The following is a 72,089-nucleotide window of genomic DNA, read 5'->3' on the forward strand; positions in this document are numbered from 1 at the left end:
AGCGAGTATTCGATTTATGGATTATATTCTGATAGGCGCCACGCCTATATTTTGTCATGCCTATTTATTGAGGCATCAATTATTTATTATTATTTTGTATGCGCATGGGCGCACTGTTATGTTATTTCTATTTGGACATTGTATTGGGCGTGCTAGACTCTTTGGGCACCGTCCATTAGCTTTATTCCTATTTTTGTAAAAGCAAACTCAAAAGCTAAAAGCTTGTTATATTTTTGTAAATTGGGCTATTATTGAGCATGAAGAGGAAATATACATAAAATACATGCTTTGTGAAGCGCTCACACAAGGCATGGGGGGAGATTGCACCCAATTGGTCTCTTGCTCTTGTCGTTCATGCTTTTTACCTTGTAACTTGTGCAAAAAGTAGAGTTCATTGTTCTTGGGGACCTTCCGACATTCACTATGCAAGCATACAGCGTCCGATCTGTGCACCAGTGGTATCAGAGCGGAGCTGAGATCAAGAGCTTCCAATCGCTACCCATCTCGTGCGAAGGCGGAGCTCCTGGAACGATCGGGCTCTACGGTCAATCTTGTCGCGAACCGTCGATACAGGCAGACTTTTGGCGATCAAGAACCCCTGTTTTTGTTATTGGATCGCGAAGGACCGGGCTATAGCGACGGAGGACCACTTCCAAATCTCCTTCATCAAGTCGTGGAAAAATAGTGAGAAATCTCCATATCCAATCTTTTTCATAAGCTTAATAGTAAAGCTTATAAACTTTAAAGAAGCTTAAAAGCTTCGAATTTGATCCGCGAGGTCTCTAAGGACCTCTGATTTTTTCGCGACGTCTTCAAAAATGTCCCCCCCCCACGATCTACGCCGTTTCCAGTTTATTAAGCTTTAAGCTTAATCAATTAAGCTTAGTCACCTAAGTTCTACAATCCTGCAAGTCACAAACTCCAGGTCACACCCAAACAATCAAGTTCAGCAAGTATCTTCAGGTCAAGTTCTGCAAGTTCTATAAATCGACTAAGTTCTGCAAGTCTGCAACTCTGTAAGTCACATAAGTCTGCAACTCTGCAAGTCAGACTAGTCAACTGGAATCAGAACTGACTTGTGCTCAAAACTCCTAGAAGGACTGTTCCTGCGCAAAAACTCTGAACTGCAAAGTTATTCATTGGAAGGTACTCTATCCATACGCAGGTTTGTTGAAGCATTTTCAGCATACGAAGAAGGATAATACACAGATTTTCCGAAGATTGAGAAAGCTATACCCAAACACACATAAGCCTTGTATTCCCGTTCTTGAGCTACGCTCATCCCGCTAACTTGATTTTGAGTGAGAAAGGTCTTTTTAGTTTTGCAGGATGACGGAACCACATATGGATGATCTTATGACTGGAGGCGATCTACCTGAGCCTACGATGGAGCAAAAGCTGGACTTAATCATGATGCAATTGGAAGAAGAACGAAGGGCTAGGCAAGTATTGCAAGCTCAACTGGCAAATTTACAAAGAGCGTCTACCGACAAAGAAGAACCTCAAGCTGAAGATCTTATTCGACGTACCATCGACGCAACTCTCGAAGCTCAAACCATCCGCAAGGAATCAAAGATAAGTAAAAGAAGTTTCAAATTCCGTACTTTCAATGGCATACGAGAAGGAAAAACTGTTCTAGAATTCATTAGTCAGTTTGATGACTATTTCCATGAGGAAACCTATGCAGAAAAAGATAAAATCAAGTGTGTTACTAATCATTTAGTAGACAGAGCATCTCTTTGGTGGACTGTAGTACACAAGAGCATAGATTGTCCTGCTACTTGGGAAGCTTTCAAGAAGAAGTTCATGCATAATTTCCTTCCTCCACAATTTCATGAGAAAGCTATTAAGCAATGGGATCTTCTCCAGTAACGGGATCATGAGCCTATACCTCAGTATACATAGCGTTTTTGGAATGCATTACTCCAGTTACGCATGCTTGAAGACGTACCTGAAGCGACACATAAGCGCAAGTATATGTCTGGACTCCTTGGGCATTACTACGCTGAAGTTAACATGTTCAAGCCTGCTACTCTTGAAGACGCCATTTCACTAGCTCACGACATTGAAGATAAGCTACGAGGTAGAGACAGACGTCCATAGCAATTCCAAGCCAATGGTAACTATGGATCTAAACAATTCAATTCCAATTTTAGAAGATTTACTCCAGGTCGTTTCTCTTCATCATCTTTCCGTAAAAATTGGGCAAAACCACCTGCATTACCATCCAATCTCAATCAAAATCCTAAGCCTATTCCACAACCAAATCCTAATGTACCTAGACTTCCCGCCATTGCAAACAATGTAACTAAAGCCAAGCCAATAGTATGCTATAAATGCCACCAGCCTGGACATCTAGCAGCAAATTGTCATTCAAAGAAGCCACCTGCCCATATCAACTACCTTGGAGCAATGGACGAAGACGAACATGAAGATATGCCTGATTTCACTGAAGATGAGGACGACACTACTACTACTTACGATACTTTACCAGGTATGCCTACTCCACATTCATTATTAACTATGAAATGTTTGGTGCATGGAAAGGAAAAGACTATTTTGCATGATGACGGTAGTACTCATGATTTTATTTCAGCAAAATTGGTAAAAGAATTGAAGTTACAGACTGTACCTACGCATTATCGCATCAAAGCTGCATTTTTAGGCACTAGGTATAATGGTACACAGAAAGTGCAAGACTTAGAGATTCAAATTGGTCAATACACTGAAAGAAGAAATTTTCTAGTTGTTCCATTACAGTCGAGTGACATTATTTTAGGTATGCCTTGGCGTCACCAGCATAACCCAGATATAGACTATTCCACACACTCAATGAATATTAATTTTCAAGGAAAATCTATTACATTATATGGTATGCATGCATCTAATGTTTTTCCACTGCTTTCGCATACTCAAGCTAAACGTGCATTACGCAAGAGTAGTAAATCTTATCTCATTTGGGTGAATGAATTACAAGTAAAAGAAAATCATATGCACCCTAGGCATAAAGAATTTCTTACACATTTTAAGGACTGTTTTGCAGAAGTCCTACCACCTGGTTTACCTCCTTCACATCCAGAAGACCATAAGATAGATTTGATCCCTGGCACACAACCACCTTGCAAAGCACCATATAGGCATAACCAAATAGAGCAAAAATAAATCCAGAGTCAAGTTGAGGAATTACTAAATAGAGGATTGATTAGACCTAGCAGTTCTCCATTCGGTGCACCTGTTCTGTTAGTCAAGAAAAAGAATAATATCTATCGTATGTGCATTGACTATCGAGCTTTAAATAAGATCACTGTAAAGAATAGGTATCCTATTCCTAGAGTTGATGACCTTATGGACAAACTGCAAGGATCTGCTATATTTAGTAAAATAGACCTTAAGTCTGGTTATCATCAGGTGAAACTAGATAAGTCTAACATATTCAAGACTGCATTTAGAACACAGTTTGGTCATTACGAATTTTTAGTGATGCCATTTGGATTGACTAATGCACCTGCTACGTTTAGTAGAATGATGAACCGTATATTTCTGAAATATCAGTATTGTGAATTGTCTTCTTTGATGATATTTTGGTGTTTAGTCAAAATGAGAAAGAACATTATGAGCATTTGTCATTGGTTTTTCAGTTATTGAAAGAAAATCAATTATATGAAAATCCTGAAAAGAGTGAATTCTTTAAAACAGAAATTGAGTATTTAGGTCATATTGTATCATCTGATGGAATTAAAGTTGATCCTAAGAAAATTGATGCAATATTGAATTGGCATATACCTAAAAACGTGCATGAGTTACGCTCATTCCTTGGTCTTGCTAGTTCCTATAGGAAGTTTGTACGTAATTTTTCATTACTTGTATTACCATTAACCAAACTTCTGAAGAAAGGAATTGTTTATTATTGGTCCGAAAATCAACAGAAATCCTTTGACTTACTGAAACATGCATTAACCCATGCCCCTGTTCTACAATTGCCTGATTTTAATAGACCATTCTTTCTAGTAGTGACCGATGCTAGTGGATCAGGAATAGGAGCTGTACTTGTGCAAGACAATCATCCTATAGCCTATTCTAGTTGTAAGCTGAAACCTTCTGAACTGAAATATTCCACATATGACAAAGAACTATTAGCAGTTGTACAAGCATTAAGACATTGGAAACACTACTTAATGGGTTCAGAATTTATGATTAAGACCAATCAGCAAAGTATTAGACATTTACTTAGCCAACCTCAAATCTCTGACCGTCATATCAAACGGGCCTCCTTTATTCAAAGTTTTCATCCTATCATTCAATACCAACCTGGAAAAGAAAATATAGTGGCTGATGCATTGAGTAGAAGACCTGCCATTCATAATATTTATGTCATATCTTTTGATTCTTTGATTGCTATGAAAGATACATATCATCAGGATATTACTTTTCATGCTGATTGGAATAAATTAGTTCAAAATAATTTGATTCCTATTGATTCATTGTCATATAATGATGGATTTATGTTTTATGAAAAGAGATTGTGTGTTACAATTCCATTCCGATCTTTTGTTTTGAATGAAATTCATTGTCCCCCATATCAAGGTCATAGAGGTATCATATCTACCTTACGTACGTTAACTGAAGATTTTTATTGGCCGCATATGGATGCTGATGTATCTAACTTTGTTTCTGAATGTTTGATTTGTCAAAGAGTTAAGAGACATCATGGTAAACAGTATGGATTACTTATGCCTTTGTCTATTCCATCTAAACCTTGGGAACAAATTTCTATGTATTTCATTACTGGTTTACCTAATACTAAATCTAACCATGATATGATTTGGACAGTTGTAGATAGATTTAGTAAACAAGCATATTTCATTCCATGTAAGAAAACTTTAACAGCATCACAAGCAGCACAATTGTTTTTGAAAACTGTTTTTACTAACCATGGATTGCCAAAAGTTATTATTTCAAATCGTGATTCCAGATTTTGTAACAACTTTTGGATTACTCTGTTTGCTAACCTAGGCACAAAGATTGATTTCTCATCTGCATTTCATCCAGAAACTAATGGACAAACAGAAGCCACTAACAGCACAATTCTAGATCTTTTACGTGCATATACTATCTCTAAACCACAGACATGGGACACCCATTTGCATTTATTATAGTTTGCATATAACAATACACCACACACATCTACAAAGAAAGCACCGTTTGAAGTGATTTATGGATATAGATTATCTACACCTGTTACATCTTTGTCAAATAGAATTCAAAGTGCTGATGATATTGCTAGTATGCATAATACTATTTTTGATGAGGTTAAAGATATGATTGCTAAAGCCTAGCAATCATATACCAAACAAGCCAACAAGAAAAGACAAGCAATGAATTTCAAAGTTGATGATTATGTTTGGTTGAGAATAGAAAAACGTAGACTGCAAAGTGTAGATAGACATCCAGTTGTCAAATTAGCCCCTAGATTCTATGGACCATTTAGGATCATTCATAAAATTAATGACAATGCATTCAAGTTAGAATTACCACCTCATTGAAAAATTCACAACACATTTCACATCAACTTATTGAGACCATTTAGAGGCCAATTACCTATACACCTTGTTTATGAAAACCCACCTTTATTAGAGGAAGAGACTGAAATACTTGAACCAGAAGCTATTATAGACACTGACTTTATGACCACTAGAACTGGCCGAAGGTATTCTAGATATCTAGTTAAATTTAAGAACCATCCTGTAGAGGAAGCACAATGGATGCATGCTAGAGACTTAAATACTTTCCCCACTCTATTAGCTCCACATTGAGCTAATAGCAATTGAGGTCAATTGCTATCCCACCCCGGGGGTATGATGCCAGGAGGCATATTTCACGGTGGATTCTGTGCCACGGTGGATTCCGTAAACTTTGATGACCGGGGCTCATACACAAAGTGGATTCTTTGTGCAAGAAGTTGATGGGGACGCATGTCCTTTTCGGGCGTTTCATTAATTTAGCGTGTACATGGGTGATTCCATAGCGGGTGATTCCGCAAAATGCGTATTAAATTAATAAACGTTTATGAGTTTAGAGTGCACACTCGTAATAAATTAAGGTTAGGATTTATTTCTAACCAGTTGATTTATTTATGTAGCTGAAGACTGCTAGGTATTCACTTTTGTTGGTTTAATTGTATTATTTTACTAACGATTGTGAATGCTTCAGTTGATGTGTAGAGATAGCAGCAGTGGCGGAGGAAAGCATTGGAGGTTCGATTTATGGATTATATTCTGATAGGCGCCACGCCTATATTTTGTCATGCCTATTTATTGAGGCATCGATTATTTATTATTATTTTGTATACACATGGGCACACTGTTATGTTATTTCTATTTGGACATTGTATTGGGCGTGCTAGACTCCTTGGGCCCCGTCCATTAGCTTTATTCCTATTTTTGTAAAAGCAAACTCAAAAGCTAAAAGCTTGTTATATTTTTGTAAATTGGGCTATTATTGAGCATGAAGAGGAAATATATATAAAATACATGCTTTGTGAAGCGCTCACACAAGGCATGGGGGGAGATTGCACCCACTTGGTCTCTTGCTCTTGTCGTTCATGCTTTTTACCTTGTAACTTGTGCAAAAAGTAGAGTTCATTGTTCTTGGGGACCTTCCGGCATTCACTACGCGAGCATACAGCGTCTGATCTACGCACCACTAGCATCTCGTAGCACAAACAAAGGGAGCATCCCCTAGCTTATTGTTATGGCCTCACTATGGCTCTCCTACACCCTAAGGATTAGTCCCAAGATGTTATGCTTCAACATAAAGCACATACACAACATAGTCCTCTCTTTTAATGAAGCATTCCAAGAGATCATTCAATCCTTACCACATCAATTTCAAAGGAAACAATTTAACTAGACCTACCGCTTGGAAAACCTTGCACTCAGCATGGTCAATCGCTCGAAAACAAGTGTTATGCATCTAGGAGATTATTCTTTTATACCATGTATATAAATGCAGATGCAAAGTGAATGTCATAGAGTGCACAAGCAAGTAAACTTATAAATCAATCAACGTAGATTATGTGCAAACAATTCTTTTCATGACTTTACTCTAACATAGCAGATCATTGCTAAGGCAACATCGAAATAATCCGTACTACTGCCTTTTCTTTAAAGACTTAAAATAATTAGATCCTATATGTTAAATATGCATAAAATCAGCACTCCAATGATATTTAACTCCCGCAATCCCTTTCCCCCTACCATTTATGATTTTACTTGCGGTGTTAGGTGTAAATAGCATTTTTATGTGATTTTTCGTATGTAAAAAGTAATAAGTATGCACTATAACATGAAGAATGGGGATAAGTTGAGGCTAAATCTCATACCCTAGCCCAACCATACATTCACGGATATATTTATAATTTTTTGTACTTTTTCCATATGTAAAATATATTTTCTTGATTTTTTATGATTTATCTTATTATTTATTATTTTATTTATTTTCACACATGTAGAGCTTGTATGAGCCAAAATCCAGCATTATATTCCATATGACCCCATCTGAACACCATAAGAACCATGAAAACTCATAAAAACCTCAACTCTTTCAAAATCCCATAGTCTTCGTATTGCAGATTTTCTCAATTTCCATTTTGATTATACAAATATCAAGAACCAACTGAGAATTCTAATTTTTCAAGCAATGGAAATCATGTTCAATCATTTGAAACCGTATTTCATAGTATGTACAAAAAAATCATCATGAAATGTCAAAAACGAGCACTTACGTGATTAATCTCATACAAATCCACACACATTTCAAATTTGGAAAGCCATTGATCCTCTTTTACGGCTGTCGATGCATCCTCAACCTTCGATTTATGCTCCATAACACTTCAACATTATCACACGCCTAAAATCTTTCATCTCAGTCCACCACCTTTCTCACATAGAATAGCCATGGGAGCAAGGTGCAAAGAGGAGAGAGAATGAAAACTCAGAATTCCATTCCTTGCATCATTTCTCACATGTACATAGTCAAAATGGAGAGCCTCGTGTGTGGATTGGAACCCTTGCCTTCCATCATTGGACAATCTTTGCCATCACAAAAAGTCACAATCATGGAATCAAGGGGGCGCCAAAAAAATGTGCCTCCCCTTCCTTCACACTGGTTTTTCAGTTTTAGTTAATTCTCTAAGGCTTAATCATTAAACATTAAATTAATCGATTCAAGTTTCGTGCATTCACACTTCCCAGTACGTGGTTTTGGCTTTGCTGCCCACAAAAAGCCACAATCATGGAATCAAGGGGGCACCAAAAATAAATGCACCCCTCCCTCTTCCTTCATGCTGGTTTTTTAGTTTTAGTTAAGCCTCTAAGGTTTAATCATTAAACATTAAATTGATTGATTCAAGATTTGTGCATTCACACTTCTCAATAAGTGGTTTTGGCCTCATTGGTAAATGGACTTCGAATCCCAATTTGACTGGACGAATGGCTTCATGGCATCGAAACCTATCAATCTAACCTCCGTCACCCACTTTCTAGCTCCCAGATCCAATAGTCACTTCATAGTGCCATATCTTACAACCATTAAATGGGGAGGTCAAACGACCTCCGATCGACAAACATAGGCCTGTGTTGGATTCCTAGCGTTGAAATGCATCTAGGAAAACTCTAGCTCCTTGATCTGCATTCGATTCATTTTTCATTTAAAAATTCTTTTATGCCTCCCATGCCACTTTTTATGCATTAAATCAGCTCCAAAAATCTGCTCTCATTAATATACTTTGCTCATTTGGCTTTGTTTCATCTTTGTAGGGTTCACTTTAGCAATAGTAATAACTTAAATATTGATACATACAATCTTTCACAAGGTTGGAATCCATTTTCTTTCCTTTTTTTCATAATCAACGGCAAAAGAAAGTAATGAAAAGTAAAGTACATATCTTCCTAAAAGATGGGGAATGGTACTTTCCCCTATAATTATAAAATAATATAGAGACCTGTGCTAGGTCTTTGATATGTTGCTTATATATCATGTTTATGTGCTTTTTTTAATTCCTACTATGCTTTTACAAAGCAATAAGTTAATTCTTAACCAAAAAAATTTGTGAAATGTAAAAGCCACCACATGTCCAGCTTTGATCAAGTTACTTTTTTGTTTTTGGTTTTATGTTTTGCAAGGTACTCTTCATCAACAAGATGTCTTAGGCTATATAAGTTTCCAGCCAAATTTGATTAGCGTCAAAAATTGTGAGTGTTATTCATCTAATTCATACTTTAAAATAGATGTTTCATTTTAATTAGATATGGTTTAGAATAAACTCAAGTCACCACGATTAATATCGTGCATAAAGAAAAACACCTTCACTTCTCAGGGAGGGGTGTTTGTTAAATAAATAAAAAATGTTGAACCATTTGAGTCACTTGTGCTGGTTGAAAGAGAAGTAAAGAAGGAGAGAGCCCGCAAGAGGAGAAACCCTGCGTTGCTTCTATCACAACTAGTGTACCCAATAATGAATCCTCATCTAGATAGGTCAATTGAAGGCCATATCCCTACTACTTTTGTTGGAAATGGGTAGACAACCCCTTATAGTCTATTGATGCTTCTCCATGAATTGTATCTACAAGCCCGCTATCCTTTGTGATAAGGGAATCCCCTATGAGAAAAATCTCCAATGATCTAGGACCATCTACAATGGCCTACAGAGTCTCAAAGTCCTATTAGTAAGATTATAGACACATCCCATATTAATGTGATTAGAGGATGTACCCCCATGAATTAGCCAAAAAAATGGATATACAAATATATTCTTCCACATGTTTATAGGGCACGAATAGCCCTTTCTCTAAGTGCTATTCCAAAAATCTTCAAGAAGTGATGGGAAAATGTGAAGGACAGTGGGCAGGGTAGTCTTTTAGGAGCCAAAGATCACATTGTTGTGTAACAATTTTCCACCCAACTAGTAGGTTATATTTGGCTTTTCCTTGTGATAGGTACAATCATTTACCTATTAGATAGAGAAGAGGCCCATAAGTCATCATAGGTGCCTACAAGGAGAATTTAAAGAATAACTAGCGACTGACATGTATATCCATGAAATAATATTTTCAAGAGATTACTAAATACAATGGTGAGGTTGTCATTTCAAGGCCCTCCCTCTCCCTACCTAAATATTCCCCCTTTGGCAAGGATCCCCAAAAGGCAAACTAAACTAACAATACCCACCTCAAATTGTCTAATAAACAAGATCCCAAAACCTAAGCCCACCGGGACTGCACGTGTCAACCTAGTTTATTCTTGATATATAAGTGTAAAAAGATTGAGTGAAGAGCTCACCAATGCCATGATGGAGTATAAACAAGTTATGATAAGTCCTTAAAAGATGTTGAGATAGTTGATGATACAAGCTACCATAAATAACTTGAAATAATCACTCTTTGTTGTCGCTTTCAAAGTCATCATTAGGAAGATAGCCATTCATGTGGCTAGAGAATAATTACAAGTATAAGAAGATTGAATCACTTTATCATTTTATTTTTCTTAATGTATAAAGGTGACACAAAAAAGGGTAAACTTTAAGATAGAGTTTTACTTAAAAACTGGTTCTCTATTCTAAAAGAGATCCCACCATTTGTTATAGGGTGAATCATATTTGCATTGAGCTTTTCCTTAGAGAAGGTTGCAAATAAATCTTTCTATGAATTAATTCAGTTTTTGCTCAGATACAAAATCTAATGTGCCCTGAGACATCCTCAATGGCACGATTTAGTGGTCCATCGAGATGTTTTCCTAGGCGATGCCGCTCGGTACTCTTTTAAATAACACGAGGTTTGTTGCTTAGGCTCTCTGGAGTCCACTTCCCAACAGAAGGTCTCAATCATTCCCACAATAATCAACCTAAATTCCAAGTTCCTAAAGTGAGCTAAAGTCACCTATCAGTTTAACTAGCATTAATATTCGAGCATCTACTTGTGTTAGATCACTCAAACTGAAGTTGACTCGTATCACATTTAGTTCAAGGAGAGTGAGGAAGGAGAGATAGTACCCCTCTGTACTTAGGGAAAAGTCTCACTCCATTCCCCTAAAACGACACAAAGTCAGGGTGCTAATCGATTCTACTTGGTTAATGTTACCTGTAATTTAACGCATCGAGAAATGTGGATAAGCTCTCGACTTACCAAGACCGCCCTACCTTAGGATGGATTCATTAGGAATCTCACCCTTTGGCTTCCCTCGATTGGATAACTTTAGTTAACTAATTATCTAACACGTTTATATTGAGCAAGTAAAATCAACTTCTTTAATTAGCCTTTTAAGTCACAATGTTCGTTCACATAACTTAAGTCACGATACACAAACAAGGAAAACAATCATTTGGAATATAACTTTTAGTTATTATAAAAGTTATTATACAAGTATCTAACTTCCACCCATACAAGTATCCAACTTCTACCAAGATTCTGCCCCTAAAATGGGGCTCTTAGGAAGTCTATCTTGAGTCACACAAGGATTTGGGTGGTTCCTAGGAGCCTCAGGGGTTAACTAGTCACAACCTCCCTAACACCCTCACCCTCTCTACCTAAGGGTTTTTGCAACTAGCCTTGAGGGAGGTATAGTACCGTTTCTTTTATCCTTTTGTAAATTAGGTGCAATTAGGATTCTAACTTTTACAACCAAATCTCCCAAGTGCGTCATGCAAACTTTGCAAGCACTTTTACAATCACAAGCAATCCTTTTCACAATATTGCAATCACAACAAGAAGGGAATCAAGAGTAGGATTTAACCTAGTAGCAGTATTTCCAACTCGATCCATCTTCTTCTTGGGATTTCCTAGGTTCCCCTGAAACCTCAAATCTAAATAGTCTTTTCTGTTGGATCTCTCCTTGGCTACTATCAAGTTGCCTAGCTTATTTTTTATCTTTCTCCGCAATCTTTCTTCATTTAAACCATTGCCGAGAATTGGAGGATTGCACCTCAATCGATTTACTAGCCTTCTTTGTATGGGGGCATAGCTAAGTTTTATCTTAGCTTGTGAAAGCTAAGTTGGAAACCTTAGACTATGCTCTATGTAAGCTAAAAAGGTGAGTGTTTTTCCTAGGAAATTTAAGCTTCTAATTTTTTGAAATAGTGTAAAGAATTGAATTAGGGGCATATAAAAAGGCAAAGGACACATGTACATGCAATCAGTTTTTACACAATAATACATCTTTGTCCTTCATCTCTCTCTAGCTTCTCTTGTCCTTTCATGGCTTCCAACCATCTCTCTTCTTCTTTCCAGTCTTTCTCTCTCCATTTCTAGTATTTCTCTCTCCTCATCACTCTCTTTCTCTCTCTTCTGCTTCTCTTCTCCTCTCTCTTCTACAGTCTTCTCCCTCCTCTTTCTCTCTCCCCAATCCTCTCCTTGATAATTGGTATCAAAGCCATAGGTTCTTAATCTAGTTGGCCAACATTCCATTCAATTAGCCTTTTTCAATCACATAGATCTAAGAGCCACTGGTACATAGGTACAAACATGCAATGGAGCAGCAGTGGAGTTACCAAGGATTTCTGGACCACAAGGATTGCAAGCTTGGAGCATTAATGGAGTCCTGGACCAAGTTTGGAGGTTGCAAGATCAAATTTAGCAGCTCAACACTAACTTTGATGTAAATTTTAGGGTTCTTGGTTAAAAAAGGGTTTCAGAAGACTTAGAGAAGACTATTTTCCCTTCTACCTTTTGAGAACATGCATTTTCTTCTTCTTTGAGCTTTCTTCCAAGCTTTCATGGAGGAAATCCCTTCTACTATATTGATCACTTTCTCATTTTGGGAGATAACTACAAGAAATGCATTCTTGACGTGGTAAGCTTCTAAGAGACAACTATCTTAATGATTATTCATGGAGTGATGGTAGTCATTTTCAGCTTGCAAGAGGTGCAGCCTCTTGTGATGCTGTTACAGGTTTCTTCTTCAAAATGTGGAGTTGTTGTCCACCATTTTCTTCATGTCTTGCTTTTCCCCTTTGTTAGGCCTCCACAAAGAGATGCTATGGATGAAAGTGGATTGAGATTCAAGTCTACATCTGTGAGTTCTTAAGCTCCAAATGACTCATGAGCCTCAGCTCTAGGCCACCATTTCTGCTACAGGCTTTGGTGGTTAATGGAGTAGAAAGATTTTTGGTCATTAAGCTTAAGGATCAGAAGATAAAGAAACAAACAGGCAGATTGTACTCTAACATCCATGCTCACTGCTTACTTCAGCAAAAAGCTTCTGCAACTTGAAGTATGACACCAGAGGAGCATTGTTATGGTGATGCTGAGGCCTCATCGGCCCATTCTACACTCTCCAAGCAAAGTTGTCTACGGGTGGCTGTGATCGAAACAAACACTCCTAGGCAGATGGCACATGAGAACTACTTCTGACTCTCTCCCTCCTGTTTAGCAGGGGTTCAAGAAGCTCCACAACATCCTTCATCACAGGTCTCACTTTCGCATCTGGATTGAGACAGCTGAGAGCCAAAGCAGCAGTAGCGGAAGGAGAGGACTAGTGAAGAAAGGGAATGAGACTGAAGGCCATGGTGACTACTGTAAGGGGCTTTGGACAAATGGCCATGTCTTCAACTCCCTTGCCATGTGCAGGCCTGAAGCTGCCATAGTCATTAATCTCTGCCTGCGCTTCCTTGGTGGAAAGGGTAGGCAGCAAAGCACTGCACGAGGTCGAGTTTTCTAACACAGGAATACTGACCCTCCAACCGAGCCATAATATGAAAGATTTTGTGCCTGGTCTAGCCATCCTCCACAACCTTGAGGGCCATGGCAATAGGAACTGTTGTACATCTTAATGAAGAATGCAGCTCCTTGCGCAGTGCATTCATATCCTTCTCATGTTTTACAAGGTAGTTCCACAGATCGAGCCCATCCATCTTCTCACACACAGCTTGCAGCTCTGGCTTGGCCTCAACTGTCTTATTGGATCGAGCTTCCTTATTGCCAGCTTCATCTTTGCCTTTGTCAGAAACCTCAGTCGACCTTCTCGTTGTTCTCTTTTGGATGGTCTTCGTTCACATCCACATTTTAGTTCTTTCCATCATCACCCTTTCTGGAATCATCAACCGTATCTATGCCATCGTTATTTTGATCGATAGCATCAGTCTTGGATTTCACATCCTTAACCTTAACTTTCTTGTCCTGGAGCTCGCTGCCTTCATCTTTCCTCTCTGCTCTAGTATTACCTTCCTCTTTCTTCTCTGTTTTAGCATTTCCTTCAGATTCGACAACCATGGCCCTTGTTTCCCATCTGTCTGCCCTGCAGCTATTACATTGTGTAATCTTTGTACCTGAGATTGGCACAGGAGTGACTGTGACAGTTGGTGGACAGATTGCCCCAATTGTAGGACTGCTGCTACAGCAGCTACCTTGGCCACAGTTGTAGTAGCAGAAATAATAGCATGAGCACCTTCCCTCAGATGGACAAAATCACCTAAGCTTGATTTTGAAGCTTCACCCCTGGTGCCAACTGTGGGTCTTTCATCCAAGACAAGTTTTTAGACTGTGGATGCATACCTTCATGAAGTGGCAACTGATCCTAAGCTATCTCTACATTGCTTTCAGACCCTTGTTAAGGCATTCCCTGAACATGCAAGATTGAATGATGACAGTCTGTACAAGGCTATGGACAATTTTATCAAGGCCCGCACAGAACTTTCAGATGTTGAGCAAGATAATGCCTTTATGGGAAAGCAACACGTTTCAGCTCTCTAGTGGAAACAGGCAGTCAAGACAATGAAGAAAGAGGACTTCTGTGCAGCATGGTGGAGATCCGAGAAGGTAGTGTCAAAGAGGTGTTTCATGCCTAAATATTGAATTCTTGGTGGTGATCATCGCCCGAAAATTTACAAATTAGTTGTCATGCTTAATCCAGAACTTATTGAAGGAAAGGCAGGAACACTCATAGTTGATAGGCATTGGAGGACAGAATTGAGGCAAGGCAAACCAACAGGAGGTTAAGCTTTTGGAGGAGATCTGAAGAAGATTGTGCAAACCATTTTGTATGGTCAAAATTGTGCTTCAAAGGTTGCTTCAGTAGTTAGTGAACTTGTAGAGTTGCAATTAAAGGGAATCTGTCGATGGTGCCAATTGACTAGAGCCACAACCTATTATCCTTGCCTACATTGATCTCAATCTTCAAACTCTTGCAGCTTCGAGAATGCTTGCCCTAGTTGGAGCTGTGAATCAAGGGCATTGATCATATTCAACTACAGATGGTGCAGGAAAAAAGCTTCTTTCTTAGGCTCTTAAATTTGTTGAACTATTGATACTTTTGATGGAAGTGATGGCAAAAGAGACTCTTGTACTGATACACACACTTCCTTTGCTAGCTTTGGTTGCTGAAACAACAGTATCAACATGAGAAATGTATCATTGTTACCTTTGATACTGTGAATGGGTTTTGGAAACATATGATTTCTGCTCTTTGAAGGCATGCCATCCAAAACCTTCCGGTTTGATGATGCTGAGGGAGATGCTACAGGAAATGACACTATTGCTTGAGAATTGAACAAGTCCTTTCATGCTTGAATGGTTTCAAAGTTTACCCATTCCTTTTATATAAAGAAGAATATCTTTGTGGATGCTATTGGGCCAAGAATGCTTTCAGATGCGGCTTCATCTGAACCTGCCATCCTTTGTAACAGCTGTACTTGTTGCTATTGGAGACAATGTAATCATCATCTTTGTTATGATATATATCTTCCTGTACTGGTTCTTCGAGGTGGGCTTGGCTATGCTTATGAAAGAATTCTTCCAGACACGACCAGGGTGGCCGTAAAGGAGCTCGAAAGTGTTGGTCAGTGGAAGAAGTTGAAGTAGCCATTATTGGAAAATCCAGAGTCTGCCATTATTGGAAAATCCACAGTTAAGGGTGCCTCAGACCTGCATAATTACGGCTTCAACTTGGAGGACCTTATTATGCCTGTGGCAGTACAGTGACTTTCGCAAATTCTACCTGCGACATAAGTGGACCCTTATCTGAGTTGCGTACACATTTGCAAATTCAGGAGGATTTTCAATTGTCTACAGATTTACAGACCCTTATCTGAATTGTCTACAGATTTGCAAATTTAGGAGGGTTTTGAGTTGTCTACAGATTTGCAGACCCTTATCGGAGTTGTCTACAGTGACACATTTTGATGAAAGGCATTGTCATTATCTAACTAACTGGAAGCACCATTGTCTTCTGTAAGTTGGCTAATGGTCTTTTCATCATATTCAGCAGCTGTAGCCTTTCTCTGTTTGGATCCTGCAAGGTCTGTTGAGAGTAGGGAGGTTGTACAGTTCTCTGCTGTGCAGCTTGAGTAGTGGTCACAAGTTAACAACCACAATTGGACACTCACGGTGCTATGAGCCATTCTGCTAATTCTTGTATAGGAGTGATCACTAATCCTAGTATGGGAGCGCTAAGATCAGATTAAAATCTCAATTTCTTTACAGGAAGATTACAAGCAGATTTCTAATGCCCTCTATATAGTTTCCTAGAATGCAAAATCTATAGCCATGAGCAGAGCTTTAGCACAAATGGCAATGCAACTTCATCAACATTAGTGGATTATGATGCAAGAGATGCTTCAGCAACAAGGGTATTGCTCACATGGTTTTGATCCCTATCATGTACCACAAGGCAATATTGACTCTGAAATGTCTTATAGGAGGCAAGTGGCATCCAGTAGCAATATTAAGAGCACCATAAGGGCATTGGAATTCAGCAAGTTAGTTGCTCACATGATTGACATGTTGGCATATGCACTTCTGCATTTTGATGCAACCATGATGGCAACTGAAGTGATAGATGCCGTCCGGATAGAACAAGCATTTGTCAAACATTTGACATCTCATATGGATCAATTGGTACAACCATGCATCTTGGAAGCTCTCATTAATCTTTATGGTAATGTTGTTTTGCAGTAAGGTTTAGCGCATGTATATGACAAGTATATGCTGGTAGTATTGATTGCCATGGCTGATGCAATAGTTCAGTAAGACTTATTGCAATCATTGTTAAATATGTACAGCAATGAGTAAAGCCAATCACTCTCTCATGGACACCAATACCTATAAGGACAGCAATATGATCATGAGCAGCATTCATATACTTCTCAATCATATGCTTCTCATGAGTACTATGGTTAGCAGTATGGTTATTCTATTGTTGATCTATATAGTGATGATATGGGCAACATTGTGTCTAAACCCGTAAAGCTCACCCTAGTGATCAGATCAGAGAGTTGCATACTCAAGTGTTATACTATAGATATGTTGAACCAATGTATTCTAATCATCAAGATATGTGCAAAGCAAAGAATGCAAGGACATTTGTGGTACTTGAATATTCAGATGAAGAGGATAAAGATAGTCATACTGAAGCAATTTTGATGATGATCAAGATAAAGATAAAGCGTTTACAGTTGTAGCCTATACAAATTCAGTTTGCTGAAAACCATAACCATGGGCTTCTCTTTGATTCAATTGTGTTGAGGACCATGACTATGGGCTTCTCTTTGATTCAGTTGTTGCTGAAGACCATGACCATGGGCTTCCATTTGATTCGGTTGCTTATGCTTTTGTGGACTCATTCGTACATGCATATTATTTCATGAGTAATGATATCTTTGATTTAGTACTCATGATGCATGGATGGGATATTACCTTTTCTTTTGACCCGGGAGGTTAAGGGCTGGAACCCTCTGCGTGGACTAGCATTACTTTGGGAATAATGTCATTATCTTGAAGAATTATGTGACAACTATCATGCTAACTAGTGAGCTTTGTTTCACTATAAAACAGATCTCTGTTTTGGACGAGATTTGATGTTGAATTAGTAACAGAGATGTGTGAGTTATATGGGTTGAAAGCACTTAATGAGAGCTTCGATTTGGAGCTATAGCATGTTTAATTTAGATCGACCAAATCCAAAGTTATTATAGATTTAATACAGCAAGGTCTACAGTGGACAGCACAGAGTCTTCATCTGGGAGGAGCTCTTAATAACAACATTTTGGTCCAAGATTTCATTTTCATATTTCCCAATGGTTATCATTGATTTATACTTGATTCTTAGCCCTCTAGTTATACTTATTTTATGAGTGCTTGAAGATTAGGCCATTTTATTCTAGTCTATGCAGTGTATCTTGCTCCTTTCCACTACTTGGTAACTTTTAATAAGTTCTATTTTGTTTTTTAGGACAAAAACATCCAACTGGGGATGAAATGTAAAGAACTGAATTAGGAGCATATAAAAGGGAAAAGGACACATATACATACAATTGGTTTTTACACTATATTTGTTCTTTATCTCTCTCTAACTTCTCCTATCCTTTCATGGCTTCTAACCACCTCTCTTCTTCTTTCTAGTCTTTCTCTCTCCTCATCACTCTCTTTCTCTCTTCTGCTTCTCTTCTCTCTCCTCTTTCTCTCTTCCCAATCCAGAGGATCGCGTAGGTTCTTAGGTTGCTTCTTAAACTAAGATTCATACGACATCTTTTAATATGGACAAAGTGAATATGTTAATGGCTAAATACACAATTCAATAATTTCAACTTAGCTAATAAGGAGCGTGTTTTATTCTATCCAAAAAGGGTGTCTTCTACTCAACTAATTTAAATTAATAACCAATATAATGAACTACTTTTAACTACCTTAAATCACATTTTCCTATGTCTACATAATTTCTAGATACCTAAAATATTTTTAATACAATTACTTGATTCCTATTCCTTGCTAAACAATTTATCATAGATTTCCTAATTGATATTTCGAATTTAATATTGATCTATTCGATACACTTTGCTTACACATAGCTACCCTTGAGTTTTTTCTTAATTTGCATCATTCCCTTTTATAATTTGATTTTTTTAATTTATTGTATAAATCTATTCTATGCACTATGATGACATTCAACTATTCTTACTTTCAAAATTTATAATCTAAATTAATATTTTCTACTTTATTTCAACGTTTCTTTCTTGTCAAAACTTAACTTGCTTATTTGCTAAACTATAAAATTTTAATCTAATTTTTAAAAGATCGTTTATTATGTTCCTAAACTTTAACCTACAAAAGGAATCTAAGATTGTGCCACAAGAGATGGCGCATTATCCACTCTCATAGCTCCATTTGCAACTCCAACACTTCCTGCTCTAGAGTATCATCTTTTCAAGGCCATCATGGATATGGGCCTATCACACACTAACCTTCCAAGCTTCATCAATCTTGGGTATAATTAGGAATCTCGAATCGCTAGGGAAATACTCACAAAACATAGATCTTGTAGAGATGAAAGGAGTCTTTCACAGATGCTATAAGTGAGAGGGTGGAGAGAGTTTCTGCAAGCTAGAAGTGGTGCTCCCCTTGTGACCATCATGGATATGGGCCTATCACACACTAACCTTCCAAGCTTCATCAATCTTGGGTATAATTAGGAATCTCGAATCGCTAGGGAAATACTCACAAAACATAGATCTTGTAGAGATGAAAGGAGTCTTTCACAGATGCTATAAGTGAGAGGGTGGAGAGAGTTTCTGCAAGCTAGAAGTGGTGCTCCCCTTGTGACCATCATGGATATGGGCCTATCACACACTAACCTTCCAAGCTTCATCAATCTTGGGTATAATTAGGAATCTCGAATCGCTAGGGAAATACTCACAAAACATAGATCTTGTAGAGATGAAAGGAGTCTTTCACAGATGCTATAAGTGAGAGGGTGGAGAGAGTTTCTGCAAGCTAGAAGTGGTGCTCCCCTTGTGACAGTTGTCGGAGGATGATGGACTCTTCTGGCTGTCCTCCTTGAGTGACCTCTATCCTTTTCTTGCTCCCTCTTCTTCTACTCCCCTCTTCCTTCTTCTATCCTCTCTCTTCTCCTCGTTCTTCTCTCCTCTATTCTTCTCATCCTATTTTCTCCCCCTATTCTCCCTTGCTTTTCTATATTTTTCTCCTCCACACACACACACACACACACTCTCTCTCTCTCTCTCTCTCTCACCCAAATAGCTTTAGCTTCTAAGCTTGTTATTACTGCTTGACAAATGGCTACGGTACTTGGATGCTTGCGAGGAAAGGAGATGACAGAGAGCATAGATGGTTCCAAGGTTCGATTACTGCTGCACAGGTCAAGCAATGATGAGATCGAGGTGGGGTGGCATCATTCAATTCAATGCAGCGCTGATCAGTTCGACAGCCAGTGATTTGCTTTTCCATGCTTTCTCATAAAAATTTCCTAAGGTTAAAAAGTTAAATCTTATCCCCCTCCTAAATGCCCGTTCATGCGGAGGGGCACAGAACGAACATTACACTGGTACTGATAATAGAACATGCATGGCTAACTTCTCACTATGCCCACATAGCACATCTTCCTTTCCAGAATCTGATATGGTTTGTGACACCCAAGACAAACATGGGAAACAGAACACCCTGTTGAGCAACCCAAGTCATTAGATGCAGTAACATTTAACTGTATTGCATCAATTCATAATTTCAGTCTCCACTAACAGCCCCAGAAAAGCTTTCTTTATGTATCAGGCATTTATTTGATATCGTAGGACAAATTCTCCAACACCTTATAAATAGGGCTTGTTATGGTTATCTTTTTAACTCCCTCCACCATTCTTAACATTCAGATCATTTGCTCTCTATTCCTCCCTCCACCATTCTTAACATTCAGATCATTTGCTCTCTATTCTTCAGCTGGCCATGAGTTCTTTCAGCAGGCCACCGGATCTGGACTGCTCCCACAGCCTGCATATCATCAGAATCTTCTCACCCTGCTACCCACGTGCCATTCTCACTGAGGTGACCTGCATCAGACCAGTTACACCAGTTTCTGACCTCCATTTCCTTGGTCCACAGGCTGCTCAGCAGCTCTGCTCCATTCCACAGCAGTCGACTTCACATTCACCCTTCCAATTTGCTGCTGGAGGTTATTCAGGAGCTGAAGCAACTGTGTTTTCTGGTCTTCACAGTGCCCTGCTGGTTGCCAACCTTCAGAAGCTCTTTTGGCTGCTGGTCATCCTTCTTTAGGTTATGCTGCTGGATACTCAGTCACTGCAGGCAACCTCATTCATCTTCAGCTGACATCATTTTGGAGTTGTTTGAGTCATCAGCAACTTCACCTTTTGGGGCTCCTACAGCAGCTGTCATTCTCAGCCAATGTCGACTGCATGCTGGAGCCCCATCTTCATTAGCACTTTTGATTTTTCTCCTCTAATGTATCTGCCCAGCAGTCATCTTGATAGCAGCCATCATTCCAGAGAGATTACATCATCATCTTGATCACCACCAACTTCTGAGGGACTGCAATCCCCGCCCCGCACCCCCCCCTCTATTGCTGTCCATCATCACCCAATGTCTTTTTTGACATCCCCCTGCCTGGAGGACTACATTTCACTCCCTCCACAAAGCATTCCCTTACAAGTACCACCACCTGATCATCTAAGGACAGTGCAATCATCTTCAAGCCTTGTTCGGCATCATTGACTCGACATTGTTCACCTCAGCACCAGTCTCAGAGATATGGAGCCCTCAGGCTCACTCCATTGTATTATCATTACATGATTCATCATTTCATTCACTTTCTATGTTTTCGAGCTCTGCATCACACCGTTTGCCATACACACACCGTGTTCCTCCCCCCAAACCCTATGTTTCTGTACATACCTTTCTGCCAACAATTGTTAACCAATTTCTTTTGACTTTGCATATGTACACTTTCGGGATGGCCCTTATCCCCCACAGTAAATGAACGCACATGCCTGCCCATATCAATCCACCAACAACATGTTGGTATCTTGCATGCTTCATTTCTCTTTGCCAGATCTTCAACCTTGTCCGCTTCCTCTTGCGAGCCAGCAGTTGTGCAGGTGTTGTTCATACAGACATATGGTGTGGCACACTTTTCATTCAACTGTATTGCACGTTCAAAGGCCCATTTCCCAAGCTCCACATTTACCCATTTCCAACAAGCATCCAACAGAGCCATCCATATTCCTAGAATTGGTCCCTTTAGGATTGTGCTACAACCTTGTCAAAGTGCCCTACACATCCAAGAATATCGACCATGCAAATGTGGTTTTCTACTGTTGGGATGATGCAATACACCGTGCTCATAGTGTCAAAGTACATTAGCCCCTCATCCACTAGCCCTGCATGACTGCAAGCAGTAACCAAAACAGCATACACGAAACCATCTGGCTCAAAGGGGTAAATGGTCTCACTAGCTACCCTTTCCTAGATAGCTGAAAATATAGGGCCCACCATAACATATGATCCGGCATCCAACAGACAAACTCAAGAATCCTCCATGAAGTATAGAATAACAATTCTCTAAGGCAAACTCAAAGATCCTCACACAAGCAAACTCCAAAGAAATCATCACAAGCATGAAGTCCAAAGGCCTTCCATTCTTCCTAAATTCCATATTTGAGATAGCTCAAAGAAGTAGACAAAGGGACTCCTCTGTATAAGAGTAGCCTCAAGATGTCTTCATCATCCTTACTGCCATCTTTAAAAAGACATTATGAAAGGTCATGGTATGGTTTTCTTTTAGTAGCATGGACTTTGAAACTTGTGTATACAAATCATCCAACATGGGATACTCCAATTATGCACGCACAAGTTCCTATTGTCGTGATTTCTAGAGAGGTCGCATACATCGACTAAAAAAATCAAACATCCCAATGAATGGTACCAAATGCTGATATTATTCACTGTTACAACATGATCCTCACTAGAAACATCCATCTTTTCTGAGGCTGGTTCAGCTCATTTTAACTGAGACATTCCGTATGGAGCTCTTCTTTATCAGATCCATTCTTCTCATTATCTAAGCTCTTCTTTAGCAGGTGTTAACACCACCTTGTTGATCCTTGTGTGCAGTTGAAATGTGCTCCCAGAAAAGAAGTTATTTCAGCAGGTTTTCTCCTTTTATCCCTTCCAATATATGCAGCTTAGAAGTTGGAGCAGGAGGGCTGAAAATTTTGAGAGTGATCACTCTGAAATGCAGATATGCAGAAATTTCAGATACAAAGTTCTAAATTGTGCCACCACATACTCATCTGAGCCACTTTGATTGTCTCTGTAGTCTTGCAACTACATTGGAATACAGAGAAAGCTCTGCGATGGTATCACAATCAACACTATTCCTCGTGAACACACTTTCCATCCTCAAAACTGTGCATGCAGTGTGCATTTTTGACCTGAATTTTGCACTTCTCCATGTCGAAGTAAACGAAGTAGAAAAATGGCAGTCACCACCATAAACCTGCATGTCCTTCATAACACGTACAGGTGTACCTTCAGGTGTATTTGTAAGAGAAAATGCAATGGTCAACTTCTCACTATGCCCACACGGTACGTCTTCCTTGCTATCACCTGACATGGTTTCTGACATCCAATGCGAACGTGGAGAATACCCTTCCGCCAACAATTCTTGACCAATGTCCTTTAGCTTTGCATAGATATGTTCACTCCAGGGATGGCTCTTATCCCCAACCGTAAATGAATGCACATTTCGACCTTTATCAGTCCACCAACAACGTGCTGGTATCTTCCACGCTGCATTTTTCTTTCTCAAATCTTCAACCTTGTCTGCTTCCTCCTGCAGGCCAGCAGTTGTGTATATATTACTCATGTAGGCATATGCTGCAGCACACTTTTCATCCAGCCATATTGCATGTTCAAACGCCTGTCTCGCAACCTCCACATTTACCCATTTTCTACAAGCAGCCAACAGAGCCATCCACATTTCTAAAATTGGTTCCTTTAGAATAATGCTTATTGCCTTGTCAAATTCCCCTGCACGGCTGAGAAGATCAACCATGCAGATGTTGTGTTCAACAGTTGGGATGATGCAATACACAGTGCTCATCGTATCAAAGTACCTTAGCCCCTCCTTCACTAGCCCTGCATGACTGCAAGCAGTAAGCAAAACAAAGAATGTGACACTGTCTGGCTCTACGTGCTCTAACATCATTTTCTGGAATGAGTTGATAACCCTCTCAGCATCACCAACTTCAGCATATCCAACCATTAGTGCAGTCCAAGAGACTAAATCCCGTGTTGGAAGATCGTCGAACACTTTTTGTGCTTTTGCAAGTACACCACACTTGGCATACATGCTTACTAGTGCATTACCTAGCACAATATCATGATTTTCCATCAGCCCCAACCTGTGGACCTCAGCATGTATCTCTTCGCCCTTTTCAGTTGATCCTATGCTGCCACAAGCTTTTAAAAGGGAAATAAAGGTGACTGCATTTGGGGCGAGCCCCTCGTCTCGCATGCGTGCAAAGCATTTCAAAGCTTCATCACCATGTCCATGCTCGGCATACCCATTGATTAGCGCAGACCAAGAGACTACATTTGGTGCTGGAAGCTCATCAAACACTTCTTGCGCTTTTGCAAGTGCACCACACTTGGCATACATGCTCACCAATGCATTGCCTAGCACAATATTATGCATTTCCATTAGCCCCAGCCTGCGGACCTCTGCATGTATCTCTTCCCCCTTCTCAGTTGCTCCTATGCTGCCACAAGCTTTCAAAATGGAAGTAAAGGTGACTGCATCTGGGGTGAGGCCGTCATCTTGCATTCGCTCAAAGCACTTCAAGGCCTCATCCCCATGTCCATGCTCGGCATATCCATCGATTAGCACAGACCAAGAGACCACATTTGGTGCTGGAAGCTCATCAAACACTTCTTGTGCTTTTGCAAGTGCACCACACTTAGTATACATGCTCACCAATGCAGTGCCTAGCACAATATCATTATTTTTCATTAGCCCCAATCTGCGGACCTCAGCATGTACCTCTTCACCCTTCTCGATTGCTCCTATGCTAGCGCAAGCTTTTAAGATGGAAATAAAGGTTACTGCATTTGGTGCAAGGCCATCATCTCGCATGCATGCTAAACATTTCAAAGCTTCATCACCTTCTCCATGCTCAGCATACCCAGCAATCAGCGCAGACCAAGAGACTACATCCCGTGCTGGAAGCTCATCAAACACTTCTTGCGCTTTTGCAAGCGCACCACATTTGACATACATATGAATTAGGGCAGTGCCAACATAAATATCCTTTTTAAGCAACCCTGTCTTCAGAATATCTGCATGCATCCTGCTGGCTCGATGCAGGTCCTTCTGTCTGGCACACGCCTTTATCACCTCCAAAAGCTTGCGGGAGTCATGCCGAACAGTGCAGAACTCTTCAGCTTGCACCTTCCCTGGGCTTCTTCTTCTCAACTCCTCTTGAATGGAAGGTGGATTGCTCCACCCATCCATCCATAGAGGCTGCCTTGTTTGCTTGTGCATGAAGAGGGGGGACAGGGGGGCCCTCTGTGATTGATGCAAAAGCTGGATCGAAATTTGATGGAATGGAATTGTATGGCGAAACTGTGATTGGGCCTAGCAGAGTACCTTGGGGTTTCGATTGTGCCAGAATGGGGAAGGATTGCGGAAGGAGTCCAAGTCCCTGCGTGCCATTCTCGTATTGCCTGCGTGGATTCATCACGAAGCACCGCGGCAGCAGTAGTTGCCTTGTTGAGATTGTCAGTTGCTTTGCTGCGTAGCTCAGCTCTTCTGTTACCTCGGAGGCAGAGCCACCACCCCACCGAGAAGCATGGGATCGAAGCGCTCTATGGGGCTGTTCTCGCGTGCCACCCTCAAAAGACAAAAACATCTTATGGTAGGAAAATGCCAAGCCAATGACCCAAGCTCACTACAACGCGTGGGATTTTGGGGGTTGTGTGTGTGTGTGTGTGTGTGTTTGGAATGGTGAGGAGCTAATCTTCTACACTTGTGACTTGCTCACCTCTTAAAGTGCAGAGCTAGATTAGGAAGGTCGTATCAATGCGGGATTAATCAGCTTGATGGATTATAGGATAGGATAGGATTAGTGAAAAAGAAAATGAATAGCACCAAACTCAAAAACACAAACCTTTCTTATTTACATAACCATCTACATATCATCGTGAGACATGTACTAGAAACATCATATTTGTATTTGTGGGGCAAACAAATATTGAGGGAACAAACATACACTTCGCAAGCTGATGTGCATATAGGTTATATCAATCTTGTGTTTGCCTTAGTCCATCAATGTTTGGCTTGCCTAAGGGTTCTCAGTGGTGGCATCGAAGCATATCGACATACAAGGCATGTATGTTGCATAAGATTACTAAAGTGTGTTGGGGTTAAACTCGATCTATACCTCACCGCTTACATTTACTTGTATACAGAGCTACACACATGTATACTACAAATGGCAAGAGTCCATCATTGTCACTTTATTCTTTATTCTTTTAGTGACAAATAGAATAAGGGAAGGTAGGTCAACACATTGTGGGAGTTCACACACACCAGTCTCTCTTCTTCTTGCTTAGACCTCCATAGCTCTTGTACTTTTTTTACTTCCACTCGTGCTTTGATCTCTTACTCACCTTTCAACTAGTATCAGGCATTCAAGGAGCTTCTTCATGATGAGTTCTGCTTCAACCCATGAAGACCTGCAACTTGCAAGTTTCATGGGAACTCAACCCTCTTCTTCTCGAAACAACCATTAAGCCTCGACTCTCTTCTAGCTTCTATGTACTTGCCAAGACTTCAATAGTGATGCATTGAGCACTATAATGTGCTCCTTGAGCTTTGGCTCTGCCAGTAACATCCTCAACTTGATATGGCACTTGCAACCTTCCTCCCCCCCGCCCTCCCCCCTTTCCTGATTAGTTTTCTTCTCTGCTATAACTTCTGGACTCTTGGGCACTTGAATGAGCACTTGAAACTCATTCTAGCATTAATTGCTTATATTTAGTCACTTCTTAGAAGTGAAATACTTCAATCATTTACTATGAAAGAGTACAAATATGTTGTAAACAATCCAAAACAGCATGTGTTGAGCTCTCTATTTATAACGTGTCCGCTTGTCCACTTAAGGGACACGTCCTAGCAGCCCATCGGGAAGAGAGTCTAGAAAGCGCCACCTGGCACTCGCAAGGAATGTCACAGGGTTTGCGATCTAGGTCTTCCCGAGTCTGCCCTGAAGCGGAAGTATCCGGCCGTTCCCACTTAGAACCGACTTGAAGTCAAGGTTCCTTTCCTATCAGAAAAGTCTCTAGGAAGTAGCTAGCGTCGAGCTCTAAATGAACCACTTTGCGTAGGAACAATAGAGTCGAAGCGGATTTATGCTGCACTTGGTTCATGGAGAATGGGAAACGAGAGGGATGCGAAGCTCAACCTTTCTGTCCATAAGGCATAGTCCCATTCAGCTCCCCTAAAATAGCATAAATTGGGATTCTAACTCTACTGACTCTAGATCTTCACAGTTTTGTTATTACGTCGTTTGAGAAAAGTTCCCAGCTAACCGGGACTACCCTTCCGTAGGACGAACCCAAGTCACGTCCACCGCACTTTCCTTGATAGCTTTAGTTGTCTAATTAGGTCCTACCACATTCATGTGCGACATTTAAAATCAGCTTCATTAATTAAGCCTTTTAGGGTACAGAGTTCTTTCACGTAATTTACAATGCATACATAAAAACAAAACAAGTAGTTCTTTTATCAAACAAGTTCCTTAGCTTATCTTTAAGTTAATCGTTGTCTCCTGCCCATACAGCAGAATTATGTATCCCTTCTGTCCAACAGAAGTACCAGGTCCAAATCTCGTGGCACCGAAATTTCCATCCTTTATCTAGAATAAGATCTTCCAACATCCCAGACGTTGGGCTCATGGGGATCTCCAACTCCATTCTGGATAGACAAGGGGTGTCTAGAGCTCTACCTAACCCACAAGCGGTCTAGGAGTGAGATGCCATTTCCGTGGTTGGCCTTTTCACCACTTGACCATTGGCATGTGAATAGAGCAGTGCCCTCTCAGGATAATTTGTGATGTGATCTTGGAGATGATCCACGCGTGCAAAATATCATTCCTTAATTAATACAATTAAAATTCAAGCACAATCAAAGCAATCAGCCCTAATATCATATTCTAGAGAAACATTCCTTTATTCCCATGGCAACTTGTCATTACCTCGTCATTACAGACCCCTGCCATGCATTTGCCATCAACACAAGCCTTGGAATATTTATCCAAATCACAATGCAACAATCCCTTGATTGAAAGAAAAACATTTAGGGTGTTGTTCAATCAACCAACAAAACTAATTGTATTTTTCCCAAACAATACAATAATAGATGCGACAATAATTACATCGCATATTCACTCTCCCCCTTGGGGCCAAAGAGTAGAATTTACTTAATATTCCCTCCTTTAGCCTAAGGCATATGCTAAAGGTTCCAATACTATACATGACGTAAGTCCTATCATTCCAATGCAAATTAATCAATCTAGCAAGAGCATTTATGCCTCTTCTCTAAGTGACCATTATCTTTTAGCATTTTCCTACTATGCAACATTTTTTCCTTGGCTTTATCTTCATTTCTCCTAAGGCAAGGAGTCGCATGTCATCGATGTAAAGTTTACATAAACTCTCCCATGTATGTACCATGTATATGCATTTGCGAACTTTAAACAATATTATCCTCGGTAAAGATTAATCAAAGACTCATCGATGCTCAATACTTTAGTGTCCCATATGTTGCTTATGCTATGCATGGATTCATCACATAGCAACTAGGTGCAATTTAACTCCCTTTGATACAAGCACTTCACAAACTTCATCTTTGAATATTTGAGATGTGATTTATCCTTTTCAATGACCTATTCTAGCACCACAAGGTACGGAGCCTAATGTATCTCTTGTGAGCATTAAAACAAGCATCTATCAATTTGAAAATACATTACTTATGACCAGTACCGCAATTGGATTGACAGTGATGCCTTCGCTCGAGGCTCCGTTGCTGGTTGTAGGATTGTCACCTGCATGCAACATTCTTCACTCAGAGGCCATCGTCCGCAAGTAGACTCAAGAGATTAAGAAGGTGGAATAGATTCGAGATGGGAGAGCATAAGAGAATATGGTTAAATCGAGGATCGAGATAGAGGGAAATTGTACAGCCTCTCGAGGTAACTCTTCTCTCTCTCTCTCTCTCTCTCTCTCTCAAGCTCTCTCTCACAATCTCTTGGAGAGGTATACTCTCTCTCTCCCTCTCTCTTGCAGCCTTTCAGGGTCTCCTTATGCTCACTTGTGCCTCCCCATACCTCATATTTATAATGAATTAGAGAGGAGCGGATAAGTCTGAGAATAAGAGTGGAGGGGCTCTTAGAAGACTCAGTGATTTGATGCTCAGATTATAAATCTGATGGTTGCATTGGCTCCAAAAGGGGGGTAAAACTACAAGACACTTGCTTAGAAAGCTCTTAGTTCACTCCTTCTTCTTTTCTCTGTTCGAAGTGCTGTCTACTGCCTATAGACTACGATCACGGCGCGCGCGATTTTGCCAGTCACTTTTCTTTATTTCTCTTTTTATAAAATCTCCAAAACTAGCTAAAACATCACTTGTCTTTTCTTTTAAATGACTTTTAGTTCTATCTTTTTAGAATAATATCTAAAATATAATAGTTTTTTTCCTCCCCAAGAATCTAATATTTTTGGACCATTCAAACTATACACATTAATACTAGTGATTAATATGACTCATAAGTCCCGTTCACATTGTACTTTTCGTGAAGGGTGGCTACGGTCCTTATCAATCCGAGAAAAATGTCAGATTTATGACTCTCGATTTTTTTAATATATTTTTAATTGAATGAAAATTATTAGCTATTAATGCTAGTCAGTTTTTACCTTAGTTAGTCTTTAGTTAGTAATCTTACTAACTTATTAATTGACTAACTAACTTTCGAACTAACCAACTAACTTTTATTGCGTGGAAATATTACATTCTCCCCCCCTTAGAGAAATTGAGATGTCCTCATCTCGAGAGAAACTGGGGAAGACAAGCACTAGTGGGGCTTATGACTTGTGGGTTAAGACCCACCATGCATCCGCTGCACTACTCTTAATGTTTCAAGTAGTGCACTCATATTATTCGAATTAACCATAGATACAAGAGTAGGATTTATTCTCAATTGTGTTACATGTCGATTAAGCTTCTAGGAATTTTAGTCCTCCTAATAAGTTTTAATGGGATCTAGATCTTTGTCTTCATCTGATTCGTCTATATATCCATAGACTGCACCTATGTAGCTTCGTTTTCTTGGAGGCTCAATGTCTTCTAGACTTAGATCAGGGTAGTCTGCTTGGATGTGTCCTAGCTCATTACAATGGAAGCATTGACGGTAGGGACATCTCCTATGGATGTGCCCTATCTCTCCGCATGTATGGCATCTCTTATCCTGATCTCCATAGTCATCTTTGCTACAATTGCCCGATTTAAGTTCTTGGACGATTGGATTCGCTCAGAGTAATGCGACTTGCAAGTCCGTTGGATGCATTGCTTCAAGATGGTGGTTCAGAGGAGTGTTTAGGCCATGGCAAAACTTGGATACTTGCTGTGTAATATCCATAGGTGGCGCATATTTTAGTAGGTTTACAAACTTTGAGTAGTAAGCTTCCAGGGTTAATTCCAGCTGCTTGAGCTTGAAGAATTCATTCATCTTCAAGGTCTGGTAGGTTGGCGGAAGGTATCGTCCATTTACAGCATCTTTCAACTGAGTCCACGTAACAGTGGCTTCAGAAATACCTTGATCTTTGCACCATTGCTTCCACCATAACCGAGCTTGGCCTACTAACTTCAATTTTCCAATCATTGCTTGATTCATGGAGGCAATTCCCGAGGCAGAGAAATAGTCATCCATCGTCTCAATCCATATCTCTGCTTCTGCTGCGACGTTTAACCCATCAAACTTGGGTGCCTTAATTTGCTTGAGAAGAAATTTCTTCTCTTGCATATCAACATTCGTGGGTGCAGAAGGTGCCTAACAATCAAGCCATACCACTCAGGTTATTTTTGTTTAGGATATGTCTATGATCATGTATCATCATGAAGTTTCGCTCTGATACCAACTAAGACGTGTCCCTTAAGTGGACAAGCGGACATGTTACACTATTGCTTATGTGATGCCTCAGGAGCTTGGATTTGATGCATGAATGTTATGGTAATGCCTTGAGATACTTATTGGATTGCTTTGACCTCAAATAGTTCAGTTTTTGCATGGTTTTATTGTTGTACATTGTTTGGGCTACAAGCATTTAACTAGGAAAGCTCTATGTATTAAAGGCCTACATGCTTCTCAAGTATGTCACATGCATATGTGAATGCTTAGCACTAATGTATATAATTGGATATGTCTATGGTGACATTTCAAGCTTGGCTTTGAGCTACATTAGATGTATTTGGACACTTTTCCATTTTATTTAGTGCTTATTCACTTGCAGGTTTGAGACGTATTGGATTGAGATTGGATTACATGCTCTCGAATGTATGCATAGTGTATCTTGATTGCTCGAATCTTATGTACTGGATACATTGAGCCTTGTTGTGCTCTTTTACATTCTAGATTCACTTCTAGTGGGAGTGCCTTGAATCTTTTATGAAAAGCTTAGCTCTTTGAGATTGTGGGACTCTGGCTTCACGTATATGCTCGCTTGTATACTATTTGATGCAATTATTGCCGCTTATGGGCTGATTTGACTTCCTATGCTTTGGACATTGGCATTGCCTCTATCAGCAACTTGTTAGTTATGTATACATGCATATTGGCTATGTACTAATCCGCATTACTCTTTGCTTAGCGAGTTGTGTATTTGACATATTCCTGCAGTTGCTCTTAAGATCTCTTATATACACTATGTCCATGCTTATGGGATGTATTATTTACGAACACTTTGAGTTCGTGATAGTCTTTGGCACCACTAGTTTATGCATGCTCACTGCTACTTGCATTTATATATCTTGGTTGCTTTCTAAATATTCTTGATAGTGAGAACTTACTTGCTTGTCTATTTGCCCATAGTTGGATTGGCATACATTGTTGCATTTATTACAACAGTATCATCTATACTATTAGTTAAGGACAGGTGGGGGGCGGGTGCCACATGGCAGCCCCCACCTCCCCCACAAAAAAGAAAGAGAACATGGGGGTGGGTGCCACGCATCCAGCACCCCCTGCAAAAAACGCGCCCGCCCCGGTGCGAAGCGCCGGGGCGAGTCTAGGCGCGGAGCGCCTAGTAATTACTATTTTGAGCATTCTTTTGGAAAGTAAAACTTTCACATTCTATTGAAGGTACTTGTGTATAGCTACACTCTCCTTTGTTCTCACCCCTTAGCTTACCCTTTTGGATGAATTTTGGGGTTGTTTTATTGTGATTATAGCAAGCCATACTCTTGTTATTTACAAACATTTGCAATCATTCTGGCAGGCTCTCATACATCAACCAATAGTGCTATTTTCAATATTGAAAAGCTTAATGGCAATAACTTCCAATATTGAAAGACACTAACAAGCTCTCATACATCAATCGATAGTGTTATTTTCAACCCTGAAAAGCTTAATGGAAATAACTTCCAATATTGAAAGACATTAATAGAACTCAATGTGCTATACAAGTCCACTATAATTTTATCATTATCAAAGTAGGTGTATTTCAATGTCATTGACACTAAGGGTGGTGCTTATGTATCATGGAAAAAGATTTGTGATCTTTATGACAAGTAGAGTCCTACATGTCAGTTGCATTGGTTGAAGAAGCTTGTGGACCTTTGCATGAAGGAGGTCACATGTATATCTACTCATTTGAATGAGTTTCACTCTATTTTTAGCGAGCTCATATAGTAAGACATCAAGCTTGAGAATAATATTAACTCTTTGTTCTTGCTTGTCACACTACTAAAGTCATGGGACACTTCTCATATTGCTATGAGTACTAATCCCCTAAGGGTGGTTTTAAATGCAGTGATATAGAGTACTCTATTGACATCACTAGTAAATAGAAAGAATATTGATACAACTTGCACTTCTCATGCATTGACTATTAGAGGCAAAAATGGTGGAAATGGCAATCACAACCCTGGCCCAATAGGAGCAAGTCTCACTCTTGCAGGCAATTTCACAGTAAGTCACATGGATGTAAGCATATTGTAGGCAATGGGGTCATATTAGGCTGCAATGCCATAAAATGTGCAATGAGAGGGGCAATGCGAAAGGCAAGGGAAAAGTACATGAAAATGCAAAGTTCATTAAGATTGTACCTAAGTCTAGAGTAAAGATAGAGGAGATAAACACATTGGAGTATAGTTCTAATGACTATATTTGTGCAACTTCATCTCTTTATGCCACTTGGTTGACCAATGCATCATCTAGTTACTCTCAGTGTTGGCTTCTTGATTTGCAGCCTTCCTTTCATATTACCATGTATCTCCATTGGTTTTATAGCTATTGTAAAACTTTGGGTTCGGATAGATTGGGAGATGACACTGCTTTGGATATGATGGGCATAGGTGATGTTAAACTACAATTTGGTACTAATGCTTTGTTTGTGCTTAATGATATACATCATGTCCCAACTTTGATGAATAGCCTTATTTCAACAAGATAGTTGGACAATGATAGGTACCATGTATCCTTTGGTGATTCTTCAATGATGGAAGATCACCATTGGTAGTCTTGTTTTTGCTAAAGGTGCCGATATTAGCAATCTTTACCCTTTGGCTACTATGACCAATCTTCTGCATGTATCCCTATGGCATCATTGCCTTGGGCACATGTCTTTGAAAGGAATGAAAGTATTGACTCATTTGTAATATCTCCCACCCTTGGATTATTCTCATTTTGGTTCATGTGATCATTGTCTATGGCAAGCATGCTCGTAATTTGCATTAGAAGTCTGGCTCTATGTAAATGGTTCAACTTTTGGCTCTTATGCATTCAAATGTTTGTGGCCTCATACCCTATTTGTCCTTGGGTGGCAGGTAAGTATTTTCGTACATTCATACATGATTTTTTTGATACTTAATTTACTTAATTCATACATGGTTCAGCTTTTGGCTCTTATGCATTCAAATGTTTGTGGCCTCATACCCTATTTGTCCTTGGGTGGCAGGTAAGTATTTTCATACATTCATACATGATTTTTTTGATACTTAATTAAGACATTCATACACGTAAGAACGAGCATGATATTGAGTAAATTAAGTATCAAAGAGTATAGCACGACTTTACAAACTAGATAAGTCATGAGGTAACTTGGCTAAAAACCACAAGATGAAGTTGTTTTGAAAAAAAAAATGAAAAAATAGGTAAAAAATCACGACATTTTTGACACTTGGAGGAAGAGAAGCATTTAAAAGTCATCCCCATGCCACCATCCAACAGGTAGGCAATCAAAAAGCTTTTTTTATAAAGCTTAGCTCTTGACAAGTAGCCAAAAGAATGAGTAGATTGCATGCTCTCCCTTATGGCTATAAATACACACCCTCTCCTTCACAAAGAAAACAAGAAGGAAGACCTCCTAATGATGGAAAATTTTCTCCATTTCTCTTATCCATTGAAGCTTTGAGCTTGAAGGAGGAAAATACCCCTATTCTACCTCAATTTCATTTTCTCTACCCCTTGTTACGCCTTCCTTCCATACAGTCATATCGCTAAGCAAAACGTTGGCAAAATTTTTTTGGATGACCATCAGCTCTCCTTGAACTATCATGTCAATTTCGCTTGACATCCATGACTCCACGAGGTCACAAAATTCAAGAAGGCCATTCGAAGCAAGAGAAGCAAGAAACGTGGTCGATGGAGAAAATGACACGATAGGAATTTGTGAAACCCCCATTACTACAAACCTGATAGAGGTAACATCTTGTTGGTAAAGAAAAAATAATATTTTATAAGCTTATTGCTATATTTGACTTTAAATGATTATAAATGTATTTTAAAGAAAATGCATATGAACTGCCACTTAGGAAAATAACCTAAGTAATATAATAATTAACTATTCAATGAAAAGACTCTTTCACTTGGAAAATGATTATATGCCTATCATTAAGAAAATATCATAATTATGGTTTACTTCGTGATATTTATTGTTATTTTGTTAATGACGCATCTGATCATAATAACAAAAAAAAGGTAGACAGTGTTAGGGAAGGGAATATTTTATAATTTTTCCTTGAAAGTGATTATCTCTATTTCATTTTGCTAATGATAAACAGACGCATATGAGTTTTATAATAATTTATAGAAAATTATTTAGATAATATCATGAAATAATCAATGTATTAAATCAACATAAAATTGTATAGGAAAATATATACTAGATGCGCATAAATTAGGTGCATAGTAATATAATTTGATGTCTAAAAGATGAAAGAAAAATTTAGCTTATGATTTTTTCATTGCTTAGAATAAAGTTTTTAGAAAAACAATCAGCATCGTACTTAGGACATAGCTAAATGAAAATTGTTCTTTCTAGATAGCATTGAAGTTCGGCAAATGGTCATCGGACATCGTCGATTAAACCATAGAATATGGATAGAATAAAATAAAAATTATTTTCTTATTGAAAACACATGCAATGCTAATATTAATGGTTATATTAGCGAGAGCGTCAATATCATGAGTTGACCCACGTATGAATCAACGAGAAAACCTTACCTAAAATATCGAGAATGTTGAAGCAAAAACAACTATGAAATACTCGACAATCCTGAAACTATCAGTATCAGGAAATTAAATAAATATCGGAAGTTTATAGGACTTGTTGGACATTGATAAGAATTTGTCGATATAAATTCTAAAGTCTAAACAAACTTGGAAAAGCATTTGAAATCTTGCTAAGTGTGGGTTAGGGCGAGGTAGCACATGAATTGCCTACCATAGGTATAAATGTCCATATAATCGTTTAGGGAAAAAATACCAAATTTTTCATAAGGATAAACTAGACTTCAGATTCACGAAATATCTTGCAGATCCTGAAAAAAGAGTTGCAAGTAGGAAGCGAAACCCTAAGAATAAGATGGGACCTTAAAAGAGAAACTCTAAATTTGGATGGGACTACTTCTTATGCTAAAAACACGTGCTGTTGTTTCTTTTTTATTTGTGCATGCATTGATGGTTGCACAGGAAAGATTGATTGTGCTTGCAGTAGTTAGATCTTATTGTAAATATATAATTTGGATAATAAGAGAAAAGATTGTGCTATTGTTAACCGTCAGACGAACAAGGTGGAAAATCTGGAAAAGCTAAAGCAGAAGACAAAGGCCAAGGCAAAGTGAAATGGAGGACGAAGGCGCACCAAGAAAAATCTAGAAACACAAGAAGTGCAAACAAGTCCTAAATAAAGGCTTCTTCTTCTTCTTCCCTTGTTTCTTGCCTTCTTGCTTATGCTTGAGTGAGGGAGTGAGGGAGTGAGTGTGTGAGAGTGAGGGATTGTGGAGAAGAAGCTCCACATCTTCTCTCTCTTCATCTTCTCATCTTCTCTTCTCTTCTCTTTTCTCGCACGGCTATGGAGGATGGAGCTTGACGGAGAGGGCTTGAGCTTGCTTGAGCTTGCCGCAAGGATCGTGGAGCTACCGGAGTGCAAGAGAGAGGAGGGAACTCAATCGAGCATCAAGGTAAGCTCACTACACCCGTAAGGTAGGCATTACGCGTCGGCTATGTGAGAGGTAGCCATGGCCGCTCAGCTTGAAACGCTTGATCAATAAGTGGTTCATAGGTCTCGGGGTAGAGCTCCGTAGCTCCCCTTCATTTTGGGTTCGTTGTCGGACCGATGGAATTGAGCCTTGAGCGCCACGTGCATCGAATCGAGCATAGAAGTAGGGTTTGCATCCCGAATCGGTGCTCGAGATAGTTAGGAGATTTAGGAGGTTTTAATCCTTGGAGCAAGTAAGTATTTTGATTTGTTGTTGAATATTAGAGTAGGACCATCCATCTCCATCTCTGTTTTTTATTTTTGTTGCATTAGGTTAAGATTAGGATAGGAAAAGGAAGGAAAACAGAAAGGGTTCTGCTGCTGCTGGAAACAGGGAAATAGGGGCACAAATTCAAATTTCTGGTTGGAAGAGTGTGAGGGATTAGCTTCTGAGGTTACAACAGGCTGGGATGGGGCAATAAGAGGCCCAGGGAACCAGGAAAGACCACATTTGACATTCTGCTTTGTGAGAAGAGAGTAAGCTTGAGAGAGAGAGAGAGAGAGAGAGAGAGAGAGAGAGAGAGAGATGTAGGGAGATCCTTGGAGTGCCGATCGATTCAAGCACCACAGTGATTCCAAGTATGTCTGGAATTTCCTTGTAGTGTTTTGCACCTATCTGGAAGGCACTAGATAATTCCATGGAGTAGACGCTTAGCTTGAATCATTGCGCGCAACCCGCGGGCCGTCATCTACGTAGTCGGACTAGCCCGTCCGAGTCCCAAAATCGGACCACCCGATTTCTGGAGTCAGACCATCCGACTGCTAGAATTAGACCACCCCGTCCGACTTCTAGAATCGGACCACCTCGTCCGATTGCTAGAATTGGACCCAGTGCCACCCAGTGCCAAAATCGGACCAACTGCAAGGACCACTTTTCTTAATGTGAGAATCGAACCATTTGGTCCTAGTGCCACAATCGGACCACTCGTCCTATCGCAGGAGTCGGACCCCCCTGTCCGACTAGGGAAATCACACCAAAGTAGAAATCAGTCTGTCCGATTTTCACAATCGGACCAGCCCGTCCGATTCCCAGAATCGGACCACCCTGTCCGAGTCCTAAAATCGGACCACTTCACCATAACTTAAAATAGAGGGTTTTTGAACCTACCTGACAGTCCTGGCCACCTTGTTCACATCTCTGATCCCCCCTAGAAACCCAATTTAGCCCTTAGAAGCCAGAGACTAGACAGGATAACCGAGGATTTACCCCAAATAGCAAGACACTGAGCGAACCTAATTTAGAACTTGACTCGACTTTCGGTAACCAACCAACCAACCTTGAAGCAGAATAGAAAACGTAGCATGAACTTTCAGTAAGACCTTAGATCAACCAGACCCTGCGCTTAGAGTCATATCAGGCTACGAATATGAGGGGAAGAGTGGTGTTTGCATTGAGCATTATCTGCATCCGCACCTCACTTTTGATTCTATCACCAAAGGTGCACTACAAGAAAAGAAAAAGCCTATTTTTGCACTAAGCACTAGAAAGCACGAAGCACAACTTGTGAATAAGATCGACAATTGCTTTCAATAACAAGGAACTCATCAAGAGATATAATAACATCAAGGAACCCACTATTAGGAGAAGATCCCAAAATATAGTTGGGTGCCTGAGAGCCCCATTAGTAGGACCTTAAGAGGACACGAAGATCCAGAAGGCGACAACATAGAGGATCGAACGCTGCCGGAGCTACTCAAACTGATTGACGCCCTTGTGGAGCTGGAAGTGGGAGCAATGTCAGGATCACGAGGCGAACACAAGGAGAGGACCGACTAGACTTGAGAGAATTCCCAGTCTTAGTGTAGGAGTTAGTCAATGAGCACGACTTGTTGACTAGGATAGTAGTTCAGGGTAGACCAGTAGAGGAAGTGGTAGCAAGCCTAGAAGAGGAAAGAAAGGCGATTAGAAAGGCGCTAGAGAGTATAATCGCCTATAACCATGAGCAGAAGGCTAGGAAACTCCAACAAGATGTAGACATGTACGAGGCCGTGCTAGCCTTGGCTGGTGCAGCCAAAGCAGGGCCAAATGTAGAGAGAGAACGAGCAACAGAGGTTGACTTATCATTGAGTGAACTCGTAGCCAAGCAACTCATGGACAATACGTCCGTTGAGCAGAGCGCAACAACCTTAGCCACCGCATTACTCTCGGGATTAGGGGTCACGCAAGGGGCAAAGGGGCAATCTAGAATCCCTATTGTAGCAAAGCAGCTAGACAAGTATAAACCTAGCAATGACCCATATAGCTTTGTGGAGCAATTTGAATAAGTTTGTGAAGCAAATGGTCTCACGGACCTTGCACAATGCTCTCAAGCTTTCGGTTTGTACTTAGGTGATAAGGGGAGAATTCGGTGTGCTAGTCTAGATGCAGCTGAGTGCACGAACTTTGCCTATCTTAAGGACCTCTTTATCAAGAGATTCTCTGAGGCAGGATACTTTGACAATCTCATCGTCCGATTGATGAATGTCAGTCAGAGGGAAAAGGAAGACGTAAGGGACTATGTCACTCATGTGCGTAGCCTCTTCAAGAGGATCCCTGCAGATGAGCGACCTAGCAAGAAGGCGGTGTCTATTGTATTTATAAATGGAATTTGAAGTGAGGAGCTCTACAAGGCTTTGGCTAGTAACTCCACTCTACACCGAGACATGTTAGCTAGAGTCTTTGAAGAGGCAATAAGGGTGGACGATCAGCTTAGAGAGCAAAGCATGAGGAACAGCAGTTGGGACAGTACAAGTCAGAGAGCTCTAGGGCGGTCAACAGTTTCAGGAGAGAGAGAGAACTCTAGCATACAACATAAGGGAAAGAGTGTTGACCAAGGCCAGGAGCTAGCTGAGGTGAGAATGGAGCTTGCACGATTGCAAGACCAAATGAGGAAACTTGTGCGGTCGCATGTGCAATGTATACATTGTGGCGGTAACCACCTCCCAACCGAGTGCCAAGATCCTAGATCTAGGCCATGCTCGAACTGTGATAGGTTCGGTCATGACGCATTACATTGCAAATTGCCAAGGAGTTTCCCATATGCGTAGCTATACAACCCTCCATACTTAGGCAACATGCCACCTAACATCTTTGGCAGGGGAGCCCAGTTGACGCTTCCAGCACCAAATGACGTAAGACCGGCCATTCCTAGGCTAGAGATGAACCCAACAGGCATACCCAGACCACTAGGGCCCTATGTAACCCATTCGCCAAGTGACGCTCCTGTTCACTATGTGGAAGAACCTAGTGAAGAGGAGACCTACGTGAACCCATACATATCCTATGATGAGGAAGGCAATCCAATCTTGATGGACTACTGACTAGTACCGGTGATAGTGCTAGGTAGAGGAAGAGGAAGAGGCTTTGGAGGACCAAGCCAAGATCCAATCTCATGCTGGACTTACAGTCATCCAAGCCATATTTCATCACGCTGCCCGGAAAGGGAATAGGCAAACAAGGACAAAGCTGACCTTCGATGCACCGAGTGTGGAATCACACATCTATTTCCTGACTGTCCTAGATGGAAGCCATCAACTAGTTTTGCCAATATGCCCTCAGTACCCTTGGGGTTGTTTGGTGTGGAGACCTTTAACAGTGAGGATACGCCCATCCCACTACATGTCATGACACTACAAAATAGGCAGGCATCTCACTGCCTGGGCCAAGTAACCTGGATGCAGCTTCGTTGGAAAAGAAAAGCCGGAGGAGGAGGAAGAGAACAGACACAAAGATTACCCTTAAGACTGAGGGAGCTACAACGCTAGTGACAGGAAAGAGGGTCACTGATGCAGAGGTAGAGACCTCAGCTCCTAAGACAACAGAACCAGGGAGTGCTGTGGGAGCTTTCGCCCAACCGCCAAGACCCACGGACCGCTTATTGCTTCAAGCGTTCCAAGCTAAGCACTAATGGCTACCTCTCACATGGCCGACGCGCCATCCATATCTACGGGTGTAGTGAGCTTACCTTCATGCCGTTCGAGTTACCTCCTCTCCCGCACACTCTGGTAGCTCCACGATCCAAGTGCAAGCTTCAAGCAAGCTCCATCCTCAAGCTCCATGCTCCAAGCTCCATCACCGCGAGCAAGGGAAGAGAAGAGAAGAGAAGAGAAGAGAAGAAGAGAGGAGAAGATGGAGAGCTTCTCCAACCACGGTCCCTCACCCTCACACACTCACTCCCTCACACTCTCACACTCCCTCTCTCAAGCATAAGCTCAAGCAAGCAAGAAGAAGAAGAAGAAGAAGAAGAAGAAGAGAGCCACTTTTTGCCACACACAAGAATGAGCTTCTCATTCACTTTTCAACTTTATATACAAAACCCTAAATCCCTTTTGGGCGGTCATCCACTTTTCCCCTTTTTACATGGCCAGCCGTAGCCTAGGCCATTTTTCCCATTGTCCTTCTATCTTCCTAGCTTCCTTTCCACAGCCCATCTACATTTACAAATTGCATCGGCGCTCCTTGAATTAAACCATGATGCGGTCGCGCTCTTTTACAAAAGTTTTGATTTGCGCTTTTCCTTGTACGCCTTTGTCTTTTGCCTTGGCCTTTGTCTTTGTCTTTTGTTTTAGCTTTCCAGATTTTCCACCGCCTGGCACTCTTCTTCAAGATTTCAGGGTGCGCCTTTGTATTTTAGAATGCACATTTCCCCTTTTGCATTTTCCTTGGGCTTTTTAAGGTTGCCCTTGCGCTTTTGGCCTTTTCTCCTCTTCTTTCTTCAGTCGGCGGGCTACGTTTTTTTCGCCTTTGCCATGTATCTTTTTTATTTCCTTTTTCTTTTTTTGTGTTGGAGTTAACATTACCCCCCTCCTAGATGAGTGCCAGTCCCATGGCACTCGCCGGCGTAGGTAGCAGGCGTTAGCATGCACCGAAGACGTGGGTGGCAAGGATGTCTATGATTGTCATGGCAGAGTGCTGGTAGTGGTGGGGAGGAAGGACGTTGGAGGCACATTGGTGGGTTAAGTGGAAGGTGGTATGGCAATGGGAGTGGGTGGTAGGCTGTTCTTTGGGGGGAATTGTACTGATAGAGTACAAGTGGCGGTTTGTTGGGGATGTTGTACATGATGATTCTTGGTAGGCTTACAGGGTGATAAGGATAGGAATTCAGAGTTGAGTGTTGCTAAAGAGCGAATGACACCTTTGTTGGGGTCTTCAATACCTGCAATTCGAAAACCTCTTAGGTGGTCTCTCCCTAAGGGGTAGTGCTAGTCTTCTTAGCGTGCACAAGACATATTGATTAGTTTGGGAGACAAGTCGAACTAGAAGCAAGCCTGGAGTATTGTCCTACACTTGAGGACCCAAACTGTGTATAGACTTCAGTGCAAATAGTATGTGAGTGCACGTGCGTACTTAGATATTACGTAGGTAGAAGACCACGGGCTGGTTTCCATAACGTCGTGTGGATGAGGCAAAGTGGTCAATGATGGAAAGAAGTACACGTGAAGGTGGCATCTGTGCATTGTGATTGCACGACGTAGCATGATAGAACAGAGGGATAGTGTACTATCCTTAGGTGGTAGATATTGGGCCTGTGCGATGAGGACGATGTACTGTTTCGGGCCATTTGTGCGGTGCATGCCCCAATTGATTGCCATGGTTTTAAGGTAGAGTGTAAGAGGAAAATGTGTGAGTGGGTCAGGGTGATAGGTCTAACCATAGGTGCGACAACTCCGTAGGTCTGTCCTACAGCGCGTGATGTGCCCTGAACTATTGTGGGGGGTGCAAGGGGGGCTAGGGGACTAGGGGCGGAGCTACTAGACCAAGGGCACTGGATGCACCTAATTTGAGGGTCCCTAGGTGCGGTGCTGTCGTGGGTGCTTTTTATTTTTTCGTTCTTTTGTTTTCTTCTCTTTTCTTTTCTTTCCGTCTTTTTTTTTTTGCCACAGTACAACCATTGCAATATGCGGAGGCTATGAGCCTTTCAATGGGTCGGGACCTGTCAAGCCTCGGAGGCTCAGGAAATGGATATGACAGTGATGATTTTGCCCTAGCCTTGTTGTTAGGGGAGCTGTTGTTGCGATGTTGGCGCGATTGCAGTGACACCCATCGTGAGCTCACTGTAGAGCTTGGCCCAAGAAGAGAGGGTAACCCATGATTATGCTTTGGTTCGTGCGATGTGGGCACTCACAAGGGTGATTTTTCGCGTTCAGCAGCATAGCTTTGTTGCGATTCTTTGTGCAGTCGGTGGTCTTGCGATGGCCTGGCCGTTGAACACGTTTGCACGAAGACCTGTGTCATCCTGCATCCACTTGTCACTTCGTGAGAGTATATGCTTGCTTGCGTTAATAAGACATAATTTTTCAGAATGCTATGATGTCTACTGCGATGCCTATTCCATTGCCTGTTAAGGTTGCATATATTAACGATAGGTAAAGAAAGTGTGTACAAGTGGGGATCTTGCCCCTTTACTCATCAAAAGACAAAAAGTTATGGCATGATGACTTGTCAAGCTACTTGTACATCATAGGGGCTTAGTCGATTTGTACTAGGCAAGGTGAGTCCAGTTGGTTAGGCGACTGGGGCGGTGCTGGTGGGGGACTCCCGTGCGATTGGCAGGGCACATGTCGACCAGGACATGAATGGTGTAGTCCCGGGCCGCCACCATTTCCAAAATGCCTTGAAATAATTCATTGAATTCTTCCCTGTCCCGGGCTTCCCTTTTTTCCCTTGAGCATCTGGTGCTTGAGCGTACGTTGGGGGTTTATGCAACTGGTGTTGCCACATCTTGCGTGCTTCTTTGAGCTTCGACTTTCCTGGCCCGAGGATTCTTTGGCCTTCGTCCGGGACGGTGTCGCTTAGGACCTCATTTCTTCGCGTACCTTTTGAGGGTGGGTACGTAGCGCACCGGTGGAGGGGCATGTGCCGCATGTTCCCGTCATCCGCAGAGAGCATCTCTGCAAGCCAGCTGTCCTAGGTTTTCCATGTTTTTCTTGTAGGGGGACTTGCAATATGCAAACCAAGGGTTAAGCCTTGATAAGGAATAAGACTGTTCACATGGGAGGGATTATAGTGTGGGTTATCAAACGCTTATGACTAGAAGAGGCGGAGTGGGACGTGCTGTGCTCGTTGTAGGGGGATGGCCCCTGTGATGATGTTGACTTAGCCTCCCGCCATTAGCAGATCTTGGCTCACGCCGAGTTACATTGGCTGGTGGTCATGGATTTGGGCAGGGCTCATCCTCGGAAGGATGGACTGGAAAGGGAAAGGTGTGTAGAAAGGGACTGCACCCTGCTTACATCATCAGAGATAGTGGTCAGGGCTTTCCACGGTGGCAATGAGGGGTGCATGCCCTTCGCTCGAAGGTGGAAATGGTCATGTATGAGGGGGATCGGACGAGCCTAGCCTGTTGGTCCCAACTCTTCTGTCTGCGCTTGACTGTTATTGCTTATGTGTGTTGATAGTCTCTATACAGGGTGACAAAAGTTATTGTTTATTTATATACATATCCATGGATCCATGTCGCTTTATGAGGATAAAAACCAGCTATAGAACTCCGGATTGTACTGGAGCATGGCACATGCATCCGGTACTTGTGGCAGCTTACTCAATACCGATAGATATTTTGCAACATCGAGTAGCATGGAACCTTGTCCGAGTCTACTGGCAACATGTAGCTCCTCCTCAGTGAGAACCTTATCGAACAGTGAGTCCTTTTGGCTAGGTTCAGCTAAGTCAGTGCCCCAAATGGCAGTCAGCACTTGAAGGGAGGTTGGTGCCACATAGGTGGGGTCTCTTTGAGACTGCCATTTGGCCAATCGCTCCTCCAAGATTGTCATGATCTGGGCTCCTAGTTACTCACTGGTTCTCTCCATTCAACCTACGCTTGTATCAACTCCTCCCACAACTCCTTGCTCTCATTACTAGGCTTGGCTGTTACATCAGTGTCTTCCTTGACTTTCCCCCGAGGTTCGATGAGGTCACCCTTGCTGAAGGTTGTGACTATCCTCACACCCGGTAGTGTTAGCTGTATCCTCTGAGCTACGTAGTCAGCCTCGCATTTGGTCGCCCTTTTGAAGGGTCTTCCCAGGAGGGTTTCCTTATATGAGTGCTTGTGGAGGTCCCCCATAAGGGTTAAGAGTTGCATTAGTCGGCGTCAACTCTGGTTGGCCTAGTAGGGTCCATGCCTCATAGGTCAAGACATTAAAATCTGCTCCTTCATTAATCAGAGCATCGATAGTATGCTCTCTTTTTGCGGTGAGTTTGACCCTAAGATAAGCATGTGGTACTATGTCTTCATCTTTCGGGTCTTGGCTTGTAGCCTCTGACAAATGCCCTTGAGTCCCCAATTGCACGACCAGATGTGGATTCTCCACTGATGTCTTGGCTCGTCAGTGCAGTGCTATTCAAGGAGCATCTATTGTCATGACTGTTGTATCTAGTCATTCTGGCTATTGTAGCTCAATGTTGTTGCTCTCCGCTTTGACTAGATGCAGTCCGAATGCAACACATATGTGTTTCTGCAATGTGGCCTTTTTTGCCCTTGTTGGCTAGATTGGCCCATTGAGGTTCTAGGGTCTCTGTTTCTCTCGGTCCGGGCATGGGCTTTTGGTTTCTCTTTCGTCAGTGAGAATCTATGTTCATGTAGAGCCATTACTATGCTAGGGTCGAATTTGAAGGACCTATCACGGCGCGCGTTTTCTCTCCAACCTACTTGGGGGAGGTGCGGAGGGGGCAGAGCCCCCTCTGCGGGGGTCCGGGGGGCAGTCCCCCCCCCCGCCGGCCCGTAGGGCCGTTATGGTAAATGCCATACATGATCCGAGAAACCAATTATAGCCAAATTTTGAAACACTTGCTCTAAGATTCAACCCAGTGATCGAGGTGTGATAGGGTTTCGACCCTATGTGGTCTCTTGGTCAATTTTACCATCTTGAGGTAAAAATTTGAGGAAATCTAAATTCGGCCCAATAGGTCCAAATTATAGGGGCCGAATGCCCAATTCGGACCATCCGAGGGATGAGTAGAAGGGCCCATAAGTAATTGTCCGAATGCCAAATTCGACCAGTCCGAACCTAGATGTCTGAGGACCGAGTGGGCCGAGGCCGAGTCAGGAGAGCCGAGTGGGCCAAATTCCAAGTTAGTCCGAGTGCTCAATTCCGACGGGTCGACCGGTGGGTATTCGCGTGGTAGTGGGCCAAATGGTCTGAGGACCGAGTGGCCGAGGGCCGAGTCAGGCGGTCTGAAGGCCGAGTCGAGCGGTCCGAGGGCCGAGTCTGGGACTCGGCCCAGAATCGCCGTCACTCGGACATGCTGAGCGCGGTGTGTTTTTTCGCCGGTCCTTACGAAATTCGCCGTGCCGAGCGTTGGAGGCCTTCCCCCTAGTTAAGCAGCTCCAGATCCATCCTACTCATGTAGGGAAAGGTGTAGAATTACCTGGGCTAGGCAAATATCTCTCGGATGACAAGATCGAAGCGGATCCACTCACGAAGCTTTCCTCTTCTCTCCTGCTCTCCTGAAACCTGCAATGCACAATGTGGCCTTTCTTGCCACTCTTGGCCCTTATACCCCTTCCCGGGTATGGTATTGATGCCCCCAATCACTCACTTGCCGATCTTAGGCATCACAAGCAAGCTTTTTACCATTTTTTGCACAATTTTTGCCCTATTTTTGCCTTGTTTTGCAATAGTAGACCCTAATGCTTATTTTCTTTGTTTTTCTTCGTTTTCTCCTACTCTAATGCATCCAAATCACAAAGTAAATACCTACACTACTCCATCTCACAACATAAATCTCAAAAAAAAACAAAAAACTACTTGCCAAGGAGATCGAATACCATATTCAACCCCTCACTTCCTACCTATCCCAAGCATCGGTTTGGGGAAAACCCTTACTTCGATGCTCAATTCGAACCGCGCAAGTGCTCAAGGCTTGAATCCATTGGTCCCGGCAACAGAACCAAAATGTGGGAGCTTTCGCTCAACTACCAAGACCCACGGACCGCTTATTGCTTCAAGCGTTCCAAGTCGAGCACTAATGGCTACCTCTCACATAGCCGATGCACCATCCATATCTACGGATGTAGTGAGCTTACCTCAATGCCGTTTAAGTTACCTCCTCTCTCGCACACTTTGGTAGCTCCACGATCCAAGTGCAAGCTTCAAGCAAGCTCCATCCTCAAGCTCCACGCTCCAAGCTCCATCACCGTGAGCAAGGGAAGAGAAGAGAAGAGAAGAGAAGAAGAGAGGAGAAGATGGAGAGCTTCTCCACCCACAGTCCCTCACCCTCACACTCTCACACTCCCTCTCTCAAGCATAAGCTCAAGCAAGCAACAAGAAGAAGAAGAAGAAGAAGAAGAGAGCCACTTTTTGCCACACACAAGAATGAGCTTCTCATTCACTTTCAACTTTATATACAAAACCCTAAATCCCTTTTGGGCGGTCATCCCCTTTTTCCTTTTTTACATGGCCGGCCCTAGCCTAGGCCCTTTTTCCCATTGTCCTTCTATCTTCCTAGCTTCCTTTCCACCGCCCGTCTACATTTATAAATTGCACAGTGAGAGCCTGGCGCTCCTTGAATTAAACCATGATGCGCTCGCGCTCTTTTACAAAAGTTTTGACTTATGCTTTTCCTTGTGCACCTTTGTCTTCCACCTTGGCCTTTGTCTTTGTCTTTTGTTTTAGCTTTCCAGATTTTCCACCGCCTAGCACTCTTCTTCAAGATTTCAGGGTGCGCCTTTGTATTTTAAAATGCACCTTTCCCCTTTTGCATTTGCCTTGGGCTTTTTAAGGTTGCCCTTGCGCTTTTGGCCTTTTCTCCTCTTCTTTCTTCAATCGAGCTACATTTTTCCTGCCTTTTCCCTGCATCTTTTTTATTTCCTTTTGCTTTCTTTGTGTTGGAGTTAACAAGTGCCAAGGTAGGGGAATACCCCCACCCCAAACGACAACTTGAGGCTATGGTTAAAGTCAAGGAGTGGGTCAAGGATGCCCAGGAACACCTTAAGGACGTAAAGCCCATACTGGAAGACCAAATTGAAGACCTCTCTAGTGTGAGTACACCCATTTCACTGTCGCAACCTCAATCGGGGAACGCACCCACACCACATGAGATGCCACAGAGGCAAGACCAGGAAGAAGCATGTCAGCAAGCTAACCGAGACATATGGCCAAAGAATGCTGACCGAGGAGGAAGGCAACCACCCAGCAACCTCCTCACCACTTTAGTAACCATGCAAGTAACCTTGAGCCTAGGAGATTTGCTTTGGTAGCACCCTTCCTTATGGCAAAAATTAAAGCATTGGGTGGAGGGAAAAGAGGAGCACACTGCCGCTGACTTGCAAGAGCAGGACACAGTCACGCAAATTCCAAGGCTAACGCTACACTCAATTCCAAGGTCACTGCACGTCAATGCTTTCTGGGAAGGCATTGAGATGCATGTAGTCTTACCTATCTTAGCCTTGGGGGATGTAACACGAAAAGGAATCATAGACACAGGTGCCGGTATCAGTGTCTTGAGCCACACAGTTCTACAGGGCTGGGGAAACCCACCCATGGAAACGGCTAGGTTCAATGTCACATTGGCCAACGGAATGAAGGTTATACCATTTGGGGTCCTAAAGAACAGGCCCGTGAAGGTCGCAGGGGTGCAGCTTTCCGTGAGCTTCATAGTCATGAAGGGAGTGGACTACAATGTACTGCTAGGCTGACCCTGGATGAGGAACGCTCGAGTTATTGAAGATTGGGGTAGCAATCTCATCTTCTTGGGGAATAGAATAGAAGCGATAAGGGTTAAGATGGATACCTGGAAGACTACCTAGCTGACCTTGATGCTGTCTCAACCATGCTAAAAGGTGATGCACAGGAAAGAAAATCTTATGGGTCATTGACCAAGTACATCCCTTGCCCTGAGGACAAGCGGAATTGGATGCACGTCTTGGCAACCATTGACCTACCGTTCTCAGATGAGAAAGAGCTATATAGGCAAGCTGCTAAATCCCCAAGCATGCCAGCAAGGGAGCCCATCGTGCCACTCTGCATGATGGCAGGAAGCTCACGTAACCCAGAAAAACCGGTCTTGTTCCATATCCCCACCAACAAGCTCGAGCTTCAGGAAATCATAGAGTACCTGACCGATAAACAGAAGGGCAACATGGCTGCCAATCTAAAATCCCTAAGTGATCTTTTGGCTAAGCTTGAGTGGAAATGGACCAAAATTCACGATCTCAACCTATTATACAACTGGGCTTTAGTCACTGACGAAAAGGAGATTGGAGAGGAAAGCCTGGGGGATGACGAGCAGTCAGAGGGGCAAGACTCTGATGATGAGGAGTACGAGGACTGTCGCTCTATTGGAGATGAGAGTGAAGAAGAGTTAGGCATGGTAGGATGTGACACTGAAGGGAGAACAATCGAACAGATCAAGGCAAACTCTATGCCTAGAAAGGAAAGGGCAAGCTGGAATGAAAGAGGAGTCATGTGGATGGAGTGCGATAGATCCTAGTTGGAGCACATAGGAGCCATGGATTATGAGTAGGCAGGAGTGGCCCAACCATTGGTAATTCCAGTGCTCAAGACGAATACACCTACTGAATTACGACCCCTTGGAAAAACTCCTTCCTCAAGCGAGAGATGTGAGCTTAACTCGAAGTCAAAAGTCAATACGGAGAGTGATCCCGAAATACCCCAACCCTCTAAGGTCAGACGCACCAAAGGGGACTTGCCAGTCCACCTAAGGTGCAGACAACTAAAGGAGGAGACCAGGAAGCGAACTAAGGACTCGGAAGCAGAGAGGCAAAAGAAGCCGCATGATCTCCCCAAACGCTTCACAAAGTTTAAAAAGGGTGATAGAGTGGTGATTCTGCTAGGAGCAAAGAGACAAGGGCAAACCAGTGAGCCAATTGAGGGACCCGCCAAGGTCAAGGAAGTCAACTTGGCAGGGAAAGGCGAGAAGCCTCAACCTATGTTCATTGCTGATGACTTGACCAAGGATGAGGAGGCTAAACTTGTTGCTCTCCTACAAGAGTATGTTGGCGTGTTTGCCTGGTCCTTGGAGGAACTTAAAGGAGTCGATCCTAGGGTTGTGACCCATAATATCCCAATGGTTCCAAATGCGGTGCCAACAAAGCAATGAACTTACCCTATGAATCCCAAACACGCCTATGCAATGAATGAGGAAATTAATAAGCTCATGAAGGCAGAATATATATGAGATTAGCACACGGATTGGGTATCACCTATAGTGATCGTTATGAAAAAGAATGGTAAAATTCGAGTGCGCGTGAATTACAAGAAAGTTAATGCCACTACGAAGAGGGACAACTACCCCTTACCGTATACCTGGAGAGGGTAGCAGGAAAATAAGCCTACAACTTCCTAGATGGCTTCTCTGGCTATAATCAAGTGCAGGTGCACCCTGACGATAGGCACAAGACTGCCTTCGCCATGGAGTGGGATGTATTCACCTACATCGTTATGCCCTTTGGGCTAATGAATGCACCTGCGACCTTTCAATGATTAATGTGCACCATCTTCAAGGATATGCTTAGACGCGAGCTAGAGGTCTTCGTAGATGACTTATGCGTACACTCTAGTTGGGCCGAACACTTAAAAAAGTTGAGAGCTATCTTTAAACGGTATCGGTTATATGAGCCCCAGATTGGAGCATAACATTTCATGTACACATAGATGCCTCTAAGTTTGCTATTGGAGCTGTTCTATGCCAGCCTGGTGAGCATAACCTAGATTACCCCGTGAGTTTTGCCAGCAGGCAGCTCACTGAAACGGAGATGAACTATTCCACTACAAAAAGGGAAGGGTTAGCCATGGTATTTGCTGTAAAGAAATTTAGGCATTATTTGTTGGCCACTCCCTTCATCTTTTTCGTTGACCATCAAGCCTTGCTTTATGTCGTGAACAAGCCGTGTGCTACAGGTCGCATAGCTAGATGGTTACTTCTCTTGTTGGAATTCGATTTCTCTGTGGTTGTACGTAAGGGAAAGCAGCACTCCATGTCTGATCACATGTCCTGCATACCCATAGGAGAAGCTGTTGGACACGGCATACTTGATGACCTATCGGACGCTCATCTCTTTGGCCTATCTAGCAAAAGAGACTTGTTTAGAGCTGATCTGATGCCATATTGGGCCGATGATGTAGTTCAAGTGCTAGCGACTGGTCTACCTGAGAGACCTATTGAGAAAGCCAGGCTAAGGAGACTTATCTTAAAGATCTAGCCATACCAACTGATCGCGGCCAACTCTATAGGCTAGGACAAGACAGTTTGTTGCGTAGATGTGTGTGTGAGCACAAGATGCACAATGTATTGAGGGAAGCACATGGTGGGATAGCTGGAGGACACTTTAGTGGGGATACAACAGCCTGTAAGGTGCTACAATCCCAACTATGGTGGCCCACCCTATTCTATGATGCTACTAAATTTGTAAAACACTGCGATGAGTGCCAAAGGACTAAGGTGCCTGTGCGCAAGGATAAGATGGAGTTGACCCCTGTAATAGCATGACAGCCCTTCGAAAAATGGGGCATTGACTTCATTGGACCTATCAGTCCTGTGGCATAGTACTCCCAAGCACGCTACATCATTGTGGCAACTGATTACCTAACGAAGTGGGCAGAGGCAAGAGCCACTAGGAAGAACGACGCTAGAACCACTATGACGTTTTTGTGGGAGCAAGTCCTTTCACGTTTTGGTTGTCCAATTGAACTAGTAAGTGATCAGGGCACGCACTTCATTAATGAAGTGATATCCCACTTGCTCTCGACCTTCCTAATCATTCATAGAAGGTCCTCGCCCTACTACCCTCAAGCAAATGGCCAAGCAGAATCCACGAATAAAATCCTAGTCAACGTGCTTATGAAGGTGGTATCCACATCACGAAGCGACTAGGATAACAAATTAATGGCGGCCTTGTGGGCCTATCGTACAGCTTATAAGACGGCTGTAGGACAGACACCCTTTAGGCTGACTTATGGAACGGAGGCCATTCTACCCTTAGAGTTCTTTGTCCCTAGCTTAAGGATAGCAGCCCAGGAGCGTTGGGGAGGGAAGAGAGGCTTGGACCAACCGCTTAGTGGAGTTAGAGCGTCTCACGGAGACTCGACTCTTACCCACCCATGCTCTGATTTGCGAGAAGGCACGAAGAAAGATGTGGTTTGACAAGCATGTCAAACAGCGCAACTTTGATCAGGGGGACCTCGTTCTACTATACTCTGTGAAGGGCCACAAACAAAAAATGAAATTTCGAGGACTAGGACCTTTCCGAGTATGTACAATTAGTAGAACAGGCAATGTTGAATTGGAGACGCTCGAAGGTGAAGGAATAGGCTTTTTCAATGGCAGTCGCATGAAAAAGTACTATCCTCCTTCCCATTCATTGCACGAGCCACCTATGCTTGAAGCCCCTATCAATGTCTGCGTGGCCACTATTACCAAACTGACAGATCAAGATGAAGAAGTAGTGGCACCCGCCTACCTACGAATCACAGTCACTGCAGAATAGACGTACTCTTTTGAAGCCTTGATCGACAAAGCTGTTGACTATAATATCTTGATGCATGACCATTGGACATGCATTGGTCAACCTAAATTACAGCCCATAAATGCTAAACTCGGCCCATTTGGGGGCAATACTTACTCACTCTTAGGAAAATGCAAAGTGGTTGTCTCTATCGAGTCTGAAAGTATACCAGTCTTCTTTCATGTGTTGCCAAACACTAAAGGGGCCGGTAATAAGTCACTACTAGGTCGCACTTTTAAAAAGCATACGAACTGCAATGTGGACTATAACCTAGATCGCATCCATCTTGCTATAGGCAATGTGCGCATAATGACTACTTTCAGCGAGGGTGATCTTGATCCTTCTACAATTGCAAAGCCACCAATAGAGACCCCTACGACCACGCCTATGACCAAGCCTAGGGAGAAGGGCCGTCATATCTCACCCCATGCTCAAACTGTTAGAACCAAGCCCACCAAGGCCATTCACCAAGCCAAGGAGTCCACGCTCATATGGGTACCAAAACGACAAGGGTCACCTCCTTGTAAACCGCAGAAACATGCTTCTAAATGCAAAAACTATCAATCACAGCCTTAGAGGTAGCTCAAACGCTATCGACATAGGTGTATGACCATACCGCGATGGCTCCCCAAAGATCTCTTGCAAGCACAAGGATACTATGAGGGCAACCCCTAGATATGGGTGCCTAAGAGTGGACATTCAAGAGGCTCAACTCTAAGCAACCTCACTCCAACTAGAGAGGCTAGCACATACGGAGCCCAGGCTGCAAAGCAAGCTGGACTAGCACCGGTTGTGATTAATGAATCCCAACACATTTATCGTCCAAAGCTAGATGCCCCAGAATTATCCAAGTTAGAGGAGTTGAGCACCCCCATGCCGGCTTAAATAGAATGCAGCACACCTCCTATGCCACTAGAGCCCCCTGTAGCATCTCAAAGTACTTTTGAGTGCAAAGTCCCATATGTGATGCCATCAATGGAGTCACCACTGTCCAGCCCAATTGCACCATCACCACCAGCAGGTCTTAGGCCTTTGTATGAAAGATGATCTTTCCTTTTAGTGGCCAACGATCTTGCTGAGACCTTGGGAGATGACATAGTGATATGCATCAAGGAGTTAGATAACACCTTCACCACATTCGCTAGGAGCTATGAGAGGCTTGACCTAGGACTTCTCGATGAACCCCTTGCTTCTGATGTTCGTGCGTTGCCATGCACTTGGGAAGACTACGAATTTATGACCATCAAATTCCCTGAAATTGCCGCCGAATTAATCGCTAATGGAGAAATCTCAAAGGAGCAAGCCATTCTTAGAAGACTAATTACCTCATACTACAAGCCTGCTCGCTCTGCACATGAACAAGAAATGGAGGAGCTTACACAGCTTGCCAACTCTGATTCTTCATTCTTACAACTGTGGTATGCCTTGCGACTCCAATGGGAGAAAAAAGACTGTCGCATCATGACCAATGCCAAGCAAAGAAGGGCAATCAAAACAATTGAACACGACCCTACTTATGTGGCACCTCTTTTGTTTAGAGTTTTGGCTATTACACGCAACATACACTTAGATGACCATGTGTTAGCCCACCCTTACATTGACCAATTCCTTACGGAAGAGGAACTGCATGTTGCTAGCCGCCTCAACTCCGGGGACATATTTCATGATGTCTTGACCTATATCACCCAAGCTTCCATACGACCATGTGAACTTGATCATCATGCCCAGCTTGAATATAACCATAACCTCTATACTTGGTTGTTGGCCAAGTAACTCGCCCCACAAAGTCCATGTGAGTCCGCCTTATTCCCTTGCTAATCCTAGGAATGATTCCTTTAAAACTTAAGGAAGGGGGGGGGGGGGGGGGGGGGGGGGGGGGAGCAAAGTGAGAGCCAAGTGGTGTAGCAAAGTGTAGTGATGGATGAAAATGATCAACTGAACTTAAATAGGAAAGAATGCAAGGAGGAAATAGATGTTGCTTTTGAATTATTTCCAAGTTTCATACCTCTGAAGCAGCATGACAAATTGTCACACGCATTCTTTTTTGGGTTTTTGTTAGTAATGAGTCAATTCATAACACTAATATTGGCATGGTGTAATGACAGGCACCTACCATGGCAGGACAAGAAAAGGGGCGTAAACTTCCATTCATTGAAGAGGAGCTGACAAAGTATGGGATCGGTGTTGAGACACATGGATTTAGCTAGTTCATGTTCAAACATACCCTGAATCTAGACGATGCCATCCTGGAAGAGTCAGCAGTGAAGGAGTTGGTGGATAAATGCAACCTCCGAAAGTATGTGGAAAAGGTCAGACAAGCTGTAGATTATAGCATGTGCGCTAACTTTTTAAGGAGCTTTGATGAAGGTAGGAGCTGTGGCATGGTCACAATAAGGATTGGTGACCAGGAAAGAAGGGTGCAAGTGCCCCTTAATGCAACTATCATCGAGAAAGCCCTGGGGCTTGTGTCCAAGAAGGAGAGGCACCCAAAAAGAGATGTATATACCATGATGGGAGTCAAAAAAGAGGACATGCACACCGTGGATGGAATCAGTTTGGCTGATATTCTAGACCCCGCAACAAGGATGCAAGTTAAAATGGTCCACGCCCTTTTCTCAAGACAGAGATACAACACTCTAATGAACAGAATCGGGGTGCCATTACTAGAGAGCATCGGTGCAGGAGTTCTAGAGGAGGTGGATTGGAACGGTTTTGTGCAAAAAATCATCAAGAGTTCAGCTGCGCTCCTGGCTCCAGCCGCAGCACCAGTTGGTGGGGAGTCTCCTGCTTCTATTGCACGATCCGCAAGGAAAAGGCCTACCTCGAAAGCCTCCACAATCAGATATGGCGGTGTCCTGACGGCAATCATCGATGAGGCTATCAAGGATGCTGGTATAGATAAAGAGCAAGCTGTGTACCAAAGCTCACCTCACCACGAGGAAGAAGGCTCGAGTGAAAAGACAATAAGCGACAAAGGAGAGCCAAAGATACCACCCACTCAAGCGGCTAAACCACGGGAGCAAAAGAAGAGTGACAAGAGCCAGAAGAAGAAGAAAGAAATACTGAGCAAAGAAGAGAGAGCCGAGATGAAGAGGGCTCAAAGAGAGTCAAGAAGGGTGGAGGAGGAGCGAAGGAAAAAAGAAGAGGAAGAACTCGAAAGAAATAGAGAAGAATCAAAGAGGACAGAAGAAGAGAGGCAAAGAAGGGCAAAGGAGGAAGCCGAAGAACTAAGAATGAAAGAACTGGCTGAGTTGGCAGAGGCCACTCTTAGATCTGTCGAAGAAACCTATGGGGGAGGAGAGATCGATCCTTCGAGTCCCCACCATGAAGCTAAAGCAAGTGGCAGTGTGAAAACGGCCCTAGTTGTTGTAGGCAAGGGCAAGTCCCTAATGCACCCCCTGCCTTCCTCCTTTGTGCCAGTACCAACCGAAACCACAACCACAACCACTCCGCAACCCACGCCCTCTCTAGACATGGCCTCAACTAATGAGCATGATGCAGCTACTTGTCAATAAAGTAGCTGAAATTGTACCAGAAGTCAGAGCAAAAAGGCCCGTTGCCACAGATGCTCAGCCTAGGCAAGATCCAAAACGATAGAAGCTAGAGGCATCAACCACTACAGCCCCTACTCCCATGCCACCTGGTGCCGACTACGACACTTATGTGGCTGAGCTTCTAGCACAATTGGACAAGGCAAAAGAAGAAAAGAAGATAGCCCTGGTGGAGTTAGAGAAAGAAAAGGAAACTTCGGTAGCCTTAAGGCTAGAAGTTTCACAGCAAGGAGCCGATCGAAGAAGGGAAGTGAAAATGCTACAAGATCATCAAGAAGCAAAGACCAAGGAAGCCCAGGACAATGAGAGCCGCCTAAGACAAAGGCTGAAAGATGAAGAGCAAAACCTGGTGGTAGAGCAGCGAAGCTCGAAGTTACTAGTACAACAGTATGCTAACTTGGAACAGAGAACTGCCAAATTGGAAAGGTATGGACAGATAGAAGGAGGGCGAGCCAAGTGAGCGACAAGAAGATACCATAGCTTTCTGGCTATGGTATGAACTTGAAGAACAAGACAGATTGGAGAGGGAAATAAAGTTCCTAGAGCAGGAAAGGCCGGGGGTTCCCGCAACAGAAGCACAAAGGCTACAAAATGAGGCACAACGACTACAAGATGCATTGGAGATTACCAAGGGAGACATAGAGGCCCTCATGGCCATGGCCTTCACCCAAAGAAGATTGCACTTTGTAGAGATCCAAAGTCACGAGTAGCTTGTGCAAGAAAAGTCAGAGCTATTTGCTGAGGCAGAAAAAAGATTCAGCATTGCAAATCAGACAAAAGAAATTGGTGAGGCTCAAAAATCTAGGGAAAGGAACCAACTCTGGTTCTTAACGAATTAGCAGCAACAAGTCGTGACAACCTTGGCAAGTGAGCTGGAGGAGGGAAGAAAGAAGATGGATGAGAGAGCTAGTGAGTGGGAAAATAACAATTTTGAAAGAGTTAGGCATTTAACAGAATGCTTGGCGGCGGCTGAGTGCGAGAGAGTGCTTGCGGAGTCCAGGGTAGAAGCTGCTGATGTATGTGCCAACGCATAAAGACAAGCCTTCCTCAGCACAGTACTACATATCACCCAGGCGGAGAGCAATGATTCAGTGGAGAAGGTAAAAAGGAAGCTAGAACTGACCACCCGAGCACTAAAGTATGGCCTTCAAGAACGGGAGCTTCCAACAAGCACAGGAATCACAAAAGAGCAGCAATTTCACTACCTACGCAGTGCCGGCCTCTCCACTGTTGAGCTTAAGGAACTTGGGTTTGAAGAGTAGGAGCAGCCACCACCACCACCACCACCACAAGCCTTTCCATAAGTTGTCGAGCAGAATGTCGAAGAGGGTTCGGACTTTGAGCAAGATGCTGAAGAAGAGCAACAAAGAATGCCCAGTTCGCCTCTACGAGACCTCCCGCCCGAAGAGCCCAAAGATACCCATATGGCCAAGTGCATTGTGGCAGACAGAAGAAGAAGACAAGAACTAGCAGAGGAAGCCCAATGCAGAGCATGATCATTGCCAAGACAATTCCCTGAAGAGCTTGTGCCACTACTGGGGGATCCCCATCCTATTGATTGGGCTCAAAAATTGGTCATATGGCGTGAACGGGAGTTCCAGATGAGGCCATTTGAACTTTCATTTGCTTATCCACGCTCTCTGGACTGTGCTTTGCCTCTAGGTATTCTAGCCAAGATCAAGGATCTGGCTAATGATCTTGCCAACAGGTGGATAGAGGAAAGAAGCCTCATAATAACCAGATGGAGGCAAGATCCCGAAGACTACTGGCAAGACAAGGTAAACAGGGTTCCCAAAACCGTCCAAGGCTATGAGGCATAGTAGCCGAAGTGGCAGAGGAGGATTTGGGATACCAACTTTGACGCCTGGACCGCCTTCTATGCAGCTCGCTCCCTGAAGAACGCAACGACCCCATCTACATGCCCTACCCCCGTAGGCATGGAGTTGACTATGATCGAAATATTCATGGGGATTTTGACTTTTCTAAGATATATAATGTTAATGCCCAGAGCCCCGAGGAATGCCTAGTCTTTAGGTTAGAGGATCTCTTCCCATCTATCAACCGCTTCCTCATAGATTTTTCTTCTTGCCCAGATCCAGCCTTCTTAACTACCTGTAATTATCTTAGGCTTATCAAGTTCCTACTAATGCAGAGACCCACAGCCGAGGAAGCCCACCTCCCTCCACTCTTTTTTGACATCAACCTAGGGATAGATAGTAGAGCCATGACTAGATTAATGATGAGGGCAATCCTGCTTCCCTCCTTTTTTCTAGAAATCTTAGAGGATATGAGTGATACCTGCTTCATGAGGTGCAATCATCCTTTCTTGTCATCCACACCTCTAAAGGCCCGGGCAGGTATTAAAGAATATCTAAAAAGTCGTGCATTCCTATCCCAATGATTGCGACCGCCTCATAATCCAACTGAAGGTGATAGGCATTAGCTAGGACATCTTCCTTGTATGCAATTCTTCAAAAAAAAAAAGGAAGAATAGAAGAGAGAAAAGAAAAAAATAAAAGAAAAAAGAAAAGAAAAAAAGGGAGAAAAGAGAAGAAAAAGAAAAAGAGAAGAGAAAAGAAAAAAAAAACACGAGGGTTCACTTCACTCACTACACCTAGGGTTTACACCTAGCCCCCCCTCCCCCCACTTCACGCTTAGGGCACATCAAGGGCAGGACTTCCAGACCTGTCACCCTAAGTTTTCCACTGCACCTCCAACAACACACGAACTAGGTCCTCAAGTGTGGGACATTACCAAGGGCTTACCCAAGGTTAGACCCATCTCCCAGTTCCACTACACATGCACTTACATCACACCGTGAGATAGACACGCCCCTTAGGGAGTACACAACTTTCTCTTGCAGGCTATGATCGTGACTCAGTGAATGGATCCCCAGCTAAAGAAGACCATCCACAACATCCGCTAATGACCAGGAATTATTCCATGAGTCAGCGGACAGGACAACACTATAGCAGCTTCAGGAGCTCTTGCATACTCTGATGGTTGGATGGACCAACATGCTTGATGTAGCCGACCATCTGCCTATTGATGGCTACCATGACTGAACCAAATCAAGCAGAAGGAAAACTCAGTGATGGACCCACCATTGGCATAGATTTTGGAACCTCATATTCTCCAAATGATTAGAGATCCCCATGTTTATCAGCGGTCGTAGAATGGGAGCTACAACTGTGTGAGAAATGCTGAGCATATTCATGAAGTCTAAAGCACGCCGAAATCTCTTCTGGTCATCGTTAATCAAACTCCATCACCTCTCATTCACAATAGCACCTTTTGGTTGTGGTCATCTACCCACCAGTTCCACTTAGCACAACCCCAACTACCCCACTACTCCCCACCACAGCGCCATGGGATTGGCACTCGTCTAGGAAGGGGGTAATGTTAACGATGAACAAGGTGGAAAATCTGGAAGAGCTAAAGCAGAAGACAAAGGCCAAGTCAAAGTGAAACGGTGGATGAAGGCGCGCCAAGAAAAATCTAGAAACACAAGAAGTGCAAACAAGTCCTAAATAAAGGAAAAAGGTGTGCAAGAAAAAGCACAAGTCAATACTTTTGTAAAAGAGCGCAAGCGCATCGTGATTTAATTTAAAGAGCATCGGGCTCTCACCTGTGCAATTTGTAAATGTAGACGAGTGGTGGAAAGGAAGCTAGGAAAATAGAAGGACAATGGGAAAAAGGGTCTATGGCCATGTAAAAAAGGGGATAAGGGGATGACCGCCCAAAAGGGATTTAGGGTTTTGTATATAAAGTTGAAAAGTGAATGAGAAGCTCATTATTGTGTGTGGCCAAAGCTTCTTCTTCTTCTTCCCTTGTTTCTTGCCTTCTTGCTTGTGCTTGAGTGAGGGAGTGAGGGAGTGAGTGTGTGAGAGTGAGGGATCATGGAGAAGAAGCTCCCCATCTTCTCTCTCTTCATCTTCTCTTCCCCATTATCTATCCTTAGGCATTTTAGCCTATACCCAGATTGGTTCTCAACCAATGCAAACCATCTCTGAAACACAGCCAAGACATCGGATTTCAGCTTAATGGGATAAGCCCAAACTTTCTGTGAAAAATCATCTATGAACGTAACAAAATACTTTGCACCACCCATAGACTGAAAAGGCATGGGCCCATAGACATCCGAATGTACTAATGCCAAGGGCTTACTCATGCATGGCCTACCAGACTTGATCTAGATCTCTGATTAAAACATTTACATACATGATAAAAGGAAAGATTATACTAGGCTACCCCCAAGCTAGCTACGAGACCCTACTCCAATGGGGTTATGATTATCACTTCAAGAGGCTTAGACTAGCTCCGTAGCAGAAAGGTTTTTCCATAGGGAAAGTCTCAAGTAATAGGAAATGTAGATGCTAGGGGGGGATCTAGCTATAAATTCCACCTTACTCCTAGAATCTGATGAGCCCCTTTGCGACCCAGGATGGGATCTCGAAACCCTAATACTAGTTGTAAGGGAGGAATCTTGGTGGACAGAATATCCTCGTGGAACTCTATATATCTTTCGTAGGATTGAAAAGGTGAAAATTGTAATAAACTTCCAATATAATAAAGATTTTTTTTTAAATTCAAGGGTTGTTTGAATTGTATGCACGTCCTTGAAATAAATTACGTGAAGGAACCTATGATTTAACACACTAATTAAGGAAGTTGGTTGTATATGTTTCAATAAATGTGTTGTAGGTAATTAAAAAACTAAAGATGATACCGTCATCAAAGGAAAGTGGGTGAGAGTGACCGCCCCCGATGGGTCTATCCAACGGTAGGGTGGTTTCGGTTAGCTGGGAGCTTTTCTAAATCGGTGATAGAAATAGGAAGACAAAACTAGTCGTTAGGTAGAACCAACTTGCATTGTTTTAGGGGACCAGAATGGGATTTTACCTTATGGGCAAGAGGGTTGACATACCACAGTCCTCTCTGTCTCCCATTCTCTTTGAACCAAGTGCAATGGCAAGTGCGCTTCAGCTCGAGTAATCTTGTAGGAAGTGGGAACTCGAAATTACTGATGCTAGTTGGCTCTTAGGAGACTCATTAGATTTTAGGAACTCAAAAATTCAGGTTGATCCTAGTGGGTTCGACTAGAACTCTTCCGTTGCAATGTAGACTCAGTAGGGCCTAAGTGACAAACCCCGTGATACTCAAAGGGAGCGCTAGGCCTAAGTGACAAACCTACTGATTGACTACTAAAAGGTGCACCTTGGATTGAGACTAGCGGACACCTCACACAAACTCAACTACTATAATTTTCCAACCAAAATTTACAATTTATAGATTATTTATAATATGTACAACAAAATAAAATTTCATAGGCTTTAGGTCCTCTCTTACATGTATCTTGTCTCTTTTCATTCAACAAAAGAAACTGCATTGTCTCAACACTAAACTTCTCTCATCATATTCTTGGCACTAACAAAAATACCCACTTCACACTCTTGATCAAATTCATATCCATAGGAAACATTAGGTAGAACACCACTATCATTAATATTTTCTTTCCATCTTCCCCAAAGATAAGGCATTTTCAACCATTCAAACATTAATGGGCAACTATGGATTCTAATATTGGGTTCCTCTATCTTAATAAGCTCCCTATGAAACTTTGTCTCTAGGTTTTCACTAACTTGCATAGCCTCTAACTCATCCTTGTTCCATGCATTTTCTAATATACAATCTATTTCTTATTTTCTCTTCCTTCTTGCTCTTGTGGTATAAACCTTAAAACTCTTTTCTTGGCTTTTCTAGTGAAACTCTCATATTTTCATCACCCTCAAGTTCTTCAAAATCCCAATCCTCTTTTTCTTGCATATCTTCATTTTGGCCATTAGATGCTTCATGAGGTATACTTCAGGGATTGTGAACCTCACTTAAATCCTCTTCACACTTATGAGACTACATTCAAGGGCTATCACAACATGCATCATCATATAATCCCATCCTATTTTACAAATCTATATCATCTATAGTCTCCTTAAGGCAACTCACATCTTGCAAGGTAGACACTAGAGTCACATAACTAACATCATTTTCATCAAAGATTGAAGGACCAATTACATTATGCATTTTAGAAGCCCTAGTCTCCTCAGTCTCTAGAAAAATTTCACCATCCCAAGCAATTGTCTACATGGGTATCTCCATAAGGATCTTAGCAACTACAAGCATTTGATCCCCTCTATAGGATAACTAACATCATAGAATCTTAAAACTCGATAAAAGATATGGTCAATCTCTCCATCTATGGCTAAACCACATATGATCATCCTTTTCACAATTGTTTAGCCAATCTCTCTATGGTCTATATAAGATTATTGGTCATCTAATGCAAATGTTTCTCCCGACTAAGACTAAACATTCATTTCCTAAACTTTTTAACCCAAGCCTTTGAGTTTATGAAGATGTTAAGCCTAAGTTTACTGTAACTTTTACGCTTATGTGAAATAGAAATTTAATATGTGTATGCATAGCTTGGAGAAGCCTTTGCATTTATTTAGCATATGTCTAGTGTGAATCTACTCTAAGCATAAGCAATAACTTTTTTCTTTTAATTAAGAATTTTTTTAAAACATATTCTAATCCTATTTCAAAACTCTTTTAAAAATGTTGAATCACATTCCTAATCTTAGACTTGTACAGGATTTTTTGAAAATTAATAAATCATAATACATATATTATTCATAATCTTAATGTTAATCCCAATTAGAAATTATAAATCTATAAAGAAGCATTAAAAATATGAAACCTCAATTTTAAATTTTAAATAACATTAAATAGTTTTATGTATGTGCTACTTAATATTGAAGCACACACATAAAAGTTAAACTCATGTGACATGCCTAACATAGGCTCCCTTCTTCCACTAGTATGTGCCCTATAAATATGTTTATGAATCAACCTAAACCTCACATCCCTCTCTTTTGATCTCTCGTACTCCTTTTCTCACATAGCCACACAAGCACACACACACTCTCTCTCTCTCTCTCTCTCTCTCTCTCTCTCTCTCTCTCTCTCTCTCTCTCTCTCTCTCTCTCTCTCTCTCTCTCTCTCTCTCTCTCTCTCTCTCTCTCTCTCTCTCTCTCACGTCTTGATGTATCTCTCATACATGTGTGTGTGTGTGTGTGTGTGTGTGTGTGTGTGTGTGTGTGTGTGTGTGTGTGTGTGTGTGTGTGTGTGTGTGTGTGTGTGTGTGTGTGTGTGTGTGTGTGTGTGTGTGTGTGTGTGTGTGTGTGTGTGTGTGTGTGTGTGTGTGTGTGTGTGTGTGTGTGTGTGTGTGTGTGTGTGTGTGTGTGTGTGTGTGTGTGTGTGTAACATTTCTCTTCAATAAAACTTGGATCATATAGATTATTGAAACATTTATACATCACTAAAAGATTCCTATCCTCTAAGTTTAGATGACGAGCTTTCTCTCCTTTAAGTTAAGAGGACATGCCAAATTAATAAATGACTAAAAGTTTCATGTCCTCTAAAAGCTTAGCTTCAATAGCCAACAAACAACCACCTGCGATTAATGATTGAGATTAATGGTTGATCAACACATGCCACTAGCGTCAAGCTAACACATGGATCTTGCATTGCGCAAGCATTGACATGCAGGCCCTCTAGAAAAAATTCAAAGCACAAAGTAAGGTAGCTAAGAAAAACTCATCAAAAGAATTTCCAACAATACCACCTTATGCTATCCTCCTTTTTCATTTTTTTCAACTCCTCAACCCATTGAATTGCAATAGAGTGAAAAGAGAAAAGTACCTTGTGGTGCCAAGTTCAATCATGAAGTGTTATCTTCTTTGTTCCCTCACTTCTCTATATTTTTACACCCAACCAATTATTCAAAACAAATGAGGTGCATCAACAAGGAGTTATACTACACAATGTGTCCAAGCAAGAAGAGTAGGAATTAGAGTCCTGCTTTTGTGTTTTGAGTTTTGAGTTTTTTTATTTTTTGTGTTTTTTTTGTGTGTTTTATTTGCTAATCTATTGGTCTCTTATTTCCTAACCTAGTGGTCTCTTCTTCACTCATTCCCCTTCCACAACTTCTTTTCATAAGCTAGCCACATGCATTTCAAAGCATGTGTGATGCAAACACAATTGATTGTCCCTCAATCGATACAAATGTGCTTACCAACTAGCATCCTAGTTGGGCACATGATAGAAGCATAAGAAGGCAATGAAACCAAAATGTTAGAGTAAATTCACAATAGTCGAGGCTTTAGATAGACTTCCATTGTTTCAAAAGTTGTAACTCACTTTGGCAACAATCTCTTACCTTGTCTCTCAACACTCTACTCTAACTAACCATGCACTCCTCTCTCTATCCCAAGAAATTAAGAATATAAGATTAGGTTCAAGATGTACTAAAGTCGCCAACTTACCTTCCCACATTATAATCCAAAAGCTTGAAGGCTCATAGATGGTTCCATGACCCAAGAAACAAGATCCAATGTTGTCACTCATTTTCATCCACCACCAAACACACCAATGACTCAAGAATCTAATAAAGAATAAGAGAAAAGTGAAATAATGACAAAGAGATTCACCCTCCCTCAGTCCCTCGCTCAGCACACCTCTCACTTACTCTCTCTTGGTCACTCTCAACAATGGAAGCAAGATGACAGAATAGAAGACGAGAATAGAACGCTTCAATAGTTGCATTGATAGAGCTTTCACAACATGGATGCATCAAAAGGATCTCCATTTCCAATGCTTCCATGCCATGGATATGCCAAAAGGGTAAATAAAACTAAGACTTCCCACCTTCATATAACCATAAGTTAGAGTTAGGGTTAAGTCACTTCTCTAGTGTTGAGATGGCAAGCTCAATACATGCGAACATTGATGATGGACCACTTGATTACTTGGATTTACACATATATACTTAGCATGTTAGTGGTCATTATAATCCTCACATAGCCATTGAATTATCACTTATTATAATTAGTTTTTTACACCTATCTATAGCTAGTACAATTATGTATCAATCAATTAGTATAACTAAATATGCATTGTTTGACTTATTAGATTACTTTCCTTTACGTTTTTTCTTATCTGTACTTCGTGTACATTGTATTGTGTGTGAAAGAAGAAGAAAAAACTAGCAAGAAAACATTTTGGCCTCCATCTCTCTTCTTGTATTCTTGAGTGAGGTTCCTCTTGTGTGTATAGTGTGTGTTTGGCATAGCAGCTTAAGCAAGTTCCCTCATTATGCGATTCATGACATGGTATCAAAGCAGTACCATTGAGAGAGGCTAGATTTGAATATTGAAGTGAAGGAAAAGAAGAAAGGATGCAAGCCTATGGAGACATCAAAAGCAAGGCAGAGCAAAAATATCATGCAACATTGTTCTTGAGGCACTGCATAATCCTATGGAGACATCAAAAGCAAGGCAGAGCAAAAATATCATGCAACATTGTTCTTGAGGCACTGCATAATTTTACAGTAGTGGAGGCTTTGGAAGAAGAAAACAAGATCTCATGTTCGCACTGTAAAAATGCATCTAGCAGAACAAAACAGCTGCCTTTTGAAAAGGCTCCACAAGTTCTTGCAGTCCATCTCAAGCGTTTCAAAGCATCTTCAATCTTGTTGAGTAAAATCGAGAGGAAAATTGGCTATGAGTCCTCACTTGACCTGAGACCTTTTATGAGCAAGGGAGGAAATACCAAAGACATTCAGGAGAGTAAGCTGAAGTATAATTTGTACGCTGTACTTGTGCATTCCAGATGGTCGACAATATCTCGCCATTATTTTTCCTTGCGGGTGATGTTAGTAATGGGACGAGTGACTGTTCTTTCATTCCATTTGAGTGATCGTGAGTTGAGTGCAATATCCCTCATCATCGACGACTGTCCTGCGATTCCTTCAACGAGCTACCTCCATGGGTACTGCCACATGGTCCCTGCCATGAAGGACATGTGCTGTGAAGACACCTTGGTACCTCCTGCAGGCCGACAACGATACAAGATGCAATCTCGATAGTTGACATTACTCCTCGGATTTGGTATGCAAATAAAGTATTGCATATTCTGTAGATAACTCCTTAAGGGCTTGTTCGCTACATTTTTTCCCCATTTGAGGCCATTTCAAATCTCGTTTTAGACCCACAAGGGTTATGAACAATAGTTTCAAGGTATATTGTGATTCAATTCTATCGACCAAAAGTGAGTATACAAGTTACAAATTTCAAATCTTTAAGTTTTGCAATATCTTTTTAGAAGAAAATATAAGTTTTACTTGCAAATAGGTTGCAAATTACATGTACTATTGACTAGTCATTAGAAAAGACTAGTTAGTATGTTATTGTGTACTTGTTATGAAAGGTTGTAGAAGTTATTTTGTATCAATTTTGTGATAATTGTAGAGAATAGTGGAAACCCCATCATTGAGAAGTTGGACAAGAACAACTACCCCCTCATGATGTTTATTGAAAAAGGTCTATATGAGTTTGTTTCAAGTGAAGAAAAGGAGCCAAAGCTAAGTAATCCTACAAGTGTAGAAGATTTAAAGGTATGGAAAGAATGCAAAAGGCAAAAAGGTAATGTATTAGCTATATGCAATCATTGATAACACTGTATTGGAGCATATCAAAAATGTAAAAACTTTACATGCAGCTTGGATAATCTTTGAGAATATATTTTTAGTAAATACAAAGACACAGAAGATCCAACTCAAGCAAAAGTTGAATATCTAATGAGTATGTTTTAAAGGCGAGAAGCATTGCAAATACCTTAGCATCTATTGATACAATATGTGATGATGATGATTTGGTTTCATCTACTTTGGGTAGCCTTAATAATGAGAAGGCCTAGAAATCATTTGTCACTTTTGTATGTACATAAGCCATTTGCAGTTTTTGATGAGTTGGTCTCTCTCATGATCACTAAAGAGATTAACATAGAGAGTGAATCATCTGAAAGACATATTGAACATGTCCAAGCATCTCACTCAAGTTTAGAAAGAGGATGTGGCAAATCCTATTTAAGAGATTGGGTCATGGAACGTACTGGTGATAACCAATAAAACAAGTTAAATTAGCAGTCTATTAAAATGTAGGTTTCAAGAGGCCATGGAAATTTTAGAGGCAAGAGCTCTAGAGAAAGAGCTGGATGGAAAAAAAATGTTCTAGCAATTTTGGTATTGTTTGTCATTATTGTGGCAAAACAAGTCATATTGTAGCTTATTGTTATGCTAAGAGAGATGATATCCACAATAGTGAATTGTAGCAAGAAAACTATGTATCGTCTTTATGATAGAATGAATATAAAAATGAGCATATGTTTGTTATGTAGCATATGACAAATTCTATTACAAAAAATGGGACACATGATATATGGTATATTGATTCATGTGCATCTAATCATATGACTAGCCATATTGAATGGTTTAGAGAGATGCAAGGTTTACAAAATCTAGGTTATGTGCTGACAAGTGATTCATGCCATCCAATTTCACACATTGAAAATGTTTCCTTGACCTTGCAAAATGGTCAAACAAAGAATTCGTGAGATGCATTGCATGAGTCATCCTATAATGAATGAAGCTAATAGGAGAGAGAAGAATGAGCTAAAGAAAGAAAGAAAGAAAGAAAGTTATATTAACGTCTTCTAAAGACCAAAACTGGCCTATGAGACAAACTGTGATACAACTGATGAGGTCCAGCTATCCAAAATAAAAGTGCTGAATGAAAAGCTAAAAACTGGAAACTGAAAATACGGTGCTATGAGTGTGATAAGTGTCGTGTATGTGTATGTCCATATGTAGCTCTGGTACTCCAGATAATGGCTACAAAAGGGGAACAAATGTCGGCTGTGATAGGGGAACAACTGTCGGCTGTGATAAAGTGGTGTGATGTGTATATGTAACAGATGCAGGGAGATATACTATCCTGGGATGTAGTAGCAGTCGTCAAAGTCGCTAATAGCAAGTGATCCCTCCTGGATGCAGGATGTGGTACATCGGCGGTGGAGAAAGAGCAAACTGCAGATCTGAGATCCAATGTGTCGAGTGCCGTCGGATCTCAGTCTGCTGTTGATATAGATCAAGAATCCTCCGGATCTCCTGTCGGTGTGGCTGTGGGGTCCGAAACCCACGGATCCTCGTGCGGCGTCGGGTACGTTGGTCCTCAGCCTGCTGTAGTGTGAGCCCGGAGGTCTGGCTGGAGGCTGGTATAGTAGCTCTCACTCTGTCTGTCTGAAAGAACTGTGTAATAGTCGTCTGGGTGGGCCCCTCTCTGACTGGGACCCGCTGTGTGCTTTGCTCTCTGATGTGCCATGCCTCTCCCAGAAAATGGCCAAATGATCTCTGATCCATATCAGTCATACATCCCTGAAGTGAGCTGCTCAATGTGTATCTAGATCTCAACTCTGAGTATGCCGGGCATCTGAGAACAAAATGCTCCTCACTCTCCACATCTTATCTGCAAAGGGGGCATATCCTCTCCTCCCGCGGGATGCCACTGGCTTTGCCACTCTCAATCATAAGCTGATGTGATGATACCCTGAGCTGTCCAATAAGAACTCTCAATCGATGTGGCATATAGATCTGCATATATCTCAGAATCTCTATGAATCCCTGCTCTGATATCCTCAAGAACTATGTATAATAATGTGCCATCTTCGATGGCAGTGACTGTGCAGGGCTGACCCATGTCCTCTGTATATAAATATGCCATATCTCCTGTCTCATGACTCTGTTCCTCTCAGAGAGAGAGAGGGTGTAAGTGGGAGCCTGAGTATCATATAGAAGAGGTGGGAGTCTATCAATGTCCAGCCCATGTCTGTCAAACCAAGCTCTAGTCTGTGCATACCATGATGTGGTATCCCCCGCTCGAGCCATCTCCTGAGATACCATATATGCTTTATATGCAATGCAATCTCTGTCCATATCCTGAAATTTGTGTAGGAAGCAGACTGTCTGAAATAATGCCTCGATTAGCATGGGTGGTGTGGCAAGCTCTGCTCGCACAATGTCATGTGGGACTGAGGCCTTGCTGTGAATCAATCTAGATATCATGATCAGCTGAGGTCTCTCCATCAATGTCCATACATAATCAGCAAGGCTTGGCCCCCATATAGCTGCTCCATACATCAGTGCTGGAGTGATTAGAGTATCAAAGAGCCACCCCTTGGTGCGGGGCTCCTGGAAATGTGCCTGATGACACTGTCGCTCCATAAGAGCCAATGCTGAGTATCCTCTAGTGAGGCGGTCACGAGCTGCCTGTGTCCTCGAGAAAGTCCCTGAAGCTGGTGTAAAGGTGACTCCCAAATATACATATGATCCAGTGACCTCAATACTCCCTCTTGCTGCACTATGACTTGCAGTAATCCATACAACTTGAATACATAATCCATAAACTGGTGTGGCCACATGAGAGGTAGTGTATTGCGTTTTAGTGGTGGGGATAAAGCGGACAACCTTGGTGAGACAATCAACTACCACATATATACTATTCTATCCTTTCTTGGTGACAGGGAGGCTAGTGATGAAGCCCATGGTAATATATGTCCATTTCCCTTCTGGAATAGATAAGGGCTACAAGAGGGTAGCGGGTCTAAGCATGTTGTCCTTGTTTTGCTAGCATGGAACACATTCAATCACAAAATCCTTGGCATCTCTCCATAAGCCTTTTTAATGAAAGCTCTTGGCAATCCTATTGTATATTTTGAAAACACCAAAGTGACTAGCAATGGGGCAAGAATGCATCTCTTCCATGATGTTCTGTGTGAAGGGAGAAGTACATTGGGGGATGACAATCTTGCCATGGGACAAAAAAATGCCATGCTTGAGCTGATATTGAGAGTTTTTAGCCATTACTCCATGTTGTAATTTCTAAAATGCGCGGCTAAAGTTCTCAATGATATCCAATAAATAAGCTTCCTGAAGTTCCTCAATCCAATCACTATGTAACTCTAAGATGGAGGAGACTCTACATACCCACATCCATGAGAGTCAATCACCTACAAAGTTATATTTTCCCTGAGTGTGAGAGATGTCAAATTCATAGTTTGGCAAGGTTGCCACCCATCTCCCTTGCTTAGGAGTCAAAGTAGACTGAGTCAAAAAGTATTCGAGGACTCTATGGTCGCTCTTCACTCTAAAACACCTGCCCTATAGGTAGTGCTACCATTTCTTAATAGCGTGGAGGATAGCCAACATCTCCTAGCCATACACATTCATTTGCATCTCATTGTCATCAAGCTTAAGGCTCTCAAAAGAAATCACATCATGCTCTTGTAGCAATACAATACCAATACCTCTTCCCACTAGCATCACACTCAATGGCAAACTCCTTGGAGAAATCAAGACATACAAGGATGGGGACTAAAGTAAGTATTTCCTTCAACTATGTAAAGCTATGATGAGCAATAGCATCCCAAAATAATGATTCCTTCTTTAATTGATCGGTCAAACATGTTGTAATGGTGGCATAATTCTTAATTCAGCACCTATAAAATGAAGATAGACTAAGGAAACCACGTAATAAAGTAGTGCTGGATGGTGTGGGCTAGTCCTTTACACATTGCATCTTCTTGGGGTCAGCGTGTGTGCTATTTTTGCTAACAATGTATCTTAAGTACTCCACTGATGTCTATATGAAGATACACTTACTTTTCTCTCAAGATATCAAAGACCCTTCTGACATGTGCCAAGTGCTCCTCTTTTGGCTTATTGTAGATGAGAATGTCATTGAAAAAAATGAGCACAAAAACTTGAAAAAAAAGGGATGGAGGATTTTATTCATGAGGCTCTAAAATGTAGCAGGGGTATTAGTCAACCCAAAAGGCATCACTAGAAAATGATAAATTCCACGATCACTCGTGAAAGCTATTTTGATCTTATTACCCTCTTGTATACCAATCTAATAGTAACCAGAGTGTAAATCAATATTAATAAAGAAGTGTGTCCCTTTCAACTCATCTAACAAGTCATCAATCATTGGGATGGGGTACCATTTCTTAACTGTGATTTTGTTCAAGTCCCTATAGTCAATGCATATTATGCAAAAAGAGCCGTCTTTCTTCTTGATTAACATGATGGAAGATACATAAGGGAAAGAACTCAATTCAATAAAACCCATCTCAAATAATTCATTGACTTGCTTTGCAACTTCTTCATGTTCACACTTGGAGAGTCTATAAGGTGGCTTGTTCATTGGCTTGGAATGGGGATCTAAATCAAGTGGGTGGTCTACTTGCCTCTTAAAGGAAAGGGTTTTAGGCATTTGAAATAAATCACTATACTCCTCAAGTAAAGCTTGCAAGGCTACTTTGGAAAGATGATCTGGATTTTCATTATTCAAGTGCAAGACAAAGATCTATGAGCATTTCTTAAACTCCCGTTTTAGTTGCTTTGTTGCAATTAGCTAAAAATCTCTAAGTGGATGAGCTATCCATCCATCATAAACTCCATATAGAGCTTAGAGAAGTCCATAGAAATTTTTCACAATTGTTTCAACCAATCACAACCCAAGACAACATCAATGGGTCCATGTTTAATGCGATTAAGTCAATTGATGCCACATAATTCTCAACCAAGTATAGGGGAACTTTGGAACATACATGTGTGTTGATTTCTTCCTTGACATTTTCTACTTGAACTTTTAAGGGGTGTTGTAATTCCATAGGAGTGCATTTCAACCACTCAATTGGTTGATTTACTAACAAAATTGTGAGTACTATCACTATCCATAAGAATAAACACATGCTTCCCATTAATATTGCCTTGAATGTGTAGGGTGCAAGGGCTCCTAGAACCAATCCAAGCATCTGAGGAGATGGAGCAAAGGGAGGTGGTAGTTGGAGGAGGTGTCAAATCAAGAGCATGGGATGGGCAACTACATGGGTCAAAGAGCATGGGATGGCCAACTACCTAGGTCAAAGGGAAACCCATCCTCCAAGTCATAGAACTGATCTTAGTCCATGTCCTCAATATACTCCATTTTCAGCAAGTAATTCTTCCTCATCATTGTTCTAATCTTCCATTTCAAAGATGCTATGAACTTTGACATTGGCTATCTTGTAAGGGCATTTTGAGGCATGGTCGGCTGTGTACTTATCTCCACATTTAAAGGATAGTCATTTTCTTTCTGTTTCTTCACAAAATCTGGGGGAACGAACCTTCGACCACTTGAATCATTTGAGGATGATGTAGCATGATATCTGTTTTTAGCATATTTACTCTCACCATTAAAGCCAAATGCTATCCTAAAAGTGCCCTGTTTTCTTTGAATATGGAAGGGGGGTAACTGGATATTTTGGGGCTATTATTAGGCATGGGATTGCCTCTAGAATCACCCCCATATGGGACTAACCTAAATGGGATGCAGGGTTGTCTATACGCTTGCTGAAAACTCTCATTTTTAAGATTTTTTTTTGTATGTCTTTCAATCAATTCAATTTCATCAAATAGTGTAGTAGGCTTTTGAGCCACAATATCCACCAATAGGCTTGGTTCCAACCCATAGATGTACTCAGGTAATTTGACATCA

General features: G+C 41.8%; 2 protein-coding genes across 4 annotated transcripts; one reads left to right on the forward strand and one right to left on the reverse strand.

Annotated features, from left to right (window-relative positions):
• Positions 1-12,720: 12,720 nt before the first annotated feature.
• Positions 12,721-17,707, forward strand: LOC148041973 (uncharacterized). Of its 3 annotated transcripts, none has more exons than XR_015691840.1 (3): positions 12,721-12,843; positions 13,011-13,136; positions 13,426-17,706. XR_015691840.1 is itself a non-coding variant. In XM_087684580.1 (3 exons), exons 1-3 carry the CDS (start codon positions 12,767-12,769, stop codon positions 13,708-13,710), a joined length of 417 nt encoding a protein of 138 aa, XP_087540706.1. In that variant the 5' UTR covers positions 12,721-12,766; the 3' UTR covers positions 13,711-17,707. The 3 variants fall into 3 exon arrangements, 2 of the variants coding, with proteins under 2 accessions (XP_087540706.1, XP_087540698.1); XM_087684580.1 differs by having other exon boundaries at positions 13,011-13,065; positions 13,426-17,707; XM_087684572.1 differs by having other exon boundaries at positions 12,736-13,065; positions 13,426-17,707.
• Positions 17,708-20,033: 2,326 nt separating this feature from the next.
• Positions 20,034-25,700, reverse strand: LOC148041974 (putative pentatricopeptide repeat-containing protein At3g08820). The gene is made up of 2 exons (XM_087684549.1): positions 25,438-25,700; positions 20,034-25,356 (listed from the first exon to the last, which is right to left on the reverse strand). Exons 1-2 carry the CDS (start codon positions 25,501-25,503, stop codon positions 23,077-23,079), a joined length of 2,346 nt encoding a protein of 781 aa, XP_087540675.1. The 5' UTR covers positions 25,504-25,700; the 3' UTR covers positions 20,034-23,076.
• Positions 25,701-72,089: the final 46,389 nt, after the last annotated feature.

The sequence above is a fragment of the Lygodium microphyllum genome, chromosome 1, assembly GCF_053477565.2.
Source record: "Lygodium microphyllum isolate KBCC chromosome 1, Lygodium_microphyllum_v1.1.10, whole genome shotgun sequence".
Taxonomy (NCBI): Eukaryota; Viridiplantae; Streptophyta; class Polypodiopsida; order Schizaeales; family Lygodiaceae; genus Lygodium; species Lygodium microphyllum.

Bases quoted from the DNA above. Each gene is read 5' to 3' on its own strand.
- LOC148041974 (XM_087684549.1), bottom strand. From the start codon at position 25,503: ATGGCACGCAGGGACTTGGACTCCTTCCGCAATCCTTCCCCATTCTGG. The intron at 25,357-25,437 runs GTACTCTGCTAG...CATCAATCACAG, and splicing joins GGCACAATCGAAACCCCAAG to AGGGCCCCCCTGTCCCCCCT.
- LOC148041973 (XM_087684572.1), top strand. From the start codon at position 12,871: ATGATTATTCATGGAGTGATGGTAGTCATTTTCAGCTTGCAAGAGGTG. The intron at 13,066-13,425 runs GTGAGTTCTTAA...CCTGTTTAGCAG, and splicing joins TGAGATTCAAGTCTACATCT to GGGTTCAAGAAGCTCCACAA.